General features: G+C 34.6%; 2 protein-coding genes and 1 pseudogene across 2 annotated transcripts; all 3 read right to left on the bottom strand.

Moving 5' to 3' along the window:
- Positions 1-14,264: 14,264 nt before the first annotated feature.
- Positions 14,265-15,468, bottom strand: LOC124533080. The gene is made up of 2 exons (XM_047108245.1): positions 14,994-15,468; positions 14,265-14,911 (listed from the first exon to the last, which is right to left on the bottom strand). The coding sequence occupies exons 1-2, from the start codon at positions 15,466-15,468 to the stop codon at positions 14,265-14,267; spliced, it is 1,122 nt and encodes a 373-aa protein (XP_046964201.1).
- A 22,655-nt stretch (positions 15,469-38,123) lies between these two features.
- On the bottom strand, positions 38,124-42,235 carry LOC124533079 (annotated as a pseudogene).
- An 8,984-nt stretch (positions 42,236-51,219) lies between these two features.
- LOC124533078 (trypsin, alkaline C-like) lies at positions 51,220-53,548 on the bottom strand. Its single transcript, XM_047108244.1, has 3 exons — positions 52,877-53,548; positions 52,068-52,390; positions 51,220-51,649 (listed from the first exon to the last, which is right to left on the bottom strand). The coding sequence occupies exons 1-3, from the start codon at positions 53,058-53,060 to the stop codon at positions 51,329-51,331; spliced, it is 828 nt and encodes a 275-aa protein (XP_046964200.1). The 5' UTR covers positions 53,061-53,548; the 3' UTR covers positions 51,220-51,328.
- Between the last annotated feature and the right edge of the window lie 18,541 nt (positions 53,549-72,089).

Raw genomic sequence — 72,089 nt, 5'->3', positions numbered from 1 at the left:
GTTATTTGCGCTATTTTAATATTACAAGCAGACACTCCAATTATTATACGTATAGATAATAATGTCACAATCAGAGACGCTATAGAGTAACATAAAAAGAAAAATACACCAAAGTTAGAAAACTCTGTAACTGTAGTTAGTGCGAACCGTTAAGAAGTTCCCTTGTTTAATATATATGTATTTGACTATGACAATTACTTGAACAGAGCCACGTTACAGTAGGTGACGTATTAATTCGGATTGACAACAGAATTGAAATATTCCGTTGCTTTGTTTTGGATCCCATAGTCAGAACCTGAACAAACTCTCCGCAAACTACCCTTGAAGAATATCCATTCCAATAAAAAAGAGCCATCAAAATTGGTTAGCGTGATATTTTGAGTTATTCGTTCATTTGTCGCGCCGTACTTAATTAAGACTTTTATGGTTTTCTTATGGATGCCATTATCAGAACTGTACCAAATTCAAATGGGAACGGGAAGTACTAGCTTTTGTATAAAAAAATGAATTGTATGATAAATGGGAAAACGTGTTCGAGAGTGGAGACCGCGTCTCGGCAAACGTAGAATGGGACGTCAAGCACGGTGGAGTGACGATTTGCGCAAGACGGCTGGCAGGAGCTGGATACGAGTAGCCGAAGAAACTACTGTATTTGGAGAGGCCTATGTCTAGCAGTGGGCAAATATAGCCCATATTAGCTGATGATGATGAAAAAAATTAATCATCTAAATCGTTTCACCTAGTCGAAAGTCCGGAGTTTACAAATAATCAAAAAAAAAACACCGTCTACCCGTGGCCAAAAACGCTGTAAAGTGCTCGAAACGTCGGGATGTCAAAAATAATTAAGATACGCGATTCAAATCCGTTATAACTAGTTTTATTCCAATGTGTAATAATTGCGAAAATTTAAGACAACATTATGTGAACCAGTACGGACTGAAAACATCAAATAAAATTCGCCGGTTGGAGTACCTACAAGTTAAACATGCCCAATTCGTAACGTCCATGAACTTTCTGAAAAGATGCCGTGACAATAATCTTATTCCGGTTAGTGAAAAAATAAAACAGTCGAAATGAGTCCCCCCTTCTTTTTGAAATGAAAGAAAAGTGCGAGAGCGTCGTATGACTACGCGACACAACATGAATTCCCATTTGATATCTTCGGACGAAGCTAGAAAATAATGATAGAACTTCACATACAGGTCATTAAGTATTAAGTAAGGATAAACAGTTTATTGCTATTTCAAATTTCTTATAAAAACGTTCTGTAATTTTTCGTTAAAGAGTAAAAAAAGTTCAATCACTCTTCCTCACAAACTTTCGGCATCGTATTTTGGAAGGAATTAGCTGGTGTTCCCAAAAATGTTATCGTATTCTTCAGAAAAAAAAAAACAAATATTAATAACATATTTTTGTAAATATTTGTTTTTTTGATGTCATCTCTTTGAAGTCAGTGTTATTTTTTTTAAAAAATAATTTTATTTTACTCTTTTTAGTGTTATTTTCACAAAATAGAAATAAAAAGCCCTTATTTAATAAATGGTTTTTGTAGATTTTTTCAAATAGCGCTTAACCTATTTCAATAAAACTTATATCTGAAGCATGATATACCAAACAGTAACATAACAAAAGAAATGTTTAGTGAACCTGTACTTCTCTTCATAAAAGCTACGACGAGGAGTATAAATCCATATATTAATGTTCAAAGAACTATTTCCTAACTCCTAGTAATTGAGGACGTACACCTTCCATCATCAGCTCAGCAGTATAATATTATGATTGCCAGAAGCAAATGCCAATATAACTTCAGAAAATATGTAAAACACGGTACAAGTGCCTATAAAATATGAGGGTTCCCCTCGATTTCTCCAGAATCACATCATCAGAACCTGTTTTAAATCGGTCCACGCGTCTTCGAGAAATCGGGGAACATAGATAAAAAAAAGATTCCGACGAATTGATAACCTCCTCTTTTTTTGAAGTCGGTTAAAAAATCTCATTGTAAATATTTTAGGGCTAAGCTGTTACGATTGTTTTGAATAATGTAGATAGTTGAAATTAACAATAAATTGTAATGAAAATGTTAAAGTCAATCAAAAGCGCCTGTTTTTGTCATTATTAAAATTGTCGCGTCGGAACTACTAGTCTGAATGGTTTTTTCCATAATGGATATTCAAGTCTCTCATACGTTGCCCAAGAAACATAATGCTATGATGTATATAATCATGTACACTCGTCTGCTTTTTGGATTGTATTCGAAAGTCCACAACTGTCTAGCTTTTACTGTTGTGGCCAAGATCTATTGCGTCACTTTTGCAATAATTGCAACATTTTTCTGTAAGGATCGATATTATTATTTAAAGCAGCACGACACACACTTTCCATTTATCATAAAAATTTTAACTTTTAATTTCTCGATCTTTGTATCAGTTCTGACCGACGGCGAGTATTTCTTCGAATACTTAAGAGGGACTGACAAAGTTGATCATTTGGGATTTGTTATAGAAGAACAATTTGACGTACAATTTTCTTGTGTTTTATTCATTTTCATTCTTTTATATCGCATTTCACGTGTAGCCGCATTATTGATTGTGAGATACGATTTATATTATAAAATGATTGAGGTCAATTTCCTAATGTTACTATCAGTACATCTAAGTCACATGACCCGGATCCTAATGTTTGAAATATTGTGGATTCGTCTAAAATCTCTGAGAAGAATGGAAAGTTTTACCAGCGTATTATGTGGTGAACAAACTTCTGTGGTCATCACGATCTTGAAGGAACATTTGAAAATTTATAAAAATATATTAGATAATAACAGAAATATCGGCCACGCAGCGAAATTATTGGTAAGTATATGACGGCAGTTAGTCGAATATTAACAGTTATGAAGTCAATTAATATATAACTTGATAATAATTTGTAAGTCATATTCACAAGTTACTTGTATCCGTTTTAATACTTAAACATAAGATATACTTGCACATTGAAATCTACGAGTTCTACATGAACTAATATATAAATCTTGTGCTAAATATTTGCGTTTCGTATGTTTTAATATTAGCCAATATATTTGAGTAAAATTTATACTTTTCAGATGTTGTTACACTTGCTGATTTGTTTCATAGTTTTGCTAATTTTCGCAGACTTTGTTAGTAAGGGTATGACAAAATTTCAAGTAAGTATTGGCCGTCTCCTGTTATAGTACATTTATACTCGACGTGCCAAAATCCTCAATTGCTGCTAAAATTATTTAATTTAATTTTAATTTTTTGGTTCAGGTTTTTGGCTATTTAAAACATGTTTTATTTACAGCAAACCATTAATATGACAGCTGAAATAGTATTCGATGTCTTTCTGTTTTGTTTTCCCGCTATATTTGGAGAGTTAGCCAGCGCTGAAGCGGAAAAGATAAAAACTATATTGGCCAATCAATCTAGGATATGCAACAGTAAGTTTATTCAGGTGCAAAAAATATTTTAACCTTCAAGTTTATAAAAACAAAAAGCATGGCACAGAGGTCTTGAAAAACGATTCACAACGAGATAACTTTTACCTGAATCCAACGTCAATGTGGAAAAGATAAAGGTTATAAATTCTTTGAAGACCATGATACTATAAATATATCTATTTTTCAGACTATGAACTACGGAATACGATTTTGGATGGAATAAAATTCCTGGAACTTCGTCCAGTGAAGTTCACCGTCTGGCGCCTGTTCGCCGTCAACTCGTCGCTACCGCTGACTATTATCAGCGTCTTTATTACATACACGATTGTGGTATTTCAATTTCATCAAGTGAAAATCCTTTAAAACGTAACTTCCTTTATCTGTCATCAATTTTAATTTAATCTTGATTATAGTTATAAGCCTCTTATGTTTTTCTTCAATAGCAAATAATGACCATTCATTTTCTTGGAAGAAAGCCTTGGAAAAGGCACTTGTCGAAAGACTTCGCTATGCCCAAAGTGGCAGCTACTTTCTTCCCAGCTGATTCAACTGCGTCCTTCCGTACCGTCCATACGTACGTCAGGTAAAATAGAAAATCACCAGCTATGCGAGCCCATTGTAAACCGTACCGGCTGTCTGGTGGCTAATCGGCTGACTCTTGTCAATATTCTGCAGAATATGGAAGTTTATAATGGATAAGTTTATTTTGAGAACAAGGATCCATGTAAACAAGAGACAATATAACGAGGGTCAACTCAGAAGCAGATGTCTGTAGCGCGGTTGGAGGGATGGTATCGTTTCTATTTTCTTTGGTCTTCCCGAATCTGCTAGGACGTTAAAAGAGAGCCCAGAATTTTCACTTACAGCTCTCCTCCTTTTCTTAGTCTCGCCTTTTGGGCCCATTATTTACCATCCCTGCGTATAAATTCGTGTTCCTCGAGAAAGACCAGTACTGGTCTCACGCCAATTTTGTCATTATACTCTGTCTTCGCCTTAACAATAAAAAATTTTAAAGTAATTTTTTGAATGCGCTGATATTTGGTTTAGTAACGTTCCTGCTTTCGGCGAGACGCCGTTTAACAGAAGCGAACAAACCAAGGCTGGAACTTACCACCACTTAAAGCACCACTTTAGTGATAGAGTCAGGAACAAAGTTCGGGTCATCTGGCGAGAAACAAATCTCCACGGGCAAGAAGCTAAGCAAGACAGTAGCTTACAAAGCGAGACCATGAGGGGCCGGCAACCGGCACTGTACTTTGGAAGAGTCACCCGAAAATCTCATTCGCGGATAAATAATCATCGGGGTTTAAACGCGGCTAGATAATGGGTAGGTACTGCCTTTCAAGGCTACCAAGGTAAAGGCCGGCCGGTGGTACAAAGGAATGTTCCAATTTGTATCCTGGTAGGGAAGAAAAGTGGAGTCCACAACGAGGAGTATCCAGAACAGCACAAATGTGACGAGTATGAACAAAATATGCACAAATCTTTTGTGATTTCTTCAATTTAAGAAAAACATTAAAATATACCCTCAAGTTTAAAAATTGTGTATCTTTTTGCAGATATAAAGCGTTGATGGTGTTCTGCTAATAGTATACTCTGCAAAAGTAATAAAAATAGCCTTTATTTCTACTACAAAGAAATGTTACATCGTACTTATTCTCGGTTATAATAATAATTAATAAATAATAATAATATATATATTACTTTTTTGTATATAAATAAATACAAATAGAAATTAAATAATGTTTGTTGTAGTCACCTCTACCACGTAGGCCTACACACCTTTCTTAATGACCGGCAACGAATCTGCAAAGCTACCGGGCGTTTGCAGATGTCCATGGGCGGCGGTAGTCACTTTTATCAGGCGAGCCTCCTGGCCATTTGCCAACTTTAGCATAAAAAAAGATTCCAGTATTTACAGTTTGACATTACAAACGAATTTTGACGAGTTATTCTAAAAGTATATGACAACAATTTATGACAGAAACATTATTTTCAAGATCTATTATTCCATCGCTCCCAATCACGCTTTTTGTAAAAAGTTATTAATAGATAATTTCGATATTTGTAAATTTATTGAAATATTACGCTTACTAATTATTTAGTACCTATCTATCTATAGCATTCATCAATCGATTAGATTCCGTTACTTTTTATACGAAACTACTATTAATTTAAGTAAGTGTATGATTAAATGTCACTTGTATATAAAGTCAAAACATCAACTGAAAGATCGAACCAAATTAAGTTATTGTGTTATTGAAGGGCAACACTGAAGTTTGACACTACTAGCATTCTTTCCACCATTCCACGTGGTTATTTGTGATTCGTACTATTTTTAAATTTTATAGATCAAATCAGTTAAGGAATTAATTTTTAATAAAATAACAAATAAAATCAATGTAAAATAATATAACCGATGCCATGATGTTGGAACTGTAAGTTGGTTGTATAATATTGATTGTTGAAATGAACAATAAATTGTATTGAAGATATTCATTGTCATAAATATCTTCGAAAAATCGAAAAGGGCCGGTTTTGACATTATTAACATTGTCGTATCGGAACTAGTGGTCCGAGAGGTTTTCCCACAATGGATATTCAAGTCTCTGACACGTTGCCGGAGAAACATTACACTATGATAAATATAATCATGTACACGCGTCTGCTTTTTGGATTATATTCGAAAGTCCACAAGTGTTTAGCCTTTACTGTTATCGCTAAGATCTATTGTTTTACTTTTGCGATCATTGTAACGTATTTCTGTGTGAAAATTTTTTTAATATTTGAGGAAAAACATGTAAATATGCTGCTGACTGTAAAACTTTTACCTTTCATTGTTACGATTTTAGTATCAGTTGTAACCGACGGCGAATATTGCTTCGAATATTTGGACGGAATAGACAAAATACATAACCCAGCGTTTGTCGAAGAAGAAAGTTTTAAAGTTCTCTTTTCTTTTGCCATATTCATATTTGTTATTTTATTTCGTGTTCTACGGATAGTATTAGTATCACTCACTTTTCCAACACCTTTTGTCAGCAAATTATATGTGTTCTATGTACTGATGTTGACGTCAGTAAATTTAGGTAATATCACCGAGATCTTAATGTTCGAAATATTGTGGATTCGTCTGAGATTATTAAGGAGAACAATGGATAGTTTTTCTCGTGTATCACACAGCGGCAATGAAGAACACGACGTGATGCTTACCACGACTATAACTGACCATTTGATCGCTTATAAAAACATATTAGATAACAACAAGAAAATTGGCCACGCGACGAAGCTCTTGGTAAGGATATTGCGATAGCTCTTACAAGCATGTGTATGGTATTCTGCACTTAGTTTCTTTATGTAATAGGTATATTTATATTAATTAAATGTTTATAGTTATTTTCGTGTTTCAGATGGTGTTCAACTTGCCGTTTTATTTTTCAGTTTTGCTACTTTTTACCGATTTTATAAGTCGTAATATATTAGAATTGCATGTAAGTATGACAGTAGTTATAGTATATATACATTACATGGCTAAATACAGGATATTTTGGCTTGATGGACGTAGTTCATAGCCAGAATAATACATTAAAAAGTTTAATGAATATTTCATTAAAAACAACATTAAGTATTTTTTTGCAGGGCAACATAAATATTATGTCGGAATTTTTTGTTAATATATAAAAGGATCTAAGATTATCTCCAAGTAAATTCGATTATTTTTGTTATTAAAATTTTATTATTCACATTTCAACATTAAAAAAATATATATTTCACCAAAGAATGTCCAGTCTCCTCTTCTTTATTTTTCCGTTGCCATAGTTACATAATTAAAGTCATTATGTGACTATGGCCAGTTATAACTCATGAATTTAAAAAGTTATTAGTGTATATATTACATAGTATTAAATAAATACATCATAATATAATATATTGGCTAATTAACCTTACAGCTCGGCCATCCTATCTTAGTGGGTCCTCCCACTAGCTCGTATAATTTTACATAGGAAGGGAAAAAAAAAGCAAAAAAAATAAAAATAAACAGAATAATACTAGCTTAATTAAGGTATACAATTAATGATAATATATAGAACATACATTGACCCAAAGACATCACATAGGGCGGGTAAAAGTTAATTACAAATCGTAACATCAATACTGTAAATTTTTAGGCTATTTATACAAATGATATAAATTTATTAATTGCATATTAAACATAACAACCTGAAAATCTATGTCAAAATCAGTATAATATATATAAATATACATAATCCATAATCACATTTCGAATTCATTTAGTACATCATATTCATGTATCATATTCTCATTATATAATCATTATCATAATCACAAATCTGTATCATAATTCAATTTCATTAATAATACTTCATTCTCATTCTCTATTTCTTTTTCTTGCGAAATTGTCACAGTCTAAGGTCATCTGTGCGACACCGTTATCTTGGTGCCATTCATTTTCTGCACTGACCAGTCATGACAACTTACGCTCAGGCCTTAAAAACTATCTTGCAATCATATGTGCGACATCCATTTCTGAATGCCATTCATTATCTGCACGGATTGCTCATATGTTTCAAATTTACATCAAAATATCAACATTCTTAGTAATGACACACACTACTTAAAATCATTAACTCAAATCTCAAAAAAAAAATAATAATAATATTGTAGGAATTTGATCAACTGAAAATAATAATCGTAAATAATCAATTGTTTATTGCATTACACACTTATTAAAAAACAATCCATGTTATATTATTATTATCATTATAAAATAATATTTAAAAAAATATATATTTTGTTTTATACTTATTATTCTTTCTCTAAATCTCTAACTCTCTAATCTCTAAAACTCTCACTCTAGTCACTGTCACTGTTATCACTGGAGTAACCTTTATAATTCATCCACGCATAAATCTTATATATCTAGTAAATAAACCCGAAAGCGATTCAATTATGCGATAACTGCTAAATTTTCTAATTCTAAGCAATGAATCTTTTGTTCATCGACTGAAGTTTTACAGCTATAATACGTTACAGGCCTCAGTAAACCGTCTGTATCGATTTGCAGGAGAATTTCAGCAATGCCTATTTTTGATGCATCTGTGTGCATTTCGGCTTATATATAACATTAATATTGGACGTTCAACTAACTTTGCTTTTAATATTCTCAACGATTCAGATTGTTCAGTCGTCCATTTCCATCCAAATTTAGGCCTAAGTAGGTCTGTTAATGAAGGGGCGATAAGCGTAAAGTCTTTCACAAATTGACAAAAAAAAAACTAGCCAGGCCAATAAAGCGCTCGACATCATAACATTTCGCGGGGTTGTGAAGTTATGTATAGTTATAGCTAACGTTTTTCGCGTTCCTGAACGTATCCCTTGACCACTTACTTGAAATCCTAAAAAGTCTAGTTCAGTATAAAGGAAACTGCATTTCTTTAATTTAAGGTTAAGTCCTGCGTCTTTTATTTCCTTCACCATGAATTGAACTAACCAACGTTCCGAAAAAGAGAGTCTGTACGGGCGGTAAACTACTGGTTGCGTATCATTCAAGTCTATTTCCATTTGAACCACATTATTCAACTCTAAGTCACGTAAATTTACTGAGAAACATGTATCATAACTTTTAAGTATCTTTTTAAGTCTGTTAATTTCATCCTCACTAAGTTGCTTATCGTGATTAATAGATGAACTAGTCTTAGGATTATTAAAATCCAATTAATTTAAACTTAAGTGATTTCCAATGCAAGCAGCACGTGTAACCAATGAGCTCTGACTTAAACAAATCGTATTATCACTAAAGTTTTGTACCAGTATTTTACTCCTGTCAATCTATATTATACTCACCCGGCATCAAATAATATTCGTTATTCAACGTACCTCGTATAGAACCACTAATGCGAATCGACCTCAAATACTTATTCGTGAAAATACATGGTAATGCAAACATTTCTTTAGAATGTAAAATAACATCTGTTTTTAAATTACAATTTAACTGAACAATCTCGCTTAAATAGTATGGAATTTGTAGAATATACGCATTGACTTCTTCCACGATGTCCTGAATTTGTATCGTTACGTCAGGGACACCCAAAGGCATCACTATGCTATTACCTATATACCCTTCATGGTTGGTAAGTTATTATCAGTCCACGCAATTCCTATCCTAACTGCCTCACCGTGTTGAATCAACAGTACATTGGCTACCTAAATTGACGTAACATTGAATAAGTTCACCGTTGATTTTTTTACAGCATTAAACATTTATTGTCATTAGTCGTACTTATGCATCTGTATCATTAGATTTATCATCCTTACTAATAGAATCGGAAGGTAGTCTAGGACAATAGGTAGACAAGTGACCTAATCTATTACAAACATTACATTTTAATATATTTTTCAAGCATCTAGAACTAATATGCCCAGCTTCATTGCAATTAAAACATACAATTGACGTACTATTTTGAGATCTAAGGGTCCTATTTTCGCTGTTACTTGTCATTTGCCGTGCATTATTTATAGACATCGAGGAGGTAATATTATTACGCTTATCTTGATTCATTATATTTTTGACAAATTCGCGAGGTTGCTGCTTAATTGATTGAAAATATTTTAGAATTTGTTCAGGTTCTTGACACTTTACAGCTTTTGCACCTAACCTCAAGGATCGATCCTCAATACCGTACAGTAAACAATCTACCGCTCGTTTGCCCCGTATTTCACATCTATTTAATAAATTAATTTTTTCATAAAAGTAATGTTCCAAAGAGTCGTTAAATTTGACACGTTTTGATAGCATCTCAGTCAATAACTCAGCATAGTCTTCACTAGTTGGAAATGATTCCTCTAACTTGGTTTTCCATTCAGGCCACGAATACGACATGGATGGTAGAGCTTGATACCACGTCTTCGCAACCCCTGTCAGTTTAGGCAATGTGTAGTGAATGATCTGCTCTTCCCCCCAACCGTAAAGCCTCGCACACTCTTCAACCTTTTTGATCCACATAGACATGGTCTGGCTCTTGACCATAGGGTCAAAATCACATTACCGAGCATAGGAAATTTATTACTCTGGGATCGACTTTTGGCTAAGAGTTCTACTAATGAGGCAAGAATCACTTGTGTGTCATTATTAAGAACATTAGTAGTACTCACGTGACCAGAAGCTGGAGGTGCACGACGCTCGCCGCTGCACTCTAAGCGTCCGCTGCGGCTTGTCCCGCTGCATCTTCCGGCGGAGCCCCGGCGAAGGCTGCGACGTCGATCGCCAGAAACTGAAGGTGTATGACGCTCGCTGCTAGACTCTGAGCGCCCGCCACGATCATTCCTGTTGGATCTGCCATCCGAGTCCCGGCTGAGGCGACGTCGATTCTGTCGCTTACAGCTGCTGCTCCGACTGCGACGTCGGCCACGGCTGCGTCTCCGGTTCGATTCATCACGACGTATCGTAGACTGTTCGCGAACACTGCGACTTTTAGCACGAAGAAATCCCAAGGAACAATCGTTCGATCGCATTTTTCGTTGCTCGTGCATTCCGCTTCGGTCACGACGACGTTTTCGCTGCCTGTGCTCGCTTTTTTTAGTAACTTCATCCATTGTTACGGAGATACTTTATCGACAATATCTATGCAACTCTTATAATTGATGATTAGTTATCGGCAATATTTACTGAATATTGTGGGCGTAATACCTTTATCCACTTCTGAGATAAAAGGATCTAAGATTATCTCCAAGTAAATTCGATTATTTTTGTTATTAAAATTTTATTATTCACATTTCAACATTAAAAAAATATATATTTCACCAAAGAATGTCCAGTCTCCTCTTCTTTATTTTTCCGTTGCCATAGTTACATAATTAAAGTCATTATGTGACTATGGCCAGTTATAACTCATGAATTTAAAAAGTTATTAGTGTATATATTACATAGTATTAAATAAATACATCATAATATAATATATTGGCTAATTAACCTTACATATATTTCTGTCTTTACTTCCGGCATTGTTTGGAGAGTTGGCCAGCGCAGAAGCAGAAAGGATAAAACATAATTTGGCGAGACAACTCAGAATATGCATCAGTAAGATTATGAGATATTATTTTTTTATTTATTAAGCAACTAGCTGTTGCCCGCGGCTGTTGCTCGCGTAAAATATGGTTTTAAATAACTTAATAGACTAATTTAAAATATCACATTAATTTAAGAACTATTTGTAAAAAACGCTGGTGGTTCATTCATTTCCATTTTAAAGATTTTACCTTATGCTTTGTTATTTGATTTTAACCGCAAACTGTACTATTTTAAACTTATAAATAAAATTTTAACAAAAAGAAAAACCGACTTCAAACAAAACACTATTTTAAAACAAATAAAAATGCACTAAAAAGTAATAAAAATAATTGCATATTTAACATATTTTTGAGAGTCCTCCTAGGTAAAATGAAATGAAAAATATTAGACTACTTAAAAGTCGATTTACGATTATATAACGTAGTTATAGTTATTGTTATATTTGGAGCCGGTGTCAGCCACGGGTACACGCTTCAACAATCAAAAGAAAGAAGCGATACGAGCCTCTTGATTGACCCAGTATAATATCGTATAAAAGGTAATTTGTAAGAAACATATTTCTTAAAGTATTCTCGTGATATAGTATAGGTTGGCTGACACCGACTCCAAATCTATATATATAAAAATGAATTGCTGTTCGTTAGTCTCGCTAAAACTCGAGAACGGCTGGACCGATTTGGCTAATTTTAGTCTCTAATTATTCGTGGAAGTCCAGGGAAGGTTTAAAAGGTGAGTAAGTATGACAAAAATGCCAGGAATATAATTAAAACAAAAACTTAGTTTTTCCTTAGAATTAGATTTATTACAGAATTATCATTGATTTTCTATGATTATTGATGTTAGATAATAAAAAATGTTTTAAAATTGATTTTGTATAATTTGAAACATCGTTACATCTATTTCTCGAATCTACATATATAAAAATAAGTGGCATTTACGTTGTCACTTTAGAGCTCAAGAACGGGGCCACCTATCCAAACCAAATCTTCATGGTTTGTTCGGACTATTTAGTAGATGGTTGATGTGAAGTTTGCACAAAATCGGTCGAGTGGTTCTTCATTTATCACATTTTTTGTTACAAATGATTTCAATAAATGGTGAGTCATTTTGTAATTCCCCGAATTCGTATCGATTGATGGTTCGTCCACAAGCACAAAATTATATCTTGAGATAGAGAAGTAACCATATATCATCAGTACATTGTTGACATGTATGCCAAAATAGAAACTGGCCGTCTTAATTTTAATCGTTTCAACCTAGCCAAATTAAGATCTGAAGAGTATATTCATTTGTAAGATGCGATAGCGAATGCTACTAATTTAAATGACAACGGGCGATTGACTACATTGCCATCTATGTTTATTGATAGTTCAAGGCATGTGAACGCATATGCACAAGACGCAATGTCTTATGTACGAAAATATGAACGACCGGATCTATTCATTATGATATTAAAAATAATTTATTTGAAAAACAGTCGACAACTGATCGTCATGACATTGTAGCACGAGTTTTTCTGCAAAAATTTAAAGCACTTATGTATTTATTCGAAAAATTATGTGAATTTGAAGAAGTGCAATTCCATATATATTCCATTGAATGGAAAAAATCATCTTGAGAATTACCAACCTGTTTATTTAAATGAAGCAAATATATTGGAATGAGTAGCGTAACCACCAGCAACATCGTTAACAGCTTTTTCAAATTATACGAAACTGATATATTTGCAATAAAGTTGTTATATTCTGAAATACCTCAGTATTACACATGGAATGTGTCTTCGAAAAAAAATCAGATACGTAAACGAGAACAGCAGTCGATGGGTATCATGCATTTTCAAAGAGACGCAATTGGGAGGATATAGTACATCCAAATGGGTTCTCCAATTCTTCATTCTCATCCAATGGGTTACCATTGCCACGGGCTTTCACCTTAAAGGCTGAGAAAAACAAAAATTTCGAAAATAATAATAATATTTTTATTTCAAGAAATTAGATCCCATAGTTTTATTAGTAGAATTTAACTTATATTTAAATGTTAGTAAATTTATAAACTATTACCATTACAAAAAATATCAATTACAATTACAAAAATTTAAAATCAATACGATAGCTGGGAGCATGCAGTCCACAGCAATACAACATATAGGGACAGTCTAGTCTTCCTGCTATCATTTTTAGGATATTGTTTGGGCTGTCAAGCACTCGCTGTACAAGAGATGCCGCTCTCCTTATAGCCCAAAAGCAGTGTACGCGAGCCTCTGAAGACATGGTGGAGGCACTGCAAAAACGAGACAGCCCCATCAGCATCCTAAAAGCGTCATTGTATTGAACACGAAGGGCTTCATATGCTCGTTTCGTATAATTCCTCCACAAAGAACAGGTGTAGAAAGTATTACAAAAAGCTCTAAACAATGTAATTTTCACTTCTTTTGCACATTTACCAAACCTGCGGAATATCATGGCTTGTGGCGATGGCCGCCACAGCACAGAAAACGGAGAGGCTACGGGATCTTTCGCAGCAAGTCCGCGGCCTCTCCCGTGCGTTGCTCCGCTCGTGGCTTGCGGAGCCCTTCTCAGGAGGGCGAAGATGGTCTCGCCCTCCCCGCACCCCTCGCTGGTGCGTACACCGGCAGTCCGGGGCCATACCGGACTGCGGTCCTCCTCTCGGCCGTATGAAATCGGATGCGTGAGACCCCCATCTCACGCACCCACGCCCTATTTATTCCGCCCCGGGCACTGGGGCTTGGAGGCCGTGAAGGCGACCCGCAGTTCGCCTCCGCCGGGCAGGATCGGCCCTCTCCCGAGCCCGCCCCGCAGTCTCCTTCTGGACCATGATGGAATCACAGAAGTTGACTACGGCCTCCCACGTCGATTCCCTGCGTAGCATCGCCGACACGACTGCTCGCAGGGAGAGATTTTGCCCGATTTGCTGGACCAAGACTTGCCTTTCCGCGGTCCACGCAGGACACGCCTCTAGCGTGTGTTGGGCATCGTCTTGGTTCGCCCCGCAGTGGTGGCAAACCGCCGTCGCCTCGCGTCCGATCCTACACAGGTACTCTCCAAAGCAACCGTGACCGGTCAGCACCTGTGTAAGTCGGAAGGTGACTCGTCGCTTTCGCCGCATCCAGGCCTCGAAGGCTGGCAGGATCGCACTTACGACGCGTTTGTGCGCGTACCGATCTCCGCGGAGACGGGCGTACCACGTCGTGTGTGTCCTTCTCTGCTCCTGCCGCCTGAGCGCTTCGAGGACGCTGGCAGGGTAGGACGCACTTCCGCCGTTTTGACGGAGGGCGCGAGTCTGGTCGTAGACCCTCGCGGAAAGCACGCCAGAAGGGTCGCCGCCTCGAAGGATATCGTGCGATATCCCTGCACCATGCGGATGGCCACTCTCCGCTGCAGACTTAGGATCTTAGTCTTGCAGCGGCGGGTGCCCGTCAGTCGGTGTGACCAAACGGGTGCCCATAGAGGACCATCGATCGCACGACACCAGCATAGAGGCGGCGAATCTCCTCCCTCGGTCCCCCGAGATTAGGCAGCAGTCTGTGCAACGCACCCACTGCCTTCTCGATCCAGGGGACCAGGAGCTTGAAGTTCTCTTCAAAGCTCCAGCGACCGTCCAGGACAATGCCCAGGTATTTCATGTACCTGGACACCTGGACGTTTGAGTCACCTACGCGAATGATCTGCGAACGGGGCGGTTCCCGGCCCACCGGCCACTTGTAGAACCATAGCGCCTCCGTCTTATGCGGCGCTATCCGAAGACCCAGTTCGCAGATTTTCGCGACAACGAGTTCGACTCCGAGCTCGGCTCGCCGTATGTGGCCGAGATACTTAAATGTATGAACTCTTCCTAAGGGAGCCGAATTAAGCTGTATGATAGGCACTTCAATATGTCTCCCCCCAGATTTGCTCTCAAAGACCATGTAATAATAATAATAATACATCTATCTACAGCATTACCTCAGCAACCTACGTAGGACTTTTTTATGGTATAAATTGGCGGACGAATGAATTGGCCCATAGACAATGACGCTGTACGAACTATTAACTATTCCTTACATCATCAATGTGCCACCAACCTTGGGAACTAAGATGTTATATCCCACAAGGGACATAACCTGTAGTTACACTGGCTCACTCACCCTTCAGACCGGAACACAACAATACTGAGTACTGTTATTTGGCGGTAGACTAACTGATGAGTGGGTGGTACCTACCCAGACGGGCTTAAACGTATGTATAGGAAAACCAAAGGATCCTACTATTGTGGGCCGAGGCAGAAAACGCGTATTGGCATTTGAAGGTGCTTGAATATCAAATAAGAATTCTAGGAGCAAAGCAAAAAGGTTTCATATTTTTGTCAACATTCTTCAAAACATTAAAACCCAAAAGTAGAAAACGTGTCTCTAAAATTTAATTTATTTAGAAACCAATAATTGTTTATCTATACTAATGTTATAAACGCCATATGGTTCCACTTACAGACCAAACTATCCACGGCCAATGCGTTGATCTAAGTTAATTTGTCTAACGGATTAAACTAAAGCAATTTGTCGGTTTCATTACAGAAAGACAGCTTTGCTCGGTTTTGCGTGATCGATGCCAGGAAGATCTACATAAAATTATTATTTGTTTCGGTGACTCGCATTGAGCCACATTAACTATACTATCTAAAAAAAATTATTGGTTCATCAAATAAATAATCTACATATGTATGTTGACAATCGATAAAGTCTTTGGAAATCCATTTACTGTGCAACTGACAAGATAAATGCCATTGAAACAATTGTATTCACTACACAAATTAACTCTTCGTACTGTTTTGTCATCAGTTTGATTAATACTGCCTGAATTATTAATGATTGTAAAAATATTTATAAGAACACTAATATGATTATGGCCTAATGTTTTGTGCCTGACGCATTTAGTATCGAAACAGAGCTCAGAGGACAGAATTTTAAATTCCAGAATGCCCAGTCAGAAATGCAATAAAATTAATAAGATCGATTATAATATAATAAAGTTAACTATGACGACTCGTCTAATTTTAGGATGTTACTCAAAACTTCATAACAGCTTAGCATTCGCTGTTGTTGCTAAGGTTTATTGTGTAGTATATGTTGTACTTCAGTAGTTATGAATTTATTTTAACGAAACAATATGGAGCGATTATCATAGCTATCCTCAAAATAGTGAGTTTAATTTTTTCTATAGTCGTGTCAGTGATGAGTGACGGCGAAAATTTTTTCATTTACTTGGAAGCATCAGACCAGGTTGATCCTTTGCGACTCATTGAAATAGGAGAACATAAAGTGCGATTCGGTTTTTCTATATTCATTGGTGTTTTTTTATTAAATTCGTTTCGATTTATATTAACATGGCCACACACTTTCAACTGGTTTGGTAAGATAATTCTTTTAACAAACACGTTGCTGTTGTTGTCATTACATTTAAACCACATGACCAGAATGCTGATGTTCGAAATATTGTGGGTTCGCTTGAAGTATCTTAGAATAGCAATGAGTAACTTTGCAAACACTTCAAATCCCGAAAGCGAAACACAAGTCAAACTGTTAAGCATGAAGATGATTGAATATTTACTCATTTATAAGAGATTATTACAAAGTATCAAGAATATTGGCAACGCGCCAAAGCTGATGGTAAGCATATGAAAACAGCGCTAAGTAGACGATATTTAACGTCTTCATGTTTTTGTACGTCAATTCACGAACCGAGTCAGTATTCTTTTTTTAAAGTAAAATATTAGTAAAATTACGTTTACAGACATTTTCACAATGACTAATGACGTGTCACTAACGCTATTCCAGATGGTGATGGCCTTACCGACTTGTTTCATTTCTTTGCTTAGTACTGTTGACGTTGTAAGTCGGGCTGTGAAAACTGACGTAAGTGCTAAAGATTTATTTTATAATTCTAGGACAAGAATTTATAAGATAATATCATTTTGGTATTAAAATGCAATAATATATGTAACAATTCAATTAAACGGTTCAATTAACTATTTTATAGCTGAATATTTTGCCAATGATTTAGGAGATTTAAATATCAATATCGTAATTAAAATTGACATATGTGTAAAATGTTACTTTTCTTTACAGTTCAATGCTATGTATACTATTGAAGTATTTCTTAATATCGTTCTGCCATGTGTTCCGGCTGTTTTTGGGGAATTGGGAAGCGCTGAAGCGGATAACATTAAATCTAAAATGATCCGACGATACAGAGTTTGTCGAAGTAAGATCAACGCCTTTATATTGAGCTACACACATCCTGAATTTGATTTGCATTTGTAAATCCATCGATCTTCAAGCGCAGTCTAGCCTAGCTTTTACTCAAACTTTTTCCAGGTGACGCGCTGCGCAATAAAATTTTGGACGGAATCAAATTCCTCGAAATCTGTCCGATGAACTTCACCGTCTGGCGCATCTTCGCCGTCAACTTGTCGCTGGTGCTGTCTCTCATCGGCGTGTACACCACGTACACGATTGTGTTGTTGCAATTTCGTAATTTAAAAACTTAAGCGAGAAGCAGAGCACGCGTTCTCAGCTTAAGCAAATTTAGACTAGATTTTAACATGACACTTGTTGACAAAGGTCTCGGGAATCTTGGAAAATAAAACTTTTAAAAAACCATTCACCTCCGAACTTATTTGATGCCATGGTTCAATGAATAAAACAGCCATAGAAAAATGATAAACACACCATAAGACCTGAACACATATGACTGCGGTGTGATTACTTCGTCCTGCTTTAGAAAGGAGAGAAGAAGAATTAATATCATTTAATAATTAAGGGCAATAAAACCATTTTCAGTAATTATACATACAAGTCACAGGTACAAAGTCAATAAAGTTGAACAAAGCCGTCCTAAATAACAGAGAGTTCGCTGAAAATAAAATAAACATGATGACGCCGCGGGTGGCGTTCAGTCCCTTCACCGCAACGCAAATACATAAGCCCTCGTTAGGTCACGGAAACGCTTCAACGATAAATGGCATGCCGTCCCAGGAATATTGTCTGAAACAAAATTACAAAGTTAGTAATCCATTTTTGGAACGAAGTCAAATTCAATCCGTGCAAGACTCAAGCGAGTTCAGCGCCAAGAGATTGACTTTCCGAAATATATCTGTACTCAACAGTATTACGCTTCTTGAATTTGGATGTCAAAGAGTTACTTTAACATCCAAATTCAACTTTGGACACTGCACTGAATCAAAAGCTAATACTCCTGTAACCAATAAGGTAAAACTGTACGTCACAACAGAATAGCTTCTGATCTGATATCAAGCCCAAATTAGATCGTCCATTGATTACTGCAGTCATTTTTTTTGCCAGCTTTATGCTTTGGATTCTGTGTATCGTCGTACTAGAAGGGTCATTGGCAACTAGTCATTGGTCATTAAAAAACTCCAGAGCTTGTCACACCATCGTAAGGTTACCTGTCTGTCGGTAAGTGAGCTCAAGAACTATTGTATTTGGTTCCATCTTTACAATCTTATCACAGAACAGCTAGGCATCGGTAAGCACCTGTACCTAGTAGACGTACTTAAAACACATACGAAATGATTTGCTTCCTCATAGGAGTTTCACACTCTTCAGTTAGGGTCTGGAGCCCCCTTCCTATCTCCGTAGTTTCCACCACCAACAATATGCGTACCAAAAGGATCCACGGAGAGTGGCTGACTTGTTCCAAATCGGTCGGAAGGACATCATCATTGATACTCACTTGAATTAGTCTTATTTCTCCGAGCTTCAGACGCATTGTGTGCAGTATATAACAAACATCGAAATTTATAAACGCATTCTCCATATGCAGTAGACATATTTTATAATCTATATATATAAAAATAAGTTGCTGTTCGTTAGTCTCGCTAAAACTCTAGAACGGCTGGACCGATTTGGCTAATTTTGGTCTTGAATTATTGGTGGAAGTCCAGGGAAGGTTTAGAAGGTGAGAAAGTATGATAAAAATGCTAGGAATATAATAAAAAAAAATCTTGGTTTTTCCTTAGAAACAGATTTATTAGAGAATTACCATTGATTTTCTATGATTATCGATGTTAGACAATAAAACATTGATGTTTTAAAATTGATTTTGCATTATTTAAAACATCGCTAAGTTTATTTTTGGAATCAATTTCTACAAAAATAAGTGGCATTTTTCGATGTCACTTTATAAATCAAGAACGGGCTCAAATATCTAAACTAAATTTTCAGGGTTTGTTCGGACTATTTAGTAGATGGTTTATGTGAAGTTTGCTCAAAATCGGTCGAGTGGTTCTCCATTTATCACATTTTTTGTAACAAATGAATTCAATAAATGGCGGGTCATTTTGTTAATGAAGATTTTTCAGACGAGGAATGGTGCTGTTACATTAAAAGTAAGTATTAATTAAAAAATGAGTATACTCATCCACCAGTTTCAATAGTTATCAATGTTCGGTATTGATGTCATTATCAACGCCATAATCATGCTTTTGTAAATGGATCATCCATACTTTGTCAAACATATGATGTTGTCCCCGTTATGCAAAAATCAAATTGAAAGAATAGTTATATCTTTATAAGTACATGTTTAGGAGGGACAAAAATAACCTTAATTTTAACTAACTTCAATTGTTTACTGTCTATCAGATCAATTTTATGCACATAGATTGTTTGATAAATCTTAAGTTTTGTCCTATATTACATTTATGAACGCCAACATAGGAGTTTCCCTGTTTCACGCATGGACATGGATACTTCGCGTGTTCGCGCGCCGGAAAACCTTCATTTTTGTTTATTTACACACCACAAAACAAAACAAAAAATAAAGTTTATCAGTCAGCTTTAAATTGATTAACACAGTGTATTGTTACTGTGTGTGTGTCAATATCAAATTGAAAACTTTTAAATAGCCAGTATTTTAGACAAACTTTGTTTTGTAAGTATCTAATTGTTGTGATGTGACATTTTTTGAGCAATATATTTCGTAAGGAGAGTCATTCGGGCCCAGTGCACAAACTTTACTGTTTTCAGCCTCACTACGCAGAACTAAAGCAAAATTTGAGCAAAAAAAAATTTCAAAAAGAATACTTATTCGACTATTCAATTTAAACCCGAATAAGTATTCTTTTTCATAAAACATCCCGATCAAAAAAATATCCCGTAACAAAAAAATTAACATTTTGATAATAAATCGGAATGCGGACAGTTGACCCAAATTGTGGGTAAGTGTGCGGACACCCGTTGGGTAAGTAAACGCAATAGGTTAAAAGCGCATTCTATAACTAATCAACTTATAACAGAGAAAACTGAAATTAAACATATTATACAAAAAAAAATTATAAAGACATTGTCACAAATATTTAGTTTTAGCTTGCTCTGGAAAGGGTTATGCATGGCGTTTCTCTGACGGATCGCATCAGAAATGAGGTGTTGGGGAGAACGTGTTCTAGAGTGGAGACCGCGTCTCGGCAAACGTAGTGTAGGACGTCCTCTGGCACGGTGGAGTGACGATATACGCAAGGCGGCAGGCAGGAGCTGAATGTCCAGCAGTGGACAAAAACGGTCTGATGATGATGATGATGATGTTATAAGTGTGCGCATGTACTCACTTACCCGCGCACACTTTACCCAGAAAGCTAAATATCAATTAAAATGACGGCCAATTCCCAAACGCTCAACATAACCTATAATCACACTTTACAATCGAAAGAAGAATGTGTATTTGATAAACGAAAGAGTAATTTATCGTAATTAAAGTTGAAAGTAAATCAACGAAAATACTTTTTTAGCAATTTCTAACAAACAACACATAGTGCGGCGCGCAGGCATGTCGCAACTAATTTACCATTTAGGCCCCACTGATTAGTCGAAATAAACCCCTCGCCTCCCGTACCTTATTCCGGAGATACAGGCAGTGCGCTCGCTTACCCACTGCGCTCGGTTACCCCCTACGGCTATATACACCATAATAAAACTTGACCACCTATATTTTATCTGTGTTATATTTAGTGAAATTATATTGATTGGTATTGTAAATGAGTTTCAAATTAAAACATGGCATAGCCAGTTTACACTAAATGGTTTTACAAACTTTATGTTGTAAGGACTTAATCATAGCGACATGGCAATTTATCACCCAACCTCATGATTCCTGTGTCATTGAAAATATAGAAAAAAATATTGACAGTGTCGTTTTTAATGTATTAGTTGTTTATTGTTACTGTTCAGATCACCAGTTTCACACATCACATTTGGACCAATTTAAGCATTTCGATTATGGCAGTACGAAGTTTGCCGGGTCAGCTAGTTCTCAATAAAAAATACGATTTCGAAAACTTCCATTGCCCCTAAAAATAGTCTCTCGTGAGTTGGTAATCCTGACAACAAAATCAATAATAACAGTCATCGCGGGGCATAGACGTGTTGTCGAATACCAGTACTAATACGGAATGATGATGATAAAAAGTGGCTTGAAGTATGGTATGGTAGTTTGATTCTTGGATCTTTTTTAATATGAAAAGTGTCTGAACAAAGTAAACTGTATTTAAAGGAGCTTTTTATAATCACTTTCAAAAAAGTCAACTCAAATTTATTTTTCGAAGCAACGACTAACGATTACTAATGTAGATGATATCAAGATGGCCCAACAAGAAACTACTGTCTGTGCAACTACCCTCATCTTCGATTCTATATCCATAAGTACATTATTTAATTTTGTAATAATTAAATCAAATCGTATATACTATATGACTTATGAATATTAACACTTCTTGATATTATGAGATTAAGATATACAGTAATAACACTGCAAATTTAAATTTATATATATTCGTCATAAAATCGTCATAAAATATTTATATGACGGATCGAGCTGGCTCTACTCCTAATGAAAATAACTTAGATTCGATTTTAAATATAAACATGAAAACATATTCTTTTCATAATTGAATTTAAGAACAAGTTAACACTAATTAAGAGGTCGCTCTTCGAAAACCCACTTAGAGAACTATGGAACAAAGAACATGTCGAATTTTTCATGACTACCTGACAACAATTAAATCACCAACCCAATCACCTAAATACCACACCTATTCCAGCCCGTAAGCGTGACTATCTTTATGAAAATGATAATAATATTGCAAGTTATTTAGCCATGTTTAATTATCATTAAAGAACAACAATTGTCTATAGTGTATCATATCAGTGCGGGGTAAATAAAAAACGAAAGTCAAGGTAATTATTTTTTGCCAAATTTATTTTTTACTGTCTCATGGAAGAAGTAATGACTTGATTTAAATCAATCTTACACTCGTAAATATCTTTTATTGTACACACAACAAGGCTGAGAACGCGTGCTCTGCTCCTTTAAGTTTTTAAATGATGAAATTGCAACAACACAATCGTGTACGTGGTGTACACGCCGATGAGAGACAGCACCAGCGACAAGTTGACGGCGAAGATGCGCCAGACGGTGAAGTTCATCGGACAGATTTCGAGGAATTTGATTCCGTCCAAAATTTTATTGCGCAGCGCGTCATCTGGAAATAATGTACAATCACATACACGCCTTTGTGCAAATCCCTCTACTTGATACCACATTCTACCGCGAAACAGCAATGTGTAGTATTATTAAGCAACTAAATCAAGTTTCCGCCACAGAGTGACGAAAATTTACTGTGCCTATATTTAATGTGCCTTAAACCGAGAACACATACGAAAAAGTGAAACTTTCATCGGGTACGTTACATAAAATCATAAAAATTATGGCAAAGTAAGAAAATGAAAAGAAGCTAGACTACTTTTTAAGATCGATGGGTTCATTGTGCAAGTTCATAAGGATGTGTGACTAACTCAATATGAAAGCATTGGTCTTACTATTACAAACTCTATATCGTTTGATCATATTAGCTTTAATCTTATCCGCTTAATATAATCATCAACGCTTAATAATCAACGCTTCCCAATTCCCCAAAAACAGCCGGAACACATGGCAGGACGATATTGAGAAATACTTCAACAGTTAACATACCAATGAACTGTAAAGAAAAATAACATTTCTACGCATATGTCAATTTTACAATAATTTAAAATCATAAAATTGTTAATATTCAATTAAATTTTAATATGTGTTTTTTCAGGCGATTCCTTTATCCATATGTTATAAATGAAACAATTAAAAAGAAACATAAAAATTTTAACAGAAAGAAAAACCGACTTCAAACAAAACACTATTTTAAAACAAATAAAATGCACTGAAAAGTAATAAAAATAATTGCATATTTAACATATTTTTAGAGTCCTAGGTGAAATGAAATGAAAGATATTAGACTACTTAAAAGTCGATTTATGATTATATAACGTAGTTATAGTTATTGTTATATTTGGAGCTTGGTTTTTTTTAATACATATTGTGATTCAAGGGGAAGGTTTGTTAATACATGAACAATATAGTAAAGAAACACTGATAATTTTAGAAGTTTGCAATATTATGTCGTAAATAAACAAATTATGTATTTATTATATAGAATAATAGAAATAATGCTGGTTAATTTATCTGGAAGACATGGCTAATTAGCCATAAGTCCATCATTTATACGACAATTTTAATCAACATTTATTTTTATATTTTATTTTACGTTTTTGTATTTTATTAATTTTGTGTTTCTTTCTTTTTTTTGTTTGTGGTGTGCAATATAGTATAATTCATTCATTCACTCATGATTCACTTGTATATATTTGGGTTATTCGCACATTTGATGATGACACATAAGATGGTTTACACATTTCCCAAAAACTACCTTCTTAATTGATAACGTATATAAACAAGGAAAATATCTAGTTGGTGACAAAGAATATCTTTACTTTGTCGTTAATTATATTTAACTAAACAACCATTTAGTACTGCAAACGTTGTATTGACGTATTCATTTTTTAAATAAATAAAGACGTTTAATCATGACTCTATTGCAGTTAAAATCTTAAAATGTAAATCTTACTTAGTAATTATTGAATTCCATATTAGATTTATAAATTTAATTTGACATTATCATTTAAGTACTTAAAATCAATTATTTATTTTATTAAAAGCACTCTTACTAATATCATTGTTTATTCTGCTTGATATCTAGGTTTTGACTCGGTAAATAATTATATGCATTGTCCAATATAGTTAATTCATTTTCAGCATTGGATTCATACGCTAAATATTATATTTAGTATCAGTATTGCACCCCAGCAAAGCCGGGGCGGGTCGCTAGTTGATTATAATATTCAAATATGACGAAAAACAAAAGCGCGCGAAATCGAAAAGTATTGCCGTGCGAAGCAGGGGCTGGACGCTAGTTTTGCATAAAACAAAGTGGCTTACCGTTGTCTGTCTCTATGTATGTTTCAAATTGCACAACGGATTTTTATGTGTTTTTTTAATTGAAAGATTGATTTAAGAGGTATCTTAATTAATGTCGTTTTTTGCACTTTAATTTGTAAACGCTAGCTGAACCTTACTTTTAATGTATCTCACATTAAAATATTACAGTATTGTATGACATAAAAAGGTCTTAAAAAAAGTGAATAATGGTATATGTTTATCTCTTAAGGATAATTCATAATAATGGCTTATTTTTGAAGCGACTTTAAGTTAAACAGTATTAATGCTTATTCGATTAAGTATCTGAAACGCATTGTGCATTTAAAATAGATTAATAAGACTCTTTGGAGAATGTAATTTGAATGAATATTTGCGAAGATATTCCAGATTTAACGACTGAACAACTGTGAATGTTGTACATTCTGTAGTATATTAAGTATCAGCAAATAAATAAAGAATGAATCGATTGCACTTACTTTAGATCTAATGTTCCGACATACAACGTCAACAGTACTTAGCAAAGAAATGTAACAAGTCGGTAAGGCTATCACCATCTGAAATAGCGTTAGTGACACGTCATTAGTCATTTGAAAATTCAAGATTGTCTATGAACATAAGTTCACTGATATTCTGCATGAAAGTCGTTAAATGTTATCTTTTCAAATCTGTTTGCAAATACTTACCATCAACTTTGGCGCGTTACCAATATTCTTCATACTTTGGAGTATTCTGCTATAAATTATCAAATATTCAACTAATTTCTTACTAGACAATTCGACCTGTGTTTCGCTTTCAGGATTTGAAGTTCTAGCAAAGTTATTCATCGCTATTCTAAGAGATTTCAAACGACCCCGTAATATTTCGAACATCAGTATTCTGTTCATGTGATTTAAATGTAATGACAACAACGTTGAGGTATTTGTTACATATAGTATTATTCCAAACTGATTGAAAACAAGTGGCCATGTTATCATAATTCGATATAAACTTAATAAAACAACACCGATGAATATAGAAACACAGAATCGTACTTTAGATCTTTCTATCTTAACGAGTCCCGACGGATCGACCTTGTCCGATTCTTCCAAGTAATTGAAGAAATTTTCTCCGTCACTCACCACGGACACGACAAGCGATAAAATCAGACTCACTATCTTGAGGATAATTATAATGAACGCTCCGTTTTGTTTCGCTAACATTAATTCAATGATACTGAAGTACATCATAACTATTGAAAACACTACACAATAAACCTTAGCAACATCTGCGAATGCTAAGCTGTGATGAAGTTTTGAGTAACATCCTAAAATTAGATGAGTCGTCATAATGAACGTTATTACATTATGATCGATCTTATTAATTTTATTACATTTCTGGCCAAGCATTCAGAAATTGAAAATCCTCCAGTCTGAGTACACTTTCGATACTAAATGTGTCAGGCGCAACACATAAGGCTATAATCAAGTGCATGCTTTTATAAACATTGTTACAATCATTAATAATTCAGTATTAATCAAACTCTTGACAAAACAGTACAAAGAGTTATTCTGTGTAGTGAATACAATTGTATTAACGGTAATGTCTTGTCAGTTTCGAGTAAATGGACTTTCAAGGATGACTATTTTGATTGAGGATTCATTTAGATTATTTATTTGATTAACGAAGAAAAAGTATTTTATGTTGTTGACAATTGTCATGGTGACTCAATCGCAAAATAAGCACGCACAAAGTTTTACATTTGTATGCGTCAAAACAATTTAAGCTCCTCGTACTGGGGACTATATCAGCTTGTGCCATATTATTTTAAGATGGCGCTTCGAATTATTAGTACATTGCATACAGTAAATTCAATTCTTTATTTATTATATTATTTTGGTGGACGGGTCAATGGGTCATTCGATGGTATGTAAGTACTGCCGTAGACACTGTCGCTGTAAGAAATATTAACCATTTCTTGCATTGCCTGGCCACCACCGAAATTTCGAACTCAGATGTTCCCTTCAGATGATCCTTCCTTTGTGCCAGTAGTTAAACTTGCTCATTTACGAAACCAGAACACATCAGTATAGCTATAAGTCAAGCTTTCTCCGATGTAAATAATATAGATGAAAAAAGTAGATTATCTCGAAGTACGCCGCAACGCACACACACAGGGAATCTAAACAGATAACGAAGAAAGTAAATTGTGCACATTGCTAGACAATTATTTGTTTAAATTTTTAGTGTTCTAAAAGGTTTCATGTGTGATTAAACTCAAAATACAACATTTTATTAAAGCTTCACATTTGACCCGTCGCGTTATTGTAAAGTTGAGATGAATTTTCGTTTTGGTCTCCATACTGCAAAATTATAACCAAGTATGTTATCAAACCACCAAACAACTGAAAAAAGAAAAAAATGCCAACAACATTATTATAGAAACCATCTGGCTATTCTCAAACGTCATAAGTTTTTTGAAACTATGAATGTAAAATCAGAGTAAGAAAACCTTCGTCAGTTTTCAAATTAATTCCATTTAACCCTTAGTACTTTTTGTATCTAAACAATAAATTATTGCAACGCAATATGTCATTCTTGATCCGTAAAGTAGATTATTTATCGCTCATACTGAGCATACGAAAATAGATCTTTAGGTAACGAACCTTTCCTTACCCCGCCTGTATGTACAGGCGGGGTAAGGGTATTACGTAAATATTCTGTCCCTCCTTATCGCTTGCGGTGATACTATACAACAATAATATAATTATATTGAAAACATAAATATAGACTAAACAGACACAGAGTTACCAGAATTTTGACTTCGAAAATAATGAACTGTTCTCCGATTTCCCTTTTTCATTTTGAAAGTGGTGACTGATTTCCAAAAATAAGGATACTAATTTTATTAATTTTATACAAACCCGACAGCTATTTTCATAAATTTATAAGATATTGTAAAATATATCACCCGTCATAAACTAGAGACATAAGCGGTGGTGTGATGTAATTTATAAATGAATTGATCGTTGTATTTGATGTTGAATGTACCTTCACCATAAGCGGTCTGTCAATAGTGAACATGCTGAGCGGCGAGTAGCTCGCGTCGCTCAGTATTAGGATCCGAGAGAACAGCTCCAGCTCATGTTCCACCTCTCTTTCGTTTTCCTTGGACTTTCCACGGATGATCAAGTTGTGAGTTCTTTGCATCTGTTAATATGACAATGCTTATCAAATGTCTTCATTCCTCTCAAGGAGAAGATTTGGACTCTATTATATCACACCGATATACTGCCGAAATATGGTATCATCCCAGAAATGCTTACTTATTACGCGTTTCAAACTAGATCAATAGAATTTCTCAAGACTTAGGTATATCTGGGATCAATCACTAAAAATGGAACGATACGACACATGTAAGTGCGTGGACGTATACAACAGAACTCTTAACATCTACTAATATTTTCGCAAAATAAAATAAAAAGTGTTAAGTGACTTTAGTGCTAATTAGCTAAACTTATGAAGTGCAAAACAATAGTATCAAAGTTTAAACGTGTGTTTAACTGCACTCGTCCCGAGCGCAGAATCGTTGCTATTTTTTGTCTTTGTCTTTCGACTGATAAGCTAGGATAAGGATGAGTGCGCAAGCGTCACCGTCTAGCGGAAAGCTTACAAGAGCCAGCGGAAGCGGCGAAGGTTCCACATCGAATTTATCTAATTACGATGAAGACGAATTAAATGTGAACATATACCTATGAAAGCGGAAAGAACGGGGTCACGAATATGACTATAAAAAAGGTTTTGCTGATTGTCGTGCTTACATAATGAAATTATTAGAAAGATTTGCAAAAACTCAAAATGAAAACGTGTCTCAAATTCGCCGGGAAATGGTGGAAATAAACAATGAAATTAAAATACCAAATCTGCTTTGGAACATCTACCTATACAATATAAAAACAAAAATAAAGATTTACAAATAATACAAAAGGAAAATAAATTAAGATATAACCAAGAAAAAATTAAACATATTGAGAACGAAATTACAGATATCAAAATTAGTAAAATTGGCGATTCGGCAACATGAGTTGCTGAATCGCCCATTCCTCTCCACGAAAACCTCATACTCGAGTTTAAAGACCGCTGCGACCGAAAAAAAAATGTTATTATAGTGGGTATTCCTGAAACAAATAATAGAAAATTATCCTGCTTCTGTAAAATGTATGAGACTTGGTAAATACATTCCAGATAAAAACCGGCCGATAAAGGTATGCTTTGCAAATATCGATACACCTAAATACCTATTACGTAATAAATCTAAATTGCCACAAAAAAATGCTCCAAAAAACTCGTACAATCAAATTTACAGACAAACAACTTAAATGAAACAACTGACCCTCAACACTCCGTAACAAATAATTATAAGGATATTATCGCAAACAAATTATCTTTGAAATTCTTTTACGCGAACCTACGAAGTATTCGTAAACCCGGAAAGTTTGATGAGATTAAATGCATTCTTAACAGCATTCCGACAGTCCATATTGTAATTTTCACGGAAACATGGATTACTTCAGAAGAAGATGCGACACAGTACCAATTAGAAAACTATACACATACCTACAATTATAGACAGAATTGTAAAGGTGGCGGTGTTTCGATGTTTATTCATAACAGTATTCAATACGACGTAACTGAAAATTTACACGAAAACTATAATCATCACCACCATCATCTATGGATATATACCATAAATGTATTTAAATGTAGAAGGTGTTTACAAACCAGGTGACACTAATTTTAAGAATTTTTTGGAGGTGTATACAATGTAAATTGAAAGAAGGAAGAGATCAATTGTCTTTGGCGATTTTAATTTGGATCTATTGAGTATAGACAAAAATATCGAACAATACGTAACTAATCTCCATGAAGCAGGATATGAGATACTGAATAAAATTGATGAAAAGTTTTGTAATCGTGAAACTTCAAGAACAAAGACTATTTTCGATCATGTGTCTATAAATATCAGAAATAAGGAATTCAAACTTTCTCTAATTGAATCATCATTATCTGATCATAAGCAAATATTTTTCGAAAGCTTAAAAACCAAAATAGTGACTAATCCAAAAATTATAAAGCTCTAGATTATGAAGCTTTTTACAAAAGTCTCTCTATGGCTAACTATAAGAATTATCACAATGACTACATTATTTTTGAAAATTTTATTTCTACTCACATACTGCAAAATAAAGTCAATAAAATTAAGGCACTGAATCTTCCTCAAAGTTATTGGATAAATGGAAACATTATGCAAGCAATACACAGACGAAATATACTGTGGCAACTACTAAATGAAAATAGAAACAACGAAGAAATAGAGGATAAATTTTCGATAGAAAAAAGTAAAGTTATGTCATTAATCAAAAACGCAAAACATAATTATTATTATGCATTGTTTAAAAAATGTGGCAATAAATCAAGAAAAATGTGGGATGTGATAAATAATTAGGCTAGGAATAAAGTTGTAAATAGTTATGCTCCACCAAACCTGATATTAGAATCCGGCACCGTTACTGATGGCACTGATATTTGTGAGGTATTTAATAACTTTTTTTCAAGTATCGGTTCTAAATTGGCTAATTTAATTCCAAGTAAGTATCATTCAAATTTAACAAATACCTTCATGTACTCCGAAAATTACACACACGACATAACGCTTACTGAATTTGAACCATGCACGATCAAAGTGGTCAAAAATGTCATAGATAGCTGGATAGTAATACTAGTACGAGTGTAGATGGAATAAGTACTAAAGCTATAAAATGTTTGAAAAATCTAATAGTAGGTAGCTTAACTAACTGTATAAATAAATGTTTAAGGGAAGGTGTCTTTCCAGATACCCTAAAAATTGCTAAAGTCACTCCTATATATAAATCGGGTTGTAAAAGTGACCCTAATAATTACAGCCCCTTCTCAGTGCTTCTGGTATTGTCAAAAAAATTCGAACGAATATTGTACACTAGACTTCAAAAAAAAAATCGAAGACAAACATCTCTTAATAAACGAACGATTTGGTTTTAGACCTCACTCAAGTACATTGCATTAGGTATTTTCATTGATTTAAAGAAGGCATTCGATACTGTAAGTCATGTTAAACTACTTCATAAATTGAACAATATAGGTATAAAAAATACAGCACTTCGTATTTTTGCTTCATATCTAGAGAATAGACACAAAGTAGTAAAAATTGGAGATTACACGAGTAAACCACAAGAAATAACATATGACATTCCACAAGGTTCTATCCTCGGGCCTTTACTGTTTCTTATATATGTTAACAATATTAAGAATATTGGTTTAACTGGACACCTAACAATGTATGCGGACGATACTTGCCTTTTCTACTATGGCCACTCAATGTGTCACATAGTTAGGGAGGCTCAAAGAGATCTTGATCTAGTCAATGACTAGTTTCTATGCAAACTTTTAACAATTAATACGTCAAAAACATCATATATGATTTTCACTGTAAAAAATAAAAAAACACAAAATTTTCCGGCCCTTACAATAAACAATATTCGAATACAACGATCAAACTTAGAGAAATATTTAGGATTATGGTTGGATGATAAACTGACATGGAAACCACACATTGAGCATATCAGATCAAAACTCTCATCGCTTGTAGGAGCACTCCGAAAATCTAATAATTGTATACCAAAAAAGTGCGAAGTGTTGTTATCTACAATTCACTGATAAAGTCACACATTAACTACTTAATTGAAATATGGGGGTCAGCTTCAAAGTCTAACCTTAAAATCTTACAAACTACGCAAAACAAAATTATAAATTTTTGACACCAACGATAGAACTATACAAAAAATCAAAATTATTCAACATAAATTAAACATATATTTATAACACATATATTTTAATTAAAAAGATACTATCTAAAAGTATTCATTCAAACATAACATTTACGCAAAAATCAAACAAACATAACTTAAGAAACAGACACAAACTTGAATTACCTAAAGTCAGAACCTTAAATTAGGGACATAAAAATATACGTTTTGATGGAGTAAAACTATATAATGATTTGCCGAACTACATAAAAGAATGTGAATGTTTAAATGTTTTTAAAAATAAACTGAAAAAAGATATATTAGACAATATTAAGTAGAACTAGCCATTCCATGTATCAAATATCAATGTATGTGTTTAACATTATTTAATCTCATGTAAGTGAACCTATGTATGTTCTTATGAGAATAAAGATCTTTAACCATAAATGTATCTATTACTACTACCCAAATATTAAAAAAAGCAGTTTTTGAAAATTTGTATTCAATAATTCGGCGTGGATAAGACACACGGTCTGCGATTACTCTATTGGAAGATATCAAATATACATTTACTTACCTCATAATGTGTCCGATGAAATTGTTCAATATAGTATACGATAAAAGTTATACTATAAATACTCCAAACGCTATAAAAAATAACAATGTAACTCATAAATATTGTCATTGTTGAGTCTGTAAGGAAACGTGTGTTTCTATTAAAAAAAAACTTAACAGTTACTTATATAATATATTCGTACTAGGATTGATTCGAAATAGACCCAATGGAAAAGATATGATTGGCAAGATGCTTTATAGTGAAACGAAAACACACAGAAAAAAAAATAAACGAAGCTTCGGATTCCGGCACACCAATGTTAACACCGAATGCATTCCATGGGATTGCTTCAGATTCAGATTCATTCAGATGATTTAAATCAAGAATTATAAACAAAAAACCGGGATAAACTATGACGATGGAAGTAAAGTAGAAATCAATACGAAGAGCAATAATGTGAAACGTGATATCCAAAGTAATACAGTTTCAGTGGGTTTGCTGTTTTGAATAGTAGAACATGTTTTGGAAAATTACATATCAAATAGATAAAATAAGTATAACTCTATGCTTACTTGAAATTACCGTAGTAATAATGCTGTAAAGTTTTAATTCCAATTGAATTGCCGTGTATAGGATCGCCAGCACCATGCTAACGCCTTCGGCTCTTGTGGTCCGCACAACTACTTTGCATATAAATACATAAGATATTGCTATTTCGCGAATGATATGTGGCAAACTTTCTTCTGCGCCTATTTAAAAAAAAAAAAGAAATTTTAAGATTTTTTTAGATCTATTTTACACATTGAATAAAATCGTAACTGATCGAAATCTGTATATAATTATTGAGAACAAATATCACAGGCGGTATTTATTAACGCAATAGATCATATAAATATGATTTTTGTCTGTTTTTCGTTATTTGTTACCACTGACCTTGGATTTTGTTTAATCTATTTGGATGCGGTTTTCACTGATGTATTGCTGCAACCTTGGAATAGAATATTTCATTTGTTTTATTCAAATCGGTTCGCAAATAAAAATGATACGATTTAAAGAAAATATATCTAACTATTTATTGAAAAGTTATCGTCAAATGGATTTATTGAAACTTTGGTTAACTATAATCTTTAAAACCGTATGATGAATGGTTAGGATATTGTTTTGTTGGATAGAAGAATATGTTATAGGTTAGGTTAGGTTAGACAAAAATTTACCACCGGTTCGGTACCACCTTGCGAAGAACCAGGAAAGAAACTCAGCAATATTTTTAAATAACATTTTTTATAACTACTCATAGTATAATTTCGTACAATAATAATGAATATGTTTTCATTATTTGTAACAGCCTCGATGAGGTCGTCTTAACCCCAAGGTGTGCAATCAAGTAAGATGTCATTAGTGTTGTAATATCCTTTAGCGCACAAATGCTCTTTAACAATACCGGTTAACATTTTAAATATTATTGTTAAGAATCCTTCGTAATCTGTTTCTTAACTCGGTAACTACGATGACACGAAAAACAGTCAAGCATATCCGTGAAACTTGTAACAGCTTTACTATGTTGAGTGTGTGTATGTGTTGAGTGTATTTTGATCAAATAATGTTATTACCAAGTTTCCTTTGAGCTACGTGATTCCTTTCATCGCCGCCGGTCCTGGCGTCGTCGAAAAGCAGAGTCTTCAAACTATCATTTATTGCGATCAGAGTAATATTCACTCGTTGCGCAAAGAAACTTATCTGCAGTTGCAGCAATATCACAATATAGATATTCAGCAGATAAAATACCATTTCTTTCATTATCAATGCTAGAATAATTTTAAAATATAAAAATATAAAATATAAAAAAAATTTAAAATATATATACATATATATAAAATTTCTACCCGAAATATTTTAATTTTGTGTTGATAATTCCATAACACTAAGTTTAATTAAAAATATTATTTCTGTATTTCGTACACTTAATGTTTTTATTAATTTGCCCAAATTTTTGTGTTTCAAACCGTTTATTATTATGTCATATACTTGTATGTACCAAATAAAGTTAAAAAAGATTTATGGATCAATACCTGCATCGAGGATTACTTGTGTTTGCCACAAACGGATCAAGAAATGTATTACTCGAAAAAAATATATCCTGCGATTGCAATAAAAAATTTGTAATTCGATTTTATTAATATTTTCTTCTTCAAAATATTTTGTAATTTTTCATCGATCTGCAAATAATATAAAATATTTTTGTACGATTGAAAAACCTTATTTACTTAATTTGCTCGACTTAATCTTAACTTTAATCGATTTCATTTATTTGTCTGACGCTATTAAGTTTTATACGTTTGTTATTAATTCTTTTGTCTAAGATACCCCCAGAGTTCGCACTAAGTCATAATGGGAATGGTACAGGCCGAGGTAAGTCCAACACGAGGCACATGACAACCAAAACGTCTTTTTTAAAATAGCAATAGTAGCATCATATTGAGCGTGCTTCAGATAACGTTTTTGGCTAAACAATAAACATTCACTGTCCATATGGTTTGACGCATGGCTCACTCTATACTATCACATAAATATTACCTGATTGAGCCTTTTGAAGTCATTATCCATACTAGTCATTCTCGCCGGAGCAGTGAATACACCTATCATAGTCTGTGCAGAGAGTACAGTTACCGCACATATTTTAATTATTTTTTCTGCTATAAGACCCTTAGAGACAGTCATCATAGAAAATTCGGCAATGCACGTTAAACAGAAAAGCCCTAGAATAACAAATTAAAACATCGTTAAAGTTAAGGATTCCATGATTCTGCGCCAATTATTAGGATTAATAGAAAGGCCAATACCGTTAATTATCATAAAGACTCTTCCCAATATTACCAAAGGGCGCGAGACTTGGAAATCCGGGGCATACTTGACAGGAGCGATGCCTACCGGGCGCGAGATCTTCAGCAACAATCCCATCGCGCCGCGGTCCATTGCTGCAGCACTGGACAGCTTTCGCGCAAACTAATGCAGTTCTCTCTTTCAAAGTCGTAACAAAAGGAACGAGACGCACGTCATTATTGGAAGTAAATATCGTTAGCGTTCCAAATTATGACTGACGTCATAGACAAATAGAGTTATTCCATACACTCAATATTTTATTTCTAATGGATATGTCTATTTATGTAGTCTTGTTACGCGATTTTCTTGTTGTTTTTTATAGCTATTAAGCAACAAATGTGTTACTAGTTATCGGCCGCGACCTCGCTTGCTGTCTTTTATTGGCTGTTCGTCAGGTATAGGCATAAAAATCAACGTCCCTCGTTGTAGTTTAAGCTCGCTTCCTAACTAATTTTATCGAATGCGGTGCAGTCATTTGACCGTGAAAGAACAGCAGACAGACAGATAGACTGCAAGTGACAGTTTTACAGGACAGAAAAATATGGCCAAGAAGTTGCCATGACCTGCTGTGTTCTTCTTTACGAAGTCACTCGTTGAATGAGAAGGGACTTCCGTTGATAAGCTATTATGATGCGTGTTTCAATTAAATGTCAGAAGTCGAGTCATTACTAACCTGAATCTTAGATTCAATCTATTATCAATCTTTTAAACCCAAAACGGACACAAGTTTTCACGTTAAAAGAGAGCTCAAAGCCAAGTTATTGTTTTTTAAAAACGTCCATAGATGGTGGCATTGACTTTCTATCAGGTGAGCCTGAAATATATATAGTGTCGCATAACACTTTTTAGCATTACACATTGAATTTGCTTATGGCCCTATTTCAGAATTTACTCTTATATATTTTACGCTGTATTAAGTAAGTTCTCAATATTACTCTGCGAAGTAGATTATTGTATCATTAAGATTTTATTTTAAGAGTTCTTTAATATTTTCACAGTCTACATATGTTGCACTTTTTGGCTAAGGCAATTTCTCTCCTTGAGGAGAATGTGTTTTTAGAGTTTATACGACTATACTGCTCCAATGCGGATTGGTGTTTGCAAAAACAGGTTTACTCATGGTGTTAGCCTTCATCACCTTCAGTACGATATGAATTTAAAATTCAAATTAAATACATAAAGGAACTCGAAATCATTGGTTAAGAATTAACTCTTTATTTCGGATACTTGCCATTATTTTCAGTACTGGTGTCAGTATTAGGATACAGACATGAATATTATATAGCTGAACCATCACGGAAGATCCGCATACTACTGGGCTTGTCGGATTTATTCTTCATATTCGAATTTTTTATGTCAAATTTGATAGTGATAACTGCAGCCTTCGATTTGTTGAATAGAATGAAGAGGCTAATGAAATGGATAAACAACATAGAAATGGTGATTTTTAATCATATATTTTTTATGATGCCCAAGGTAAACATTCTCAAGGGAGTCTAGACTATGCAGGATATCCTGCCTAGTCTAGTCTCCCTATTAAAGTGTCTGTGTTCAGACACAAATGCTGTCTCTGTTCCCTCACTCTGACAATCTGGTGGGACGGCAAATCCAACACGACCGAAAAGACTTTAGGCGCGGGACTTGGAAGTGTGCACTCTTCTAAATTCCAGCCTTTGGGTTGCTATTTAGACGTTTTCAACAGAAAAACCCGATATGTTTTATCTTAAATCCAATCCAATCCAATTACAGCTTAAATCCAAGGGCTCGGGATCTGTAGCTTTTATATCTAGTCACTAGAACAACGCGGTAGACAACGAAGCAAAAAGTCTTCCAAGTGTGTAAATACACTTACTGAATATAGCAAGAAGTAACCTATGAATATTCTATAGCTAACATAATGCTACATTGAAGAAAAACTGGTTTTTTGAACATACTCCACCACGTAGCTCCAATTGCCCTTATGAGGCAGATTTATCTGAGACGAGCATGACATGACATTCTTCACAATGTTTATGTTCACCACCGATCATGAGCCATACAAACAAAACCTTATTAGAAAAAGTACAATAACATACAAGTCATATCAATATGGAAACGACTGATGTTATCCTCGAGTGATCTTTTCTTCATTTATCGGCAATATAACAGACAAATAAGGATTATACATATAAAATTTATTTTAAAGATTCTCTAACTTCAGGGCTATAAATTTTGTAGGTAAATAAAGATCTGTCAAACAACTATCCAAATATGAATGTAAGGAAAAGTAAAATAATTATGTGGACATACTTTGCGATATTAGCAGCATTTGCTGTTATTGATATTGGAATCGCTGCCCATCGTTATTTAAACGAAAATCTGTATCGTAAGTATTTAATATTAAGTGTAAAAATGTTATGGAGCTCTTTACAAAGCTGCATACAAGAGAACGTAGTAAAATGTTTCAAAAGTATTTATTATCTTGAAACTGAATACGAAGTCATTATTTTGATGGCTTATTAAGTCCTATTTGAATGTCTGGTTAAACTAAACTATATATAGTTCTATCGGTACATCAATAAATGGAGATCCATCATATAATTGATAAGCCTTATCTGTGTCTAAAATGTCTTATCATATGTTCTTTGATTCATCGGTAACTAGTATTTATGAATTAATATTTAAGTATTTGCGAAATCATATTTTGTAAAGATTGTGATGCAATCAGCGATGACTACTATTTAACTGATACGAAACCGAATCTTATCAATGTCGTCATGATGTGTCATTTTTATTAATCTATATTTCCTCTGCAAGAATTTTTTTTCAATGATTTTTGCAGAAGAAATATCCGTCTTTCTGGTGTTTCCTCGTCATTACAAAACGAAGTTAATTAAGGCAGAACGTTAACAAGAATTACGATATTAGCTTTCAAATAATGTTTATTATGTACAATCCAATCCAATCTCCATCAGCCCATTTCCGTCCACTGCTGGACATAGGCCTCTCCAATTGCACGCCACTGAGATCGTTCTTGGGCTACTCGCATCCAGCTCCTGCCAGCCGTCTTGCGTAAGTCGTCACTCCACCGTTCCCGAGGACGTCCTACACTACGTTTGCCGAGACGCGGTCTCCACTCTAGAACACGTTTCCCCCAACGGTTATCGGTTCTGCGGCAAATATGGCCAGCCCACTGCCACTTCAGCTTACTAATCCGGTGGGCTATGTCGATGACTTTGGTTCTCTGGCGGATCGCCTCATTTCTGATGCGATCCCGCAGAGAAACGCCGAGCATAGCCCTTTCCATAGCACGCTGAGCGACTTTAAACTGGTGGACCAGCCTTACCGTGAGTGTCCACGTTTCGGCTCCGTATGTCATGACGGGTAGGACGCACTGGTTGAAGACTTTCGTCTTAAGGCACTGTGGGATCGACGATGTAAAGATTCGACGTAATTTTCCAAACGCTGCCCAACCTAGCTGAACTCTCTATTCACCTCGTCCTCAAGGTTGTTTCTACCAAATCGCAGAGTCTGCCCCAGGTAGACATATTTTTGAACAACTTCGAGGACGGTACCGTGTATCGCAATCGGTTCCGGTAGAACATGTTCATTGAACATGACCTTGGTTTTATCCAAGTTCATCCGTAGGCCGATACGCATAGAAGAATCAGCCAGATCGTTCAGCATTTGGTGTAGGTCCTGCAGCGTTTCTGCTACGATGACGATGTCGTCCGCGAATCTCAAGTAAGAGATGTATTCGCCATTGATGTTGATGCCACGTCCTTTCCAGTTCAGCGTCTTGAACATATCCTCCATTGCATTAGTGAACAATTTGGGGGAAATAACGTCCCCTTGTCTCACTCCTCGATGCAATGGTATGGGATTTGTTTGCTGATTCTGTACTCGGACGGACATGGTGGCGGCTTCGTAGAGACATCTCATCACTTGGATATATCGCCAATCAACTTGGCAACGCTGCAGGGACTCCAGAACAGCCCAGATTTCAACCGAGTCAAAGGCCTTCTCATAGTCCACGAATGCAAGACACAGGGGCCGATCATACTCTTGGGACTTCTGTATAATCTGCCGCACTGTGTGGATGTGGTCTATGGTGGCGTATCCGGTCCGAAACCCGGCCTGTTCTGGGGGTTGGAATTCGTCGAATCTTCGCGCAAGACGGTTCGTGATCACTCTTGAAAACAGCTTATAGACGTGACTCAGTAGGGATATGGGACGATAGTTCTTCAGCAGGGTTTTGTCTCCCTTTTTGAAGAACAGGACGACCACACTCCTGCTCCACGCCTCCGGAGTTCTCCCTTCGAAGAGGACAGAGTTAAAAAGCTTTTGGAGTTCCTTGAGTACCGGATTACCTCCTGCTTTTAATAACTCTATAGTAATACCGTCCTCTCCAGGGGCTTTTCCATTTTTAAGCTGTTTAAGAGCAATCTCGATTTCGCCAACACTGACTTCAGGCAGGTCTTCTGAGAAATGGCGTGTTAATGTAGCTCTAGAATCCTCATTTTCGGGATCAGGTCGAGGTGCATGCGATGCGTATAATTGGCCGTAGAAGTCCTCTACTTGCGAAAGAATTGCCGTCTTGGAAGAAACGACTTCTCCACTTGATGTGGTCAACTTCGTCAGGTGGCTCCTTCCAAGAGATTGTACGAACACCTTAGACCCCCGATTCTGCTCGATTGCTCTTTCAATCGTAAGAGTATTGGAGCACCGGAGGTCGTGTCGTACGCGCTTGCTGATCTCTCGGTTTAGTTGCCGCTTTTCTGACGAAGTGACAGGTGGGTTATCACGTCGTTTCTTCATTAGCCCTAAGGTCTCTTCTGAAAGTTTGGACTTCCTGCCCTTACGCTGCATGCCACAAAATCTTGTACCTTCTTCCCTGAGAATTCGAACTACATTTTCTAGGGTCTGGTTTACGTCTGTTGTGGTTTTCACGGCAGCGAATCGGTTCTCCAGGTTTGACTGGAACGTTTCAGATCCCGCAATGGGTTGGAGCAGCTTTGGTCGGAGCGTGGACTTCATCAGACGGACGCGCTCGGCCCTAAAATCGATATTCAGAGAGCCTCGGACAAGTCGGTGATCACTACCGGTATTGAACCTGTTGATCACAGAGACGTCTCTGAATATGTGCCTCTTGTCTGTCATGATGAAGTCTATCTCATTTTTGGTCATAGTGTCGGGGCTTTGCCACGTCCACTTCCTTTGGGGCTGTTTCTTGAAGAAGGAGTTCATCAAGAAGAGCCCCTCCCGTTCGAGGAAGTTGACAAGCATTTGCCCCCTATGATTCCTACTTCCAAATCCATGGGGTCCTACTACCGATTCGCTGCAATTCTGTACTCCCACTTTAGCGTTAAAGTCCCCCATGACAACGTTGTAGTGGGTTTTCGTGGTGAAGTGGAGGGCCCTCGATATATCATCGAACAATTCTTCCACTTCATCGTCAGATTGTGTCGAGGTCGGTGCGTACGCTTGCACTACCTTGAGGCTGTACCTCTCGGTGAGCTTTATTACGAGGTACGCAACCCTGTTCGACACACTGGAGATTTCCACAACGTTGTCAGCTAGGGACTTATTTACCAGAAACCCAACGCCACCTTGGGATTGTTGGTCTCCCTCTCGGAAGTACATTAGGTGGCCCGAATCGAGGGTTACGGTGTCCTCTCCCTCTCTCCGGACTTCACATAACCCTAATATGTGCCACCTAATTTTCCCAAGTTCTACCTCAAGTTGCGCCAGATGCGAGTCAAGCCGTAGCGTGCGTCCGTTGTACGTCGCAAGGGTCAGTCGGTTGTGGTGGCCTCCCGTAGCCCGGTGATTCTTAGAACCCCCCGTCCCGCCGTTACCATCATCGCCACCATGACGAGGAATAGCTGGGCTGCCGGGAACTGGGGGCCGTGGCTTGTGTGAGTGCTGCATATAGAGGATATTGCCCATAATCGCCACGCTGGGCAGGCGTGTTGGCGATCGCAGAACGTAGCTACTCGCACCGGTGACGCTGCTGCGTAAAGTAAAAACAAGATCCTTTTTCTAGAAAAATAAATCTATGCACAAATTTCATGTTACTTTTCAAAACTAAATGTCGGATATTCTGCTTCCTCTCTTTTTGTAAATTTCAAGGATAAATAAGAGTGTTCTATGGAAATAGAAAGAAACAGGGTTATCAACCAAACAATCATTAGCCTTGTTACAAAACGTCGCTATGTCTAAACTAGCAGCAGCTTTTCCTTTCCTCCAAGTTAACAAAACAAGAAACACTTTCCTTAAACAAGCAAAGTACCCTTCATCCCTTGCATTGCCAATCATAGCAAACAATATACCTTCAATTGCTCTCTCTATGAACCATCTCTCCCCTCGGGCCAATGTCTCTTGCATTAAGGATCTCATGTTTTCATCTCTTCTTATGTTAGGGTTTTCAAGGGTCATACATCCTAACATGTTGATAGGGGTGAAGAGAGCAGTTGTAATGAAGGAATTGTAAGTAGGATCTTCTTTCATCACAGCATTCTGCCTTACTACTATATAGAAGGCCTCTGTCTCATATATTAAACAATTATTTACATACTTCAAGAAGGCGCAACATTTGTCTGTTTTCTCCGCCAGTTCTATTGTAACTATCATGATTTTATCAGTTGGTCTCCTAGCGTGGTAAGGAGCTCTTACAATCAACCCTGACACCATTCTTATCTTGTCCTCATGGTCATTGTGTTCATCAAAAGTATTGAAGCTTGAAAGAGTTGCTAGAATAGGGAAAATAGCTACATTCTTGAATATTTCTTTTCCATACACTTCTCCAGAATTGTAAGCGCCTCCTAATCTTGAATATGTGTTAGTCAATTTTGATACTTGTACTCCTGCATTCGTTTGGAGCATAGATCTCAACATCTCTGTTCTTATTGGCTCACATATAGTTGGTAAGGGGTGACCATCATTAGGGCTTGATTTCATCAGCTCTGGACAAGCTACATATCCCAACGGGACTCTACTTATTTCTTCCATTCCAAGTATTACTTCTTCTATCCAGGGGCTGTATTTCAGTCTCTCATTTTCCTGGTATTCTGCTTGCATCATGTTGTCTTCATATGGTGAGCTTTTGATGCCTTTTCTTCCTATTCCCAATGCTTCTTTTATTTACAAACCCCCTCAGCATTGTGACATTTTCCATAAAGGAAAAGGTGTTCCTATCTGAGTTTAACCATATATCTATCAAGTCTGTCAACATTTCATGCCGTAATGCACTATTCTCCTTCATGTTGATCTCAGTTCTTGTAAATCCTTTCTCCATGTTTTCCTTTATTTGTGTTAAAACCAATGTGACAATATCTTTGTCTAGGCTTTCTCGCGTCTGTATGTTCAAGCAAAAAGGCTCAGGAAGTAATTTTCCTTTCCATTTTAAACAATCAGCCGGGTTTTCACTTTCAACAATAGGAAGCAGGTGCTTTAGGAAATCACTAGGTGTTATAGTTTGAGGTGGTTTTTCTTGTCTGTATAATTGGCTCTCAGTGTATGCCTCATATTGGTCACGCAATAGGTTTTCTTCCCACTTACTCATTTCTTCCTTGAGCCATGATGAAGGAAATATGGTGTCAACAGATATTGGTGGCAAATACAGATTGTCATTGATCCCCAGATTAGACAAGACTTATTATGTACATTTTTCTTTAATTGTTGCAGCGATAGTTCTAGGATTTATTGTATGCTACTAATTTATAACTAGTTTTCACCAGCGACTTCGCTCGTGATTAAGAGGTTGCTTATCATGTGTTAGGTTAAGAAGTAACCTAGTAGGTTCATAGATTTATGAACCGAAGCAGTGTTATGACTTATTAACAATCTGCTATAATTTCTTGCCAGATGTAGCTGAACCAATGACTACCACATCGGCACAAGCTTTGACTCACCGTCTCTTTAACGTATACCTCTCGATAATTATGTACTACTATAGTAGAGTTTAACAAAGAAGAAGGGATGATCGTGCTGCTCATGTATACTTACACCGTTTTTGATATCATGAATTCATTATTTATTATGGCATCAGCTTTACCAGGTGCGCTGCAAAAATCTGAACTAAATCAAACAAGAAGTTATTAATCGTCATTTAACAAACTATTTTGAGTGAAGCTACCAACGATTCGGAATGCAGATTCCACCGAGAAGAAAGCGCAAACTTAGTAGTTACTTCAACATTTAAAAATAAAGAGTTATGTTCGTTAAATTTAACTAAACATAATGCATCCTGCCTGGAAGTCAAGTATTTTAGCACGAAGCTTTTTTATCATCTATATAATATTGTATTGAGTAATATATGCTTAATTTGTGTTTTAATTCATCTCGTGCTCGGTGGAGTAGGAAAACATCGTGAGGAAACCTGCATGTGGAATTTATGAATAGGTGAAGTTAAAAGTCCCGTCCCGTCAAGTAAACTGAAGTAATAATAGATTTTTTACTTTTTTGAAGAAAAATGTATATTATTATCAATGTAGCTACATTTATATGTATATACATAGCTTTACTGAAGATAATATGTTTTTGTTATGTGATCTTTAATGTCTTCGTGGGCTGATGTCCTCAGCTGATCTGGATGTCATTCGGCCAGTGTATTCATAATCGGTTTATTTATATGGATCTCCATTTTTAAATTCAAATACGGAATCTTAAGAATATTTAAAACACGTTCGATTTTCTAATATTTGTTCATTGATAATAATCGTTATTATTACAGTTCAATCTATTTATATGTTTTTACGTAGTGAGTATATAACAATGATATGGCTTATATATCAAATAGCTGTTGTTATTCTTTGGGTGGAATCTTGTCATCGCACGCAAGAAGAGGTACAGAATAATATTATCCATATACATTTAGCTTATGATGATGTCAATATTTACTGGGTTATAGAGTTTTGTACGAGCTCGTTTGGGTAGGTTACCAAAGCCCCCCACCTCTCATCATATATTTTACCCTAAAGCAGCATTCGTGTACATGGTGTTATTTTTTATTTATTTTTATTTATTTATTTCACACAAAAGTTTATGTTTACATTATTAAATGCCAGCCCTGAATTCCAAACTAGCTTTCGCTGTGTTTTGGAAGTCAGTTCCTTCCCAGATTTTAGGTTACAAATTGTTTCTTATTATAAAAGTAAAAGTAAATGGAAAATAAAAAAATAAAAAATAATAATAATGACAATCAAATCACAAAAGAAATTATTTACCAAACTAAGTAGTGAATTAAAATGATAAAGGTTAATATTATGTGGGCACGCGTGTGTGTGTAAGTGTGTGTCTGTATATGTGTATTTATGTATGATGTTGCGTGCTATGAGTGTGTATTTAGTAATATGTGTATATATGCAACAATTATTTGTGATTTATGTCAGCTCTTGAAATAACAATAGTCTTAATTTAACAACTGCTCAGTTTCCTTAAAATCAAAATTCGTAAGCCATTCTTTAATTACTTTTTTAATTTGAAAGTTAGACAAGTTCTTTGTTTTATATTCAGTATTAAGTTTGTTATATAGCCTAGGTGCTAGTGAACTATAACAACGTTGTGCAAATTTACTTTTGACTTTAGGAACCGGACAGATATCTCTTCTTTTGTTATTTGGCTTTATTTGTGGTATGTGGGTCTTATGATACCTACGAAGACATTGATATATAAATAGCTTGCGAACAGATAAAACTTCGGCTTTTTTGTAAAGTAATTGTGATGGATATCTAAACGGTAAGTTGAATAAAATCTTTAATACAGCTCGATGCGCCCTCTCTAGTTCAATGAAGTGAGTCTTAACAACGGATCCCCATGAACAGATACAATAATTAATAATACATTCAGCTAATGCTTGATAAATTTGAATGAGGAGTTTAGTATTATCTATAATTCTTAGTTCTCTAAAAATATAAATAAGTTTTCTTAATCTTTTACTAACTGCTACAACATGTTTTTTCCAATTGATCCTATCATCAATAATTACACCTAAATATTTTATGTCAGTTACTCTTTCCAATGCCGGACAATTACCACAATAAACAGTGTTATTGGTGCCCGGGCCACGATTGCAAGGATAAATATGCATACGTATTATAAGATATTTTGGTGATGTAGCATTGGTCTTGCTGAAGCACAAATACTTTGTTTTACTGATATTGAGGGTCAGCAAGCTATCTTCGAGCCAGGCCATAACGGTACAAAGACCATTTTCCACAATTTGATGAACATTCTCCCAACTAGAGCCATGGAACAAAATAACTGTGTCATCAGCAAACATCTGTACTTCAGCTCCTTGCATTTTGAGTCTACAAAGCTGATTGATATAAATCAAGAAAAGCGTAGGCCCTAGGGTGCTGCCTTGCGGTACACCGTAATATACAGGAGCAAAATTGCTAAGGTGGTTACCTATTCTTACACATTGCCTACGGTCCTTAAGATAATCCTTGAACCACATTAGTGCATGTCCACGAATGCCACTGCTCTCCAGACGAGCAAGTAGTATTGGAATAGATACAGTGTCAAATGCTTTCTGCAAGTCCAGGAAAACTCCAACACATTTTTCACCGTTATCTAAAAGAGCCGTGACACGTGTTGTTAGCTGAAGAACGGCATCTTCAGTGGATCGATTTGTACGAAACCCATACTGATTATTCCCCAGAATATTATTGTGTTCTAGGAATTTTTTTAGCCTATTATTAGTAACTTTTTCTATTATTTTTGACAATACACTCAAGAGGGAAATAGGTCTATAGTTTGTAGGAAATTTTTTATCGCCTGACTTAAAGACGGGGCAGACAATAGCATTTTTAAAAATTTCTGGGAAGCTACCTTCCTCATAGCTAAGATTAATTAAATAAGCGATAGGTTTGGAAAGAAGGTTACTAAATTTTTTTACAATAGAAATTGATATTTTGTCAATACCAGGTGCAGTGTTTGTTTTAAGACTACATATGACCCTATTCACCTCGAAGGAATCGGTGGAATATAGTGTTAAAGAATTACAAGGAGAATCAATCGATATTGTTTTTTTAGACAGGTATTTTTCACTAGTGTTAAGCTTGTGAAGAGTTTCTTTTGCAAGTGCAGGACCGATTGAAGTAAAGAACTTATTTACTTCGTCCAGTGATTCAGTAGCAGTAGGTTTTATATTTAGCAAATCAGTAGGAGATGTATTCAATTTTTTAATATTACATAACTCCTTTATAATATTCCAAGTCTGTATCATATTACCTCTATTTTTTTCTAATTTATCCCTGTAGTATTTCCTTTTTAATCCCTTTAAAATTTTCCGTAATAGATTTCTGTACGCAATATACTTATGTTTTGTTTCCTCGTTACTCGTTTTTTTTTTAGCCCTTTTATGCATCTTGTCCCGCTTTTTTATAGCTTTAATTACACCCACTGTTAGCCAAGGTTTGAGCGGTAGTATAAGTTTGGGAATTTTCTGCACTACAGTGTTACTGTCAATAATGTTTACTAATTTATTAGTGAGTATATTAGCTGCAGTATTAATATCTTTGGTTGAGTACAAATCATTCCAATTCTCCATATTCAAATATTTTTCGATGTTATCCATATTAACATTTAGTTTATGTAAATTTATGGGAGCTTTAGAAATGACAGTACTCTTGAAAATATTTAGTAATATGGGACAGTGGTCAGTCAATTCATCAAATACGAATGTTTGAACTTGTGACACAGTTTTAACCATAAAGTGGTCTAGGCATGATTTTATTCTAGTTGGACATTGTATGCCTTGCTTTAGGCCATATGTCGCCATTAGGTTTAAATATATTACTGTGTTCGCATTCAAATTTACCGCCATAGTGTCGAAGTTCAAATCTCCAGTCAAAATTATAGTACCGTGAGGCCTACACGTGTTTAGAATACTATCTAAAGAGCTCAAATAATTATATGCGTTTTTATAGCACGGCGGGCGATAAGTGCATACAATAACTGTGTCCCCTGCTAATTTAACAACTACACAATTGCCATCAAGACAATTGGGTTCATAAGATGAAGCCTCTAGTGCCTCACGAACGTATACAACCACTCCGTCGTTTTGGTTTAAGCTATTATATGATCTATACGTATTATAACCGCTTATGTCAGGTGGCGAATAATTTTCATTTAGCCAGCACTCAGTTAGCACAATTACATCTATTAATGTATTAAACTTCATAAGGAACATAAGAAAAATATCGAAATTGGAATTAATGCTACGAATGTTTAGTGTTAATATAAGTAAAGAGTTATCTCCACGTTGTGAACTTGTTATTATTTGGAGACATTCCGACGGATCACGCATTCTAGTACATTTAATATTCTCAGACTCAATTTCATTGATAATGTCTGAGTTTAACGCATTGAATTTTTAAAATAATATCAACAATGTTACAATATAATACACAAAAGAGATACTATAACACAGAAAGAACAAAAGAAATATAAATATATAGCACACCGAATTAAAAGAGGGTATTCTAAAATTTTTTGCAAGCGAGCGTTTTAAACATATCAGTTGTTGTTTAGACTTAATTTTAATAATGATCAGTATTTTTTGTAGTACTGTAGGTATAGTTAATCGGTTAGAATTTCTAGCTATATACATTCCAAAGATATAGGTGTTAGGAATAGTTATGCAATATTTCTTAATAAAATGAATACTTACATAATCGTTGCATATTATTTGAACGCATATGATTCGTATTGCACTTTTTATAGACACTTGTCGTGTGTGTGTTAAATGTATAACTATTATGATAATATTAAATATAAACTCGACGACGACCTCCATGGTCGAGTGGTGTGTACACCGGTTTGCATGGGTACGCCACTCTGAGGTCCCGGGTTCGATTCCCGGCCGAGTCGATGTAGATTACCATCAGTTGTCTACGTAGTCTTGGGTCTGGGTGTTTGTGGTACCGCCGTTACTTCTGATTTCCATAACACAAGTGCTCAAGCTACTTACATTGGGATCAGAGTAATCTATGTGATGTTGTCTAAAAAAAAAAAAAAAAAAACTGTTTGTGTATATGTAAATAGGAAAAATAAAATATAAGGATTAGTATACAAACAAAAGCTTTAGATTGGTAGGCAAAAATACTTAAAATTAATAATAAAGGACTAATAAATGTATAAAAAGTAGATCGAGTATCGCACTGTTTCCATAGTCATTTCTTAAGGGAGTCGATGTCCGCTTCGCTGTTTATACGAATGGCGGTCCCGCCGTCTGCTTGCCGAAGGTATACATTCCCGTGGCTCGTCCAGCAGTACCGATAACTATGTGTTCCGGCGAAGTCCCGCGCTAAGAAAAATAATCGTTTCGTTTTGGCAGTAAGATTTTCGGAAATATAGACAGGTTTCGGAGGCCCGCTGATTCCTAAGTTTTCTGTAGTAATTTGATTATTCTGTTTTCTGTATTTTTTTAAAGAGTGAATAATTTCTTCTTTTTTCGATGCTGTCGTAAATTCAACTATTATAGGCTTCGTTGTCTGTGTTTTATTCTTTTTCTGGAGTCTAAAGATACTTCTTATTTCACTTTGATTAATCATAACATTCAATGTTTGCCCGATGGTAGTAACAATTTCATGTAAATCAGTTTTGTTTTCTGTTTGAGCTTGTGGTACATTTCTTAGCTCAATACTAGAAGACCTCGCGCTTTTTTCTAGAATATAAACTCTTTCCTCTAGCATATTTATATAGTTTCTATTGGCCTTTTTTTCACATTCTAATTTTTCAACCTTTTCTCTCATGTCATCATATTTGCTGGACAAGAATTCCAGTGATTTACATAACTCTAAGTTTTGTTCCTTTATTTCACTCATAGTAGCGGCCATTATGTTTAATTTTTCGGCCGTATCAGTTTTGTTTTTTAATAAGATTTCCTCCATAGATGTAAACTGTAAACTATTACTCGATAACACACTTTTTATATCTTCCATAAACTTCTTAAGGTTCTCATTATCATCCTCCCGTTTTCTTTTAAACAGGCTCAGTATATTTACATTTGAAAGGTCTGGTTCGGAGTCATATGTAGATGGCGGAGTACACGTCAAAGACATAGTGTACTAGAGTACCAGGTGCACACAATAATCTACAGGAGTTATTTCTTTCTTATTTTTTTAAAAACTTAGAGGTCTCATCTATTGGTCGACGATCGATGAAATTGAACAATATTGCTGTCCGGCCAGTATTGCTTGACCCGCCCTTAATGACGTACGATGTTTGAGACGGATGTATACTTATATATATATATATATATATATATATATAAGTAGAATATATTTTAGTGTACGATAGGCGGCTTTTGTTTGTGTGTAATGAACACTACTTCTACCGATAACGCGTCGCGCACTTATTTGCTGCACTTACTTATGCACTCCTAGTAGTTTATCTGTATTATTTAGTACTGTTTTTTAAATTTAAATTTTAATTTTAAAAAATGGACAACAAGAAACACGTCTTCACTCTTCTGAAGCACGGAGGGAAGCGGAAATTTATGTTCCGGTTTATAGGGTGACTGAGCTAGTATAACTACATGCACAGGGGACATAACAAATTAGTTCCCAAGATTTGATATTGTTAAAATTTCTGACGACGTCCAGTGTGTATAGATGACCCATTTGCTGGCAATCAAAGTATATAATATAAAGTTAAACTTTTATATAACATTAATAATGTATTCAAACATTTTTAGTATATGAGGACTTTATTAGTTTCAGACAATTTTGAATACCGTAAGCAGACTAATGTGCACGCCGACTCGGATGAAACTGCCCGCGCTGTTTGATTTCTATGAATTCCAAATGCCAAAGTTTTGTCCTCTCGGTGTGTTCGACTTCACGAGATCGATTACAATTGCGGTAAATTGATTTAATTTTTTGAATAACGAACTTTAGTTTATAATGGAGTCACTGGGTCGGACTATTCCTAGTGTGTTATTGTATAAGGTAAGGAGGAGCTCCTAAAACTTTACTTCAATACAAAAATACATTGTCAAAGTAGTTATCTGTGCACCGCACGAGCTATGGGGTGACCGTGTGAGACGGAATCTGGAATTCAAAATTTATACAACTTTTTAAGTCCGCGTCGTCGTTTCGTTGAAGATTGGTAATCTAGGGTTAAAGGTAGATAGATAGAATATACTTTATTGTACACCACAAACAATAAACTTAACATGGAACAAAAATAATAAATTAAAATGTACTTTTGTACATTTTAATTTATTAGGTACAATTTATTTATTACATTACAACAGGTACAATTTATTTAATACATTGTACAATTTATTTATTATAAGGCGGTCTTATCGCTAAGAAGCGATTTCTGCCAGACAACCTTTGGTTTAGGGAAATTGTGCAGCGAAAAGGTAGATGGTGCCTAATATATACAATAATACATATATAAATAAACATACAATCTTTTAGTTATAACCAGGGTAAGGTGACCTCCGTGATTTGTTTTAATCGTCGATGTAATTTAAGGATTGATACACTTAAATGGGATCCAGTACTCTTGTAAAAAAGGGGACTTTTTCAGGCATTTGGTGTCATGACAACTTTTTTGGTCATCATTAAACAATTTAACATAAAAGATAAAATATATTCAAAAGATTACAAAGATTAAGAGATGATTTTTGAAACAAAAATTCCGCTGAGTTTATTTCGCCGGTTCTCCTCAGTGGTGAGGTGTGTTATTCCGAACCATTAGTATACCATACTACTGTGGAAGAGCTTAACGGAGAAGAAGGAACTATCGTGTTGATCATGTATATATATAATTATTTCTTTACTGTAATATTGTTTTTGTTAGATATTCCCTTCAATAATATTAGTGACTGTGCGTTTTGAATTTTATGAAGAATATATTTATAGCTTTTATCTTGTTATCATTATACCTTTTCACATAAATACTGTGCGTGATATTGTTTCGTTTAACTTTATTTAAGTTTGGATGTTTTTAACTCTAATCGAGTTAAAAGAACACAATGATTAATTATTAAATGCGACTACGGTCTGTACTGACCACTAACCATCAATATCGATAGCTTAATTGTTACATTTACTTTCAGACGTACATACGAAAATTTTTAAAAATAAAATTCCGAATAGTACTGTTGCTATTTTACTTATTCATCATTATATCATACTCATTATCACATTTACGCATTTACACATTATCAACAATCCTACTAGTATAAGAAGGTACGTTAACATAGACACCGGGATACGTCGGATGGGCACATTGATGTCCCCAAGAGGTAACTCCAATAATGACGCCTTGGTTAAGAAGAGGTCCTCCTGAGTCACCTTGGCAGGCATCTTTGCCACCAACGCCCAAAATGCCAGCGCATACCATTTCTGATGTTACATTGGGAACTTCAAGTTCGTCAAGCAAAGACTGTAGTTCGGCGTAATTTTCTCTGCAGATATCATGGTTCACTTTTTTTATATCGACTTGTTGAAGGATGTCTGATGTATCACCACCAAACTGTAAAAGAAATATTGTGTGGTGTATTAATATATTTTAGAATCCAATAAATGTTCAGACCGAGTAAATCTGCCATCGATTTAATATTATCATAAATAACTTTAAAGTCTTAGGATAGAAAGTGCAGTTCGTTTATATTGCTCAAACTGACGACGAATACACTGTAAGAAAATACTTAACAATTCTATAACAGTATAATCGTATAAGGTATAAGTGTATACGGTGATCTAACTTGGCCAGTGTATATGAGTGATAGTGACTTTTACGATCGTACTACCATTTATTTGAATTATTTCCGACAATTTTAAGGGTATGTTACAATCAACACAACTTAGCGGCCTGTACACATAAAAAAATAATTGGAATTTTATGTTTTAAAAACTACTTTTGCATAAAAATAAATAGATTACGTCTATACCTCGAGTACGCCCCATCCGGTAGCGGTGACGGTAGAGTTATCTGGGACGATGTAGTTGGGTCCAGCGATTGGGGCTAGAGCAACGCGGTTGGAGAGTACAGCGGGGGTGGCGAGTTTCAGTATAGCAATGTCGTGGTATAGATCAGGCCACGCGTAACCAGGATGCTTAACCCAATTTTCGACTCTGTATCGTTGACCGCCCAACCGACTGAGTGATGAGCCAAGTCGCACTCGGAAATGATTTGTAGAAAGAACGTCGTTGCTGTAAAATAAAATATTTGTTGTAACATTTGATAACCCATTCAATTGAAACTTTTTGGATTTGAATCATATCAATATATTTAGGACAACCGATCTGATATCTTTTGTGACGATCGTTAACACAGCTACAAAATACAACAATTTTGTCAGTCGCGTTTACAAGTTTTCCAACGAGAGTTTATAGTTAGCAAGGATGTTTAATAGGAGAAATAAGTCTGAATGTTATTCAAATATTTAAAGTATTAATGCCGTATTTGATTAATATTTGAAATAAAAAATTCTATATGTTCAAAACAAAACCTTATTACGTTATAACGTAGAGTAGGAAATAATGGGATTCAAGAAGGACTTATGTAATATAATCTTTTGCTCATGATATACTTTTCATAATAAATGAATGAAGCGTATGTATATTCCCAGCACAATTGTCCATAATTGCGTTTACTCGTTAATTAAAACAGCTATATGGCATAGAAAAATTTACATTCTGACTTATAGGAAACAGTGGGCAGCGGTAAGGACAGCCCTGGTAGTTATTAAAGATCCACCGCAGAAGGGTTGAAAACGAATTTGAATGTAGTCTTCGTTAGATGCTAAAATAACAGCCATAAAAGGGTAATCTTCTATGTTAGCATCAGATCCTCCAACAATGCGCGTTTCGAGTGTGCCTGTAGCTGATTCTTCGACGATACTTGGAGCTAGTGCGTTTGGTGCCGCTGTAAAACAAAACATGAGTATGGTGTTAGTAATGCGATATCAATAATTTACTAAAATAATATTCCACTAGTTAGATTTTCTGATTGTTCTCATATCATAAAGCAATATAATATCATAATAATATCAACTTGGTCTACCATAAAGAATTTTGTAGTACTCCCTTAGTAGGATTCTTGATCTCATTTACCACTTTAGTTCCAGGCTATTTTGAACACAGTTAGCAAACTAATGTGCACACCGTCTCGAGTGAAACTACCAGTTCTGTTTAATTTCTATGAGTTCCAAATGCCGAAGTTCCGAACTCACGGTGTATGCGATTTCACGAGATCGTTTACGGCTGCGATATTAGAAATAAGGACCATATTTTCTGAATTGTCGTTTTTTACATTTGCTTAATTTACAGTTTTTCGCTGATTATACGAAAAATTTCGAGTGAATCTACATAAGAATTATTAACAATCAGTCCAGTCCAATCCAGTTAAGGGGACTACAGGAGCTAATTGCCCTTGAGAATCGCGCGCACACACTTACACTAACGACAAAAACGGCATGCCCCCCCTCGCACTAAGCTAAGCGAGGCGGCGAGGTTACGCCTGAATATTCCAATAGATGGCGCCGAACCGCCGCGCGCCGTACCGAGCGAAAGCGAAGCGAAGTCAATTCTATCAATTCTATCAATCATAGATTTCATAAAAATAGACAGGAAAACAGAATTATTTTAATTTCTTTGTGTCATTTAAAAAATTATGATAAAATTAAACTGAATTAATTAAACTTAAATTATTATTATTTTATGTACAAAAAATAGTTAATTTAAACATTTTTTTCTTTAATTTTTACTGTATCTCAATTAGTTGTTATACTAAATATTAAATCGTACCTATTTTTAAATTTTATAAGTTTGTTAATCGATCTGTTAAATAAAATTGGAACTGTTCGTAATTTGTACACTGACAAAAAGCGTAGTGTTTGTTCGTTTTACTAATATCGGTACACAAAGAAAAAAAATTAAGTAAAACAAATCAGCATCAAAAAGTTACTATAAAAATAGTATCGTCAAGTCGGTTTAGTAGAATTATTGGTTAACTCGGTCAATCACAATGAGTTTAGTCATAAATCTCATAAAAATAGTTTGGATATTAGAATTATTTGTATTGTTTTTGACTGATATTTGAAATAAAACTGATTCAATTGAATTCAAATATTTTTAATTTATTTTTGGTATAACAAAAAACCCATACTAAACCCACTTCCACGGAAGCTACGAGCTGAAATTTTCCAATCTATAAAAAATATTGAATTACGTATATGACACTTCTAAATATTTTAGTTCTTTGGTTCACAACAATTACATATTTCAAGATGGCCCAGTGGGTAGAACGCGCGCATCATATTGCGGGTTCAAATCCAGGCAAGCACCACTAAATATTCATGTGATGTGCTAATTTGTGTTTATTTATTTTTTTATTATTAAATTTAATCAATACATAACTATATTTCCTATTATAAACAAAATTGATAAAATTAAACTCTTACGTAATAGAAGTAGCTTCCGTGTTATTTTTTTTCGATTTTCTTAATTCTGAAAAAATAAATACATAGTTGTTAGTAATTAAATTTTAATAATTATAAAACATATGTATTTTTAAATATAGTCCTTTAAAAATAATAAAATTTTGGTTCACAGTGCAGGGGATCGAACCCACAAATTCTTCTTGGATTTGCTTACATTGGCCAAATACTCCATGGTGACTGCGAGAAATATTATATGTCGAAAAATCTGATTCTATGCGAACTGATTGCATTGTTTTTTAATAAATGTTAAAAAAATTGTTACTAAAAAATGTTTACTAATAAAATACTCTTACCTTTTCATATCGTTCATATGTTCGGCTTTTTAATTTATATGAACATTTTTTAGTTTTCATCACATATTGTACTTTATTTCCCATGTTTACAAAATTAAACTTTATAAAAAATAACTTAATAAAAAAATAAATGGCTAACTACAACTAGACTATTTTAACTTAATATATTTATCAACAAAAAAGAATAATATTCGACAAATTAATTTACAATTAAAATTACGCAAAAATAAAATCTACGAGATTTTATTCGCAACGATGCGGTGAAAAAAGCGACACGTCTATATAGCAACAGGCCTCGGCCGGCAGTGTCTGTACGAGGCGCTCACGCACACATGCTTACGCATTTTGGTCGAAAATAAGAAAATCTGATTTAAAAAAAATCTATTGATTTTACTAAATAATTAAGATAATAAATTTTTAGTATATTGGTTGTAGAATAATCTCACAAAAGACCAAAATTATTGAAGGTATGTAAGTGTAGTTAAAAAACAAAAAAAGACTTTTTTAGAGGTAACTTTGCGATTTTTTTCTATCGTACCAAATTAATTACATCATGTTTTCAAAACAAATAATTACTAGCATGTATCCTGAAGATTGACATATATTCATTTGGTTTATTGCATTGGATTATATACTTTTTGGCATTTTAAAACTTGCATTTAGCTCATGTAGTCCCCTTAAATATTTACAAATAGGAATAACAAATATTTATTATATATATATGTACATAGACCGCGTGGAATGTCGGCAAGAATACTAGGGCGTAGCGTATCGCAATTCCGATCCTCTGGGCAAAAAACGAACAACCCGTTACCAGTGGAGGTAGTAAGATTTATAGAAGCTTTTTTTGCAGTAGTACTCTAAGGATCGAGTCAACAGGATTAAAAGTAATTTGACATGAGACACGAATATTTTGTTCGTTTTTTCGCTTCAGATTTTGCGGCAGCGGCACGAACGCTTAACATTGATTCCCGGATATGAGACGGTGGCTCCGTCTCAACGCCCTACTTATTATCAAGCTATACTATTACTACGGATTTACAATACCAATTGTTAGCATATTTATTTTAATATGATCATATTTTATTGTTTTAATGCATTAAAGTATTATCAGCATAAATAATTCGATTTAAATAGTTGTTACAATTTGCGTTGATTGTCAACATCCGGTTTTGGCTAAACTAAATTGTTTTTTTAAATGGATCGAAACCGGATGTTGCTACAGTCGGAGGAGGGGCATGTGAACATTAAATACTAGGAGTATGCCTAGAAATAGTCATTCTTACTCTTATCGTCGAATTGGAAGGATCGAACAAAATAATCAATCCAGTACCAGTTTTGATTGTGAACCACTTCAGGAGAGATAAAGTATTGATTGTGAGGAGAGTTTTTGTATCATTCCAACACAATTATAATTTCCCCAGGAAACTTAGATCAAATAGGAAAAGTTTGAATGGATGTCAGTATAAAGCAATTCTAATTTTCAGGTATTCGGCGTCATGACTACTTTTTTGATCATCGTAAGGCAGTTCAACATCAAAGATAACATTTATTCAAAAAACTATCTAGATCAATAGAATGCTTTAAATAATAATCAAATAAGTGTTGTTGTTAAGAACATTAATTAATTTGTTATTTTCCTCATATTCATCAATAAATACGGGTATAATAATGAGAAATGACTTTTATTTTACTATGAAGAACTTACGAAGAACATGCTGTGTGTGCTGTGCTCTGTTATAGAGAGTTTCTCGGATTCGCTTATTAATACTTTATTTAGGCTCTATTACAAAATGACTTTTTTCATAACTTTTTTATGCTATTGAACTGTTTCTTTTTCTAAATTTTATTTTCAATTCGTATTAAATATGTCAGTTTAATAAGTAAGTGAGGTTTTTTTATAAAGCTAAGAAAACGGTATTTTTAAAAGGCTAAGAAAACGGTTATATTTTAAAAATAATCTGCAGGCCAAGTTTCATAATGATGTTTTTAGTTTTTAGTTTTTAAGAAATTTTTGAGGAAAAAAAATTTTTCGTCTGGAATTTCTGAATTTGGACCGATAATTATTGTTTAAATATTGACAAATGTCCAGTGTTTAATCGTTTTTATAAAACAAGAGAAAAAATAGATTTTAAATAAATTTTTGAAGTTGCATTTTTGACAAAGAAATTGGTAGTATATTATTATTATAATTGCGATCTCAATGTGTCATCCACGAATCTCCCGCCTTTTTTTTTTAAAGAAAAGTTGTGTGACTTGACGCAGATGTTGCTTGTTTATTCCAACAATATAAATATATATATATACATATATTATATATATATATATATTATTTACGACCTCCATGGTCGAGTGGTGTGTACACCGGTTTTCATGGGTACGCCACTCTGAGGTCCCGGGTTCGATTCCCGGCCGAGTCGATGTAGATTACCATTAGTTTTACTATGTTGTCTTGGGTCTGAGTGTTTGTGGTACCGTCGCTACTTTCGTTATTTCCATAACACAAGTCCTTCAGCTACTTACATTGGGATCACAGTAATGTATGTGATGTTGTCTCATATTTATATTTATATATATATCTCCAACGTTTATATATGCTTACTACGCTTTGACGGGTAAGTCACTGAATCTATGGTAATCATATCTCAAGTTAGTGTTTATAACCGTGAATTAGAGAAAATAATTTTCATAATTTTAAATCGTCATTAGATCTAATAATGATTTGAGTAGTCACCGATACATAATAGTCATCATATTTAATGTAGCCTACAGATGTTTCTGGCTGTCAGATGATAGTACTTTCCTGCCTAGCCAAGACGGTATAAGCAAGTTCGTGTTAAAATAACTGATCTGAACTGAAATCTAGATAAAATCAAAAATCCATAAATAACTTATTAACATAAGAATTAACAACATTAAATGCTTAAATATATATATACAAATATGAAATAAAACTAGTTACTGTATAATTCTTGACCGCGTGGAATAGTGGCAAGAATGCTAGCAGCATTTCCCCGTTGAATCGCAATTCCGATCCTCTGGGCAAAAAACGAAGGGCATTACTCCAAGGGCCAAGCGTTTCGACAGCAAATGGAACAAAAAAGTAATTAGATATAATACACGAATATTTAGTTCTTTTTTTGGCTTCAGCTTTTTCCGCAGCGGCACCGGCTCTTAACATTGTTTCTCGAATATGAGATGGCGCCAGTGTGTCAACACATGTAGCGTCCCACACAAGGGCCCGACCTCGTTCCCAGGGAACCAATGTTAATCCTTCAGGTCTCTTACCATCATCACGACTAATTCCACGAGGCTCAGTAAGAGCAGGAACGTCGATGGTGGCAAGAGCCCTTTTTATTATGTCATTAAGAGAACCGTGGCGGAAAAGCCTACCTGAACTCCTTGGGCAAGACAGACCATGTAAACCGAAAGAGTCCACCTCCTTTCCACACGGGCATCTGTGCTCAGAACACAGAGGTGTTCCCAGTCGGAGACCAATCGATATGCGAAAACATTAATTATCTAAAAGTGTCCCAAGATTTTTAGAGGGTAATGAATTCAACCAGTGACTAGACTCTTTAGATGATAACGCTAGAAGCCTGGCACGGTCTTGAGCACTTGTTAAATTTTGTGTCAAACTGTGTAGTGTAGCGTGAACCAATGAAGAATCCCAAAGTTTTTGTTTATCATCATTAGGGCACTTTACCTTCCAGGTCTCTATCGCCTCAGTAACAGGGAAGTGTAGCTTTCGTCCAAGATTATTCATCAAGAGATAAATTTAGAATTTTTTCTAAAGCTTTTTTAAGGGTGGCATCGATTTGATTGGTAAGACTAGGATATTTCCAGATTGAGCTCGCACGTAGAATGTACATTAATTTTGGAACAAAAAGGTAAAATCATAGAATTGAAGCTGGAAATTATACCACTGTTCAAATAAAGGACTTGCACTCGACCGTAAGGCATCTTGAAAGGATAATAAAATTCGGTTTAAGGGGTCCCTCAAGGTTAAATTCTTGGTTTACATTTCCTCATATATCATGTACATAGGTTGCAAGCAAAAAGGTGACCTGATTGTGTGAGTGATGACTCCTGACCATAGACAATGGTACTATAAGGAATATTAATCATTCCTTATATCGCCAATGTACCACCAACTTTGGAAATTAAGATGTTATGTCCCCAGTGACTGTTGTTACACCAGCTCACTTACCCTTCAAATCGGTGCACAAATATTAAGTATTGCTATTTGGTGGTTGGCTATCTGACGAGTGGATCGTATCTATCCCGACGGGCTTACACAAAGTAAGTATGATTTACATGAATTTTCTAGAAGGTAATAAATTTTGTTATAAAATCAAAATAAAATTAAGAATAAAATAATTGGAACGTTATATTGTTAAAGTGAAAAAAAAAAATAGCTAATGTCAAAAATGTAAAAGCTGATTTACAATTTTTCAATTTACGAGTATCGATTCAAATAACATTATTACAAAAGAACGCTTATCGAAAGATATGGAGCATTAGTTAAAAGGTAGTATAACTTAAGTATTGTTTGTATAGATTGTTCTAGATAAGAGTCATTTTGTATCTAATGTACATGTTGCTATGTATATTAACTACAATCATCAATGGTAGTGTATGGCAATAATATCCATGAAGTCTGGCTTAATCAACTTCCATTAAATGCAGCGATAAAATTATTCCAAGCTTGCACAACCATTAATTTAGACCTTATCAACTCTTTTGCAGAAGAAGGTTTAAAACCAGTTTTTTCATCATAATATATATTTTTAACTGAATTTCTATTCTACTCCAATATTTATTGATTCTACTACAATCGATTCGATTCTTATCACCCTTTGGTAGCGTGTCAGGATATAATGACAAAACAACAGACATCAGTACGCATCGACACACACAAGTCATACGCTGAACGAGAACCTGCGTTTTGTCGATACCTACTAATGGTATAAATGCAAAGGTGACTCTGTCTGTTAGCACTTCACGCTTAAACCATAAAACCGATTTTGATAAAATTTTGTATGGAATTAGTTTAAATCTCAGGAGAACACATAGGTTAGTTTCCTTAAATCATCCCTTAAAAGGGAAAAATAAGTGGTTTGTGTGCTACAGGTTAAGTTTTATAAATTATGGGCGGGTAAAGCAGCAGGTTCTGCTAGATTAAAATATAGATCAACAGAAGTAACAATATATTTATATACATAATATGACTCTTACTGAGAGCTCTTTGTGCATAAACCACAAAGCCGATATTGATAAAATTTGGTTTGGGAGAAAATTGATCTCGGGGAAGGGCAGAATAGCCTATGTGTATATATTTTTAGTATCTATTTTGTTATTTGAATGATTTAAGTTGAAATAAGTACAATAAGAGAATTTGATGACAAACGTCCTCGGCGAGGAAACGAGGTGTGAAGATGCAGGACGAAGCGTGTAAAGTTCAGGGTGCGTTGGCAGTCGTGTTGCGCCTGTCGCGAGCCCTGGGGCTTGCTCCGCTACGCTTCGCTCACGACCGTGGAGGCTACATAGTCACTGTATCCCGACCAGTCGCTATATATAGTTACATCCTATCATTCTGCACTCGTAAGTTTTATAAAATACTATCAAGATTATTTTCGATTTGAGACATAAATTTATTAAAGGGTTTTTTTCGTTATTTTAGATTCTTGTGAATTAGCACGATTGTATTTATATACCCTTGAGTTTTACGAGGCGTATGCATCGTTTCCTGTTGGAAGCTTTTTCACTGTGCTAGCAACAATATTTGTGACCGGAGTGGGATCCTATGGGAGCATCAACCGCTTGAAAAATATAGCGAAACATTCAAATTTTCTAAACAAAGTATATAACATTATAATTTTACGCCACAACAACAAGCTATATATTTTTTATTGTATAAAAACTGTGAAATTATTTAGTTTTTTATTTTCCGGATTCCACTAAAAACTTCTTTTGTAGCAAGACTTGTACTCTAAGTAGTAGGTCTTAGGACTAAATAACTATAGCCTTGATTAATTTTGTACTAATCATTGTACATTTCAGATAAACTACGATCTAAACGGCGAACCGGAAATAAAACGAAACAAATATCTACTTGCTGCAATTAATGCGACACTTACAATTTTATTCATCGCATTAACTGTAATTTTTAAATACATCATATTTGATAAAACAAAATGTGAGTACTTTGAATGGGAATCATTTAAATCAAAACACATTTTTTCAAATCAGGGCAAGCTATAACCGAGGATGTACTATATGCTAATGTGATGTGCATCTACCATTCAACGCTAACACTAACCGTAACACAAGCATATAAATGATAATAATTAATATTGGACAACATCAAATATATTACTCTGATCCCAATTTAAGTAGCTAAAGCACTTCTGTTATGGAAAATCAGAATCAACGCCCACATACACTTAGACCCAAGACAACATAGACAACTAACAAAGTTTTTCTACATCGGCCGGGAATCTTACCCGGGACCTCGGAGTGGCGTACCCATGAAAACCGGCTTACACACTACTCGACCACGAAAGTCATCCATGTGTTCTTGTGTTACGGTTAGAAGGGTGAGTAAGTAGTTACAAGCGTAAGTAACCTAACGTCAAAATTTGCCAAGGTCGGCGACGTTGTAAGTAATGGTTGTTATTTCTTACAATGTTAATGATTTGTTTTGTACGTGGTTTTGACCATTTACGATCAGGTGCCCAATTTATAAGTCTGCAAAACCTACTTGATACATTGAGAGAATATGAGGGATGAAATTGGAAATCATCATCATTCCACATGAGTATTGATCAGCTAGTCACCTTTACTCGCAATGACTGTTAGTATTATTTTTTTGTCAGGCTTACTGATTGAAGATATATTTTTTAGTGGCATACGAAGTTTTCGAAATTCTGATTTATATTGGATATTACAAAATACATCTACTGTATATGGAAAATTTGTTTTTAAATTTTGATGTATATTATTTACTGCAGACAATGAGCCTGAAGCTCAGAGAATGGGTAGACAAGTTGAATGCTGGTAAGTATCAATGATGATGTCCTTCCTCCATGGAAACTAGCCAGAACAGAGGATAATTTTACTCTCAAAAATGTTTACACAGATACGCACTCACACACAAGAAAACTTTGATTTCTTTTTAATTTCTTGATCTAATATGACGAATAGAGTTGGTACAGTTGTAAAAACAACCGAACAACTTAACGAACGAATAGCTCCTGAGAATTTATTGATAGATAAACTAAGTTTTTTCTATCTCGAAAACATATGAAAAAGTAAAATAATTACATTCTGGGTAGCTAAACTAGTTTACGTCAAACCACTTCACACTGCTTCGAATTTTTTGAGCTTCGTCTTAAATAATTTTAATAAAAAAAATGTCAAACCAATAATTAATATTGGTACATGTTATTTCCATTGTCTTTTTTAAGTCGATTTTTTTTTATCCCTAGTTTTACAATAGACCTTTTCTAAAATATTTTTCCATTTTTTTTTCATCTTTATTTTTAGAACAGACCTTTTCTAAAATTTAAATAGTGTTAGAGTTATTACATGTATCACATTCGAAACGAACTACAATATCATGTTAATTTGTTATTTAAAAAAATCATGTTACATTTTTGATGATCCTTCTGAGCTTTAACAAACAGTATTCCAACTTAATCTCCGGCTGCGGCGAGAATATCTTTCTGATAGAGCCCTATCAATTTCGTCACGTGTAACTGAATGACGTATGAAATGATCTTTAAAGTAAATATTGCATGTGATTTTTGTTCCAATGTTGTGACAACTTTGTTTTAATTTATAACGACAATTATAGTAGGCAGCCAGAAATCTTACAAATCATACTAAAATCTAGTATGATTTATTTATCGTGTTTGGTAATACATGAAAGCCTGAAATGTCACTCAACGGTTGAAAAATTGATGCAAAATTTAAATGGCAGAAATATAAAAAAAATATATATTATTCAAATAGAATATCGCAGAGCAATAGAACGTAACCAAACTACACAATTTTAGTCAGCATTTAAAGTCACGCTTACAAAGGGCACTTTGTACTTGACCAAACTGTTGGCTGATTTTCGATGTTTCGACTCTTCGATTTCATATATGATTTAGACAAATAAACATTTATATTGTAATTTTCAGACAATATTCCTGGGACGGCATGCCGTTTGTCATTAAAGCGTTTCCGGGACCTAACGAAGGCTTATGTGTCCGTTTGCGTTGCGGTGAAGGGACTGAGTGCGACTCGGGGCGGCACCATGTTTATTTTATTTTCAGCGAACTGTCTCTTTTTGGCGATGGCTTTCTTCAATTTCATTGACGTTTTATTCTTGACTCGTATGTATTATAATTAACAATTCATTTCAACGAATTTTATAAGTTTTCATTGCAATTAATTTTTATTCCGTCAAAATTAAATTTTTGTTATAACTAAGTATTGAATCATATTAATTTATCTCTTATTTCTAAAGCGGAACGTGATTTTCACACGATAGTCGTATGGGTTCAGGTGTGCTGGTGTGTTTACCATTTGTCTATTGCTGTTTTATTCATTGAACCGTGGCATCATATAAGTTCGGAGGTAAATTGATGTTAAATTAAAAAATATATATTTTCGAAAAATGCCTAAAGGTTTTACAAATATCGTGTTAAACTTATGAGTTTTAAATTTCTTTCATGAAATTTTCTGTACCATAATTAGACGGCCAATGGACCACCCGATGGTAAATGCTCACCACTGACCGCACATTGCCCGCTGACATTGGCACCGTCAAAATTTTTAACCTTTCCTTACATTGCCCGTACGCCAGCAACTTTAGGAACTTCGATGTCAAATCCCTCGTACCTGTAGTTACTTTGGCACACTCGTCATTCCAACCGGAATACAACACTACAAGTATTGCTGCTTGGCGGTGGAATATATGATGAGTTGACGGTACCGAACCAAACGTTTTTGGACAAAGCGCTGCGAGCAGAATGACGCAGACTACAGTATAGGGTTAAAAGTTTGTGATATAACTTCCAATAAATATTTTTTGTAGGTCAATGAGATACGAGTACATTTGACTAAGCTGAATTTTAATGTGACGCCAGTTGGAAAGTTGATACATTTAGAACTGGATCTGATGTTCAAACAACTTCTTCTCAACCAGCCGACGATGTCTCCACTGGGCCTGGTCACCATTCAGAGATCACTTCTTTCTACGGTTGATATAATTGAATATTTTGTTTATTAAAACCTTAGTAACGATAAACTTATTCATCCTTTTAAATGCCAAAGATTATTTGTCTGAAGCGAGTGAGCCAGCTTTCAGTGAAGGACTATGATATTTAATTGTTTTCTATTTTGACAACGTTTGTTACAGACGATAAGCTTCATAACTACATACTTTGTTATAATGGTACAGTATGTGCAAAACAGATGGGAGAAGTGAATAAATACGGAAAAAAAATTGTCTATTGATTCCAATTAGATTTTGATGAAAATAAACAAACTCTTAAAAACCTAGATTCTGGTAACACTGAATCATGATGAAAAAGAGTCTCCCCTTCTGTTTTCTATTTTTATCAATTCGATAAGTCAACATATCTCTTCTCTCTACCACTTGTATGCAGACGATCTCCAAATTTACTCCCACACAAAACTAACTGACTTACCAACGGCCATAACAAACTTAAACAATGACTTGCAAGGCATTTACAAATGGAGTATCTCCTTTGGTTTAAATATCAACCCATCAAAAAGTCAAGTCATAATAATTGGAAGTCCCAAAATGGTCTGTCGTATAGATTGGTCACTTGTTCCACCAGTTAGATTTAACAACACGACTATTAATTTTAGCGATAATGTAAAAAACCTTGGCGTCGTCTTTGACCGCTATCTCTCTTGGTCGCCGCAGGTAGGCGAGCTTAGTAGGAAAATATTTGCAGCCATGGGCTCTCTTCGCCGGCTGCAGTATTTTCTTCCATTGCCTACTAAAATTGCATTGGCACAAACTCTCCTATTACCCATTCTTGACTATGCTGATACTTTCTCGATCTTAAAGAGGAGCAATTAAATTAACTTGAGCGCCTTCAAAATCTTTGCATTCGGTTCATATTTGGTCTTCGCAAATATGACCACATCTCCGAACTTCGTAAAAAGCTCAAGTGGCTTCCAATTCGCTTTCGCAGGAATACGCATATCCTTTCCTTACTTTACTGTGTACTTTTTCATCCTGACCCACCGTTTTACCTTAAAGAGCGCTTTGAGTTCCTTTGTGATACCCACGAACGTTCCCTCCGATCCAACAATACCCTTACCTTAAAAACCCCCTCTCACTCATCTTCCTTCTATTCCAATTCCTTCACAGTAAAAGCGGTACGCCTTTTGGTACTCCCTTCCTATTCGCATTAGAAAAGCGCAATCCCACACTGGTTTCAAAAAATACCTAAAAGAACATTACTTGTCGCTTAATACGTCATAACTTATTTTACACTTTTGTTAATATGTATGTGTATATGTATGTATGTGTATGTATGTGCATATGTATGTATGTATATATTTCATTTATATCTATTATTATATATTTATACATTTTTTCCATATTGATATGTATTGATTCGTATGAAATATATATTTAGTCAATTAATTTATAACTTTTGTACGCCTCCAAACCGCTTCCATTTTTTTTTCAGTCCTATGCCCAAAGGTTGTCTAGAAGAAATTGCTACCGTAGCGATAAGACCGCCTTTGTACATCTACTCAAAATGTTACCCATTTACCTTGTTTTTTATTATTGGTGTACAATAAAGAGTATTTATTATTATTAAGAAGAGAACTTTGCATTTTATTTAAATTTTGAAACACTTAATAACCTCACTAACTAAAAAAAAAGTGGCTTAAAGTACAACTTAGCAGTTTGATTCTTAGACTTTTGTGAATATAAAAAGTGACAGAGCAAAGTAAACCTTATTTAAGGAGTCTTTTATAATCAGTCTTGTATGCATTGAACTTCGAATTTATTAGAAGCAACGACTAACGATGTTAATGCACATAACATCAAGATGGAGCAACAAGGAAGCCGGCAACTAATCTTTTATGAAACTACCCTCATCTTACATTAAACAGCCATAAGTATAATAATATACTATAATTTTAATTACTGTTGTTTTGATTAAATGAAATCAATACAACTTGATTATAATCTTGTATGAAATAAAAATTGTGAATATTAATAGTCTAATATAAAAACATGCAAAAATAATACTGCAAAATTTAAAGTAAAAATATTTGTATGTAACCTTCCTTTAGGTACATTTAGCTTTTCGTCGAGTATTGAAAATAACTCAGAAATAAGATAAGATTTTAAATATAAACAAGACTATATTTTTACAAGTCAAATTAAAATCCAATTAACACGAATTAAGATAGCTCTTCGAAAAGCCTCTTAAAGTATTCAAACTACTATGGAACAAAGAACATGTAGTTTTTTTCAAGCTATCTTGAAATAAATTTAATTTATCACCTACACAATCACCTGTACCATTCATATTTCCGTCTGTAACGGTCCAAATACTAACCAGTCCATACATCCAACTAAAGGCGTGACTCTGCGTTTAATTTTCTCATTAATATCTTGTGAAAATGTCAATAATATTGTAGGAAGTTTAATCATGTTTAATTATCATGAAACTACAATAATAGTCTATATTAGAACGAGTAAATAAAAAACGCAAGTTAGGGTCATTGTTTTTATTTGGATCCCTTTTGCATGGTCTCATGGGACAAGTAATGACGTTTTGATTAAAATAGATCGTACACTCTTAAGTACATCGTCTAATACACCCAACAAGCCCTTAACAAATTCGTGTCTGATATTTTCTTAAGCTGAGAACGCGTGCTCTGCTTTTCGTTTAAGTTTTTAAATGATGAAATTGCAACAACACAATGGTGTACGTGGTGTACACGCCGATGAGAGACAGCACCAGCGACAAGTTGACGGCGAAGATGCGCCAGACGGTGAAGTTCATCGGACAGATTTCGAGGAATTTGATTCCGTCCAAAATTTTTTTGCGCAGCGCGTCATCTGGAAATAATGGTTTATATGACAATATGCTACCGCCAAACAGTAATGTGTAGTATTGTTGTGCTACGGTTCGAAGTGTATCTAAAGGCAAAAAAACGACATCTCGTAGGATTTACATTACGTCTAGGGAATCATCAGGGAATACGTCGAATTATCTATAACCTACATGTTTTAAAATTAAGAAAATAAAAATTCGTCACATTTTAAAAACACTAGCTAGACTGCGCTACTACTCTTAGAGAGGATGGATGGATGGTGACTAACTCAATATGAAAGCATTGGTCTTACTATTACAAACTCTGTATCGTTTGATCATGTTAGATTTAATCTTGTCCGCTTCAGCGCTCCCCAATTCTCCAAAAACAGCCGGAACACACGGCAGAACGATATTGAGAAATACTTCAATAGTAAACGGACAAGTGAACTGTAAAGAAAAAAACTTCCACAGATATTTTAATTTTAAAATCATTTGTTAAATGGTAAACTATAAAATTGTTTATGTAAATATTCAATTGAATTGAATTCATATATTAATAATATGTATATATTTAGTGGGTTTATTTATCCATAAAACTGCCTAGGAAAAAAAAGGTGCGCGAAATCGAATTAAGCCGCCATTACTTTTTATTAAGGTCGTTACGGGCTTGACTTGTAATTGTTAAAAGTGTTCATTGTGACAATTTGGATTCGTCAGCTCATCTGAGAACGTCGTTTGCTTTAATACGTATGATTTGGTGATTTATTTATATTAAGATAAATTCAAAGTTTCAAAATATTTTTTGGTTGTACATATTTTACAGTCATTTAAATTCATGGGTTTATAAATCAATTTCACTTTTGTACGCTACATTTTTATATTATTGCATTTAAACAACAAAATGTCATATTGCTACAAACTCTTGCCATAAATAATAAATCGTTAGCACTCACTTCAGATTTTATGTTCCGACTTACAACGTCAACAGTACTAAGCAGAGCAATGAAACAAGTCGGTAAGGCCATCACCATCTGGAATAGCGTTAGTGACACGTCATTAGTTATTTGGAAATTCTTTGAATTTCGATTCAAACTTGTTTTCATATACTTACCATCAACTTCGGCGCGTTGCCAATATTCTTGATACTTTGCAGTAATCTGCTATAAATTAGCAAATATTCAACTAATTTCAAGCTTGACAATTCGACTTGTGTTTCGCTTTCAGGATTTGAAGTGCTAGCAAAGTTACTCATTGCTATTCTAAGAGATTTCAAGCGAACCCAGAATATTTCGAACATCAGCATTCTGGTCATGTGGTTTAAATGTAATGACAGCAACATAAGCGTGTTTGTTACATATAGTATTATTCCAAAGTGATTGAAAGGATGAGACCATGTTATCATAATTCGATATGAATTTAACAAAAAAACACCGATGAATATAGAAACACAGAATCGTACTTTAGATCTTTCTATCTTAACGAGTCCCGACGGATCGACCTTGTCCGATTCTTCCAAGTAATTGAAGAAATTTTCTCCGTCACTCACCACGGACACGACAAGCGATAAAATCAGACTCACTATCTTGAGGATAATTATAATGAACGCACCATATTGTTTCGCTAACATTAATTCAATGATACTGAAGTACATCATAACTATTGAAAACACTACACAATAAACCTTAGCAACAACAGCGAATGCTAAGCTGTTGTGAAGTTTTGAGTAACATCCTAAAATTAGACGAGTCGTCATAATGAACGTTATTACATTATGATCGATCTTATTAATTTTATTACATTTCCGACCAAGCATTCTGAAATTGAAAATCCTCCAGTCTGAGTACACTTTCGATACTAAATGTGTCAGGCGCAACACATAAGGCTATAATCAAGTGAATGCTTTTATAAACATTGTTACAATCATTAATAATTCAGTATTAATCAAACTCTTGACAAAACAGTACAAAGAGTTATTCTGTGTAGTGAATACAATTGTATTAACGGTAATGTCTTGTCAGTTTCGAGTAAATAAGGGTTAATTAATCAAATATCTTGTTTTACTGTTTATTTATCTAATCAAAGAAACACTTTTTGTTTTTTTCATTATTATATTATTTTGGTGGACGGGTCAATCGATCATCTGATGGTCTGTCGCTGTGTGTAATATTAACCATTTCTTACAATGCCTGGCCACCACCGAAATTTCGAACTCAGATGTTACTTCCCTTGTGCCTTGTTTCTAGTTAAACTTTCTCATTTACGAAACCAGAACACATCAGTATAGCTGTAAGTCAAGCTTTCTCCAATGTAAATAATATAGATGAAAATGGTAGATTATCTCGAAGTACGCCGCAACGCACACACTCGTGGAATCTAAACATAAAACGAAAAAAGTAAATTGTGCACATCGTTTTATAATTATTTGTTTAAATTTTCTGTATTCTAAAAAGTTTAAACTCAAAATACAACATTTTATTAAAGCTTCACATTTGACCCGTCGCGTTATTGTAAAGTTGAGATGAATTTTCGTTTTGGTCTCCATACTGCAAAATTATAACCAAGTATGTTATCAAACCACCAAACAACTGAAAAAAGAAAAAAATGACAACAACATTATTATAGAAACCATCTGGCTATTCTCAAAAGTCATAAGTTTTTTGAAAAATCTCTATGTATGTAAAGGCGGGGTAAGGGTATTACGTAAATTTTCTGTCTCTTCTTTCTCGCTTGCGGTGATACTATACAACAATAATATAATAATATTTAAAACATAAATATAGACTAAACAGACACAGAGTTACCAGAATTTTGACTTCGAAATTTATGAACTGTTCTCCGATTTCCCTTTTTCATTTTGAAAGCGGTGACTGATTTCCAAAAATACGGATAATAATTTTATTTATTTTATACAAACCCGACACTGTTTTCATACATTTATAAGATATTGTAAAAAAATAACACCCGTCATAAACTAGAGCCATACGCGTTGGTAAGATTTAAAGTGTGATGTAATTTATAAATGAATTGATTGTTGTATTTGATGTTGAATTTACCTTCACCATAAGCGGTCTGTCAATAGTGAACATGCTGAGTGGCGAGTAGCTCGCGTTGCTCAGTATTAGGATCCGGGAGAACAGCTCCAGCTCATGTTCCACTTCTCTTTCGTTTTCCATTGATTTTCCTCGGATGATCAAGTTGTCAGTTAGTTGCATCTGTCAACATGTCACAACTCACAGCTTATCTAAGGTCTGTACTCCACTTGTGAAAAAGAATCGTATTTTATTTCACCACACCGACATACAGATAAGCGATATATGCTTGTTTGAGAATATCATCATCCACGTCCTATGAATGATATTTTATTATATGTTTTTCTCCGCAAAGTTTTTATCTCGTGATAAAACGAATTTGTACAATAGTAAATAATTCGGTGTAGATTAGACATAATGTATATTGTATTAATGTATATTAATAAAAAAAAAATCAAAATCAAAATAAACTTTATTCAAGTAGGCTTTTATAAGCACTTTTGAATCGTCATTTTACAATTAAGTGAAGCTACCACCGGTTCGGAAAGTAGATTCTACCGAGAAGAACCGGCAAGAAACTCAGTAGTTACTCTTTTTTAACATTTAAAAAATACAGCGTCATGTTAATTAAATACAATTATTTCAATTAATGTATCCTGCTTGGAAGTCAACAGGTATTCAACAGGTATTAACTCCACGCTTTTTTATCATAATATTAACTAAGATTTCATTATTTGAAAATATCATTTATTAAAACAAACATTTACTTACCTCATAATGTGTCCGATGAAATTGTTCAACATAGTATATGACAAAAGATATACAACAGATACACCAAAGACTAAATACAACAGTAGTATAATTTAAAAAAAGTTTTTCTGTGGAGGCTGTAATTAAACGTGTGTTTTTATTAAATATTATTCTTAAGATACTTAGTACATATTATCGTACTGAGATTTTTAACATAAATTTAATAAGCAATTTTTCTAAAAGAAGTCAAAAGGAAAAGGTATGATTGGCTAGATATTTGATAGTGGAATAAAACCACACTAACAAAAAAAAAACGAATGAATATTCGGAATTAAGAAGAAAAACAAGAGTGTAAGCGCCGAGAGCAATCTATGGGATTGCAACGTAAGCTGTACGCGTTACTGAAGCCACTGTCATATTATTCAGATAATTTAAAGTTAAAAATCAAGAATTATAAAAAAAACACGAGAAACCACGACGACGGAAGCAAAGAAGAAACCAATACGAAGAGTAATAATGAGAAACGTGATATCCAAAGTAATGCAGTCTCGGTGGGTTTACTGTTATGAATATGCAGAGCATATGTTTTGGAAAACACATAAACGATAGATAAAATAAGTGTAGTTGTATGCTTACTTGAAATTAGCGTAGTAATAATCTGATAAAGTTGTATTTCTAAATGAATTGCTATGAATAGGATTACCAGCATCATGATAACGCCATCAGCTCTTGTGGTCTGTGTAACTACTTCGCATATAAATACATAAGATGTTGCTAATTCGCGAATTGTATGTGGCTTACTTTCTTCTTTGCCTATTTTAAGAAAAATAAGACAGTTTACAAGATGTCCTATAAATCTAATCCGAAACCTATAACGACGGAATTTATAGAATATTATAAAACGCTGTGAAGTACTGTATCTTACAAATACACCCATCTGTACATTCTTGTTCTGAATAAAGAGCATAACTACAGAATTGTATTACATTTTTGATTTATTGTTTCAAAATTTTGATGCATTAAATTTTAGTAGAATTGGTAATATTTTCATTAGAGATGAAACGGATAGTATTTTGGCGGCCGGATATAACCAGAATTAAATACAAAAATCTGGCTAAAAGAAACATATTTCTGAGTAACAATTTGCTATATTTAGTTAGTCATAGTATCGCTTATCTTAAATAATTTCAGTTTCGTTTTTAGCGGATAGCTAGATATCCGGCGGTCAGATATCCGGCTATCTGGCCATATAGTCTGCCGAATATCCGGTATACGGCCAAACTGCTATCCGTTTTATCTCTAATT

This window comes from Vanessa cardui, chromosome 10, assembly GCF_905220365.1.
Source record: "Vanessa cardui chromosome 10, ilVanCard2.1, whole genome shotgun sequence".
In the NCBI taxonomy this organism is placed as follows: Eukaryota; Metazoa; Arthropoda; class Insecta; order Lepidoptera; family Nymphalidae; genus Vanessa; species Vanessa cardui.
Note: the sequence above shows the minus strand (reverse complement) of the source record. Positions and strands in the feature narration are given on the sequence as shown.

Excerpts from the sequence above, each read along its gene's own strand:
- LOC124533078 (XM_047108244.1), bottom strand. The coding sequence starts at position 53,060 with ATGTTTTGTTTTACAGCGGCACCAAACGCACTAGCTCCAAGTATCGTC. Across the intron at positions 52,391-52,876 it reads TCGTTTTCAACCCTTCTGCG|AATCCAAAAAGTTTCAATTG; the intron begins GTGGATCTTTAA and ends TGATATGATTCA. Across the intron at positions 51,650-52,067 it reads CCGGATGGGGCGTACTCGAG|TTTGGTGGTGATACATCAGA; the intron begins GTATAGACGTAA and ends TTTCTTTTACAG.
- LOC124533080 (XM_047108245.1), bottom strand. The coding sequence starts at position 15,468 with ATGGTCTTTGAGAGCAAATCTGGGGGGAGACATATTGAAGTGCCTATC. Across the intron at positions 14,912-14,993 it reads CCTCTATGGGCACCCGTTTG|GGATATCGCACGATATCCTT; the intron begins GTCACACCGACT and ends CGCATGGTGCAG.